This window comes from Alosa alosa, chromosome 24 (assembly GCF_017589495.1).
Source record: "Alosa alosa isolate M-15738 ecotype Scorff River chromosome 24, AALO_Geno_1.1, whole genome shotgun sequence".
NCBI classification, from domain to species: domain Eukaryota; kingdom Metazoa; phylum Chordata; class Actinopteri; order Clupeiformes; family Clupeidae; genus Alosa; species Alosa alosa.
The window spans coordinates 28,125,798-28,197,886 of record NC_063212.1 but is presented as its reverse complement, the minus strand read 5'-3'; the positions used below and the strand labels follow the sequence as shown (position 1 = coordinate 28,197,886).

At 40.6% G+C, this 72,089-nt stretch overlaps 2 protein-coding genes and 1 long non-coding RNA gene across 5 annotated transcripts; 1 reads left to right on the top strand and 2 right to left on the bottom strand.

The window, feature by feature from the left end:
• Nucleotides 1–34,653: 34,653 nt before the first annotated feature.
• On the top strand, nt 34,654–36,411 carry LOC125289715. The gene is made up of 3 exons (XM_048236689.1): nt 34,654–35,308; nt 35,667–35,909; nt 36,004–36,411. Exons 1-3 carry the CDS (start codon nt 34,679–34,681, stop codon nt 36,223–36,225), a joined length of 1,095 nt encoding a protein of 364 aa, XP_048092646.1. The 5' UTR covers nt 34,654–34,678; the 3' UTR covers nt 36,226–36,411.
• Nucleotides 36,412–46,626: 10,215 nt separating this feature from the next.
• Nucleotides 46,627–50,050, bottom strand: LOC125289154. The gene is made up of 9 exons (XM_048235856.1): nt 49,900–50,050; nt 49,687–49,812; nt 49,492–49,566; nt 48,696–48,763; nt 48,167–48,250; nt 47,975–48,039; nt 47,598–47,692; nt 47,315–47,424; nt 46,627–46,837 (listed from the first exon to the last, which is right to left on the bottom strand). Exons 1-9 carry the CDS (start codon nt 50,006–50,008, stop codon nt 46,805–46,807), a joined length of 765 nt encoding a protein of 254 aa, XP_048091813.1. The 5' UTR covers nt 50,009–50,050; the 3' UTR covers nt 46,627–46,804.
• A 10-nt stretch (nt 50,051–50,060) lies between these two features.
• On the bottom strand, nt 50,061–61,280 carry LOC125289155. Of its 3 annotated transcripts, none has more exons than XR_007192586.1 (4): nt 61,195–61,280; nt 58,121–58,160; nt 50,223–50,700; nt 50,061–50,115 (listed from the first exon to the last, which is right to left on the bottom strand). It is a non-coding gene; the product is annotated as an uncharacterized LOC125289155 (long non-coding RNA). The 3 variants fall into 3 exon arrangements; XR_007192587.1 differs by lacking the exons at nt 50,061–50,115; nt 50,223–50,700 and adding exons at nt 54,258–54,811; nt 54,894–55,007; XR_007192585.1 differs by lacking the exons at nt 50,061–50,115; nt 50,223–50,700 and adding an exon at nt 54,258–55,007.
• Nucleotides 61,281–72,089: the final 10,809 nt, after the last annotated feature.

Below are 72,089 nucleotides of genomic sequence, written 5' to 3'. Positions count from 1 at the left end.
GAGGAGTGTGTCGTGCGGCTCTGGCACAACAGTAAATTAGAGGCGTGTAAAACTCAGGGCTGTTGAGCGAGCATGTGTGTGTGTGTGTGTTTCTATGTGTGTGTGTGAGAGAGAGAAAGAATGTGTGAGTGTTTCTGTGTGTGTGTGTGTGTGTGTGTTTCTGTGCATCTGTGTGTGTGTGTGTGTGCATCTGTGTGTGTGTGTGTGTGTGTGTGTTTCTGTGCATCTATGTGTGTGTGTGTGCATGTGTGTTTCTGTGCATCTGTGTGTGTGTGTGTGTTTCTGTGCATCTGTGTGTGTGCGTGTGGTGAATGAATGAGCTGTCTGTTCAGGTTACTTTATTGGCTTGTATGGGGAGGATCCTGGCTGAGGCTGAATCAATCTGCCGTTATGGTAACGATGCAGCAGAAGCTGCCATTACTACATTAAATGGCTTGCATTCGCTTATACACATAAAAATCACACACACACACACACACACTCCCTTTCTGTCACAAACACACACACCCTCTCTGCTCAGGACTGTCGGCATGACTGTCCATGATGCGGCTAGCAGAAGTTTCTGTAGGATAGTTTGTGTATATTTTATTTATTTTATGACGACGATTATACAATTGTTTGTCTTTAAGTGAGAGAGAGAGAGAGTGTGTGGGTGCGTAAATGTATGACCTACAATAATGTGCTACCTTTTTCCCCAATGAAGAAATCCAAAATGTAGCCACAACTGCATTCACACACACACTATTCCACACACACACACTATTCACTCCACACACACACACTATTCCACACACACACTATTCACTCCACACACACTATTCCACTCCACACACACACTATTCCAGTCCACACACACCCACACTATTCCACTCCACACACACTCTATTCCACTCCACACAACACACACACACACACATTTACACAAACACACACACGCCATGGCATGGGCGAGTGAGAATGTCCCAAAATAGCCACTTCACCAGGGCAGTTTACATGATGCATATACTGTGTGCACACAGACGCGCACGCACACACACACACACTCACACACATACACACACACATTCACTCACACACACACACACACTCACACACACACACTCACTCACACAGACACACTCACACACACACCACACTCACACACCCGACACACACTACATACACACACACCACACACACACACTGTCCATCACTCAGCTGTGAAAATGTCACCTTCACACAAGCTACTGCCCACGGTCATCTCCACCTGAGAGAGCAGTCAGGAGAAAACACTCAGGAAGAGAGTGTGTGTGTCTGTGTGTATGTTCATGTGTGTGTTTCATTCTCAGTGTGTATGTGTGATTTTTTGTCTGTGTGTGCGCATATATCTGTGTGTGTGTGTGTGTGTGTGTTCACGTGCGTGTTACATTATCTGTGTGTGTATGTATGTGTGATTTTCTGTTTATGTGTCTGCATATATATCTGTGTGTGTGTGTGTTCATGTGCGTGTTACATTATCTGTGTGCATGTGTGTGTGTATGTGTGATTTTCTCTGTGTGTGTGCATATCTCTTTGTATATGTGTGTGTGTTCACGTGCGTGTTACACTATCTGTGTGTGTATGTGTAATTTTCTGTCTCTGTGTGTGTGTGTGTGTGAGGACACTGAAAACTGCTGGTATTTATATCCATGGGAGTCCATATATATATATATATATATATATATATATATATATATATATATATATATATATATATATATAGATATATAAATCCATTTGCCTGTTTGGTGTTTGGGTGCCACGCAGCATTGATGGAGACACATGAGAGCGATCCATCATGCACACATGCACACACACATACACAGACACACATAGACAGACACAAATAGACAGGCATGGGTGTGTGTGGTGGGTGGTTGTGGCTGTAAGTGCAACATACAAATACACAAAGGCCTCTCTGACCTCTGAGTGTCCTATACAGCCCAGGGACACCAGACACTAGACCCAACCACCACACACACACACACTCATGGCCAAGGGACACTAGACCCAACCACCACACACACACACACTCATGGCCAAGGGACACTAGACCCAACCACCACACACACACACAGCCTAGGGACACTAGACCCAACCACCACACACACACGGCCCAGGGACACTAGACCCAACCACCAGACCTGACACACACACACCACACAAACATATGCATGAACACACACACACACACATATGCATGAACATAAACACACACATAAGCATAAACACACACACACACGGCTCAGGGACACTAACCCCAACCTCCAGACATGACACACACACACACACCACACACATATGCATGAACACACACACGGCTCAGGGACCCTAACCCCAACCACCAGACATGACACACACACACCATGCACATATGCATGAACACACACACACACATGGCCCATGGACACTAGACCCAACCACCAGACATGACACACACACACCATGCACAAATACACACACACACACACACACACATGGCCCATGGACACTAGACCCCAACCACCAGACCTGACACACACACTGGGTCGGAGTGTGTGTATGTGTGGTGAGATGTGTGTGTGTGTGGTGAGATAAGTGTGTGTATGTGTGGTGAGATGTATGTGTGTGTGTGTGGTGAGATAAGTGTGTGTGTGTGTGTGAGAGAGTGATTGAGGGGTTGTTTATGGCTGTCCCCAGAGCAACCAATCACTGAGCATCAGAGCGAAAAGACATCCTGCATCTCATCCACAACAAGCCTGTCAGTCAGCCTGGGGACGCACACACACACACACACACAGGAACACATGCAGACACATACACACACACACACACAGACACACACACACACAGGAACACACACACAGACACATACACATACACACAGGAACACACAGACACATACACACACACACACACACACACATACACAGGGACACACACACACAGGAACACACACACACAGGAACACACACACATACACAGGGACACACACATTCAGGAACACACACACACAGGAACACACACACACAGTAACACACACACACACACATACACAGGGACACACACATTCAGGAACACACACAGAATTGCGAACACACAATAACACAGGAACACGGTTACCATAATATATTGCCACAGGGACACACACATTCAGGAACACACACACACAGGAACACACACACACACAGGAACACACACACAAAGTCACTACAGTCCATATTGCTGAGGGGTCTTAGCAGATGCTGTGGCTTTCTTTTAATCCAGACAAAGGCATACACACACACACACACGTTTGTGTAGGGGTCTACATTCTGTGTGTGTATGTGTATGTATGTGTGTGTGTGTGAGAAAGAGAGAGATAAGTGTGTGTGTGTGTATGTGTGAAAGAGAGAGAAGTGTGTGTGTGAGAGAGAGAGAAGTGTGTGTGTGTGTGTCTATGCATTTGTCTGAATTAAAAGGAAGCCACAGCACCTGCTAAGACACCCCTCAGCAATATGGACTTTTATTTGGGATCTCTTTAAACAAAACACACACACACACACACACAGGATAAATCCATCAACCAAAAAATATTCAGTGGACTGCTTTTGACATTTATACCCGAGTTTTAGTATATCCACACACCCTTGAGTGCGAGTGTGTGTGCGCGTGTGTGTGGAGTCTCTCCACATCGTAACTCTAATTGATCCAAGGGAGTTTCCGTACTCAAATTGGCGATGTCACCACTATCAGTCCTGAGCGTGCCTGTTGTCACGGCTACACTACATCACAGGGTCTTGTGCCTGTTGTCACGGCTACACTACATCACAGGGTGTTACGGTGTCAACTGCAGACGTGGCTTCATTTGGTTAAAAGGAGGGAAGTAAATCAGTGTCGTGGAGACACACACATACACACACACACACTGCACTGAACAAACGCACACCGCACTGAACACACACACACACACATACATACACACACATACACAGCACACTGAATGTATCACACACACACACACACACACCGCACTGAACGTATCACACACACACACACACACATACACACACAAACACAGCACACTGAATGTATCACACACGAGTCAATTGAGTTCACCTAAGTATATATACTCATACTCTTTTTTACATCTGTGATATGAGAGGACCGCGACTCTCATTCTGACGGGCCAAACAGAAGCAGTAAAGTAGGAGAGAGGCCGCACATTACATTACATTACACACATTTTAGCCAGTTATCAGCCTTTTATCTTACACACATTTTAGCCAGTTATTAACCTGTTATCTTACATTACATTACATTTGGCTAACGCATTTTTAGCCAGTTATTAGCCTGTTATCTTACATTATATTACATTTGGCTAACGCATTTTAGGCAGTTATCAGCCTGTTATATTAAATTACATTTGGCTAACGCATTTTTAGCCAGTTATTAGCCTGTTATCTTAAATTCCCGACTTGTTAAACGATGCAAAAAACTTCTTAACAAGTAAACAATTGTCGTCCAGAGCTCAATGTTTCATCAGTCAGCGTCTTGAACAAAGTTAATCAAAAACAATGTTTCATCAGTCAGCAACAAAGTTAATCAAGCTGCTCAAACGTTTAGTATCAAATGAAGACCCAGTTCAAACGTTTAGTACCAAATAAAAAATGAATAAAGTCAATCAAGCAGTTCAAACGTTTACTACCAAATGAAAACACAGTTCAAACGTTTAGTACCAAACCTAGCCCAGTAAAATAAGATGACTGCATATGTCATTATCCTCCACTAGCCAGGCTAAACTTCCATTAGTTGAACTTCGGTCATAAAGCAGCTATCCGCGGACTCCAACATCGTTGGAGCAACAGTTCCTTACAAAAAGAACTAGGCTAAAGTACTTCTATAAGATTTCTATAGTACCCTATATTGTAATATAATAATGTACAAAATACTAAACATTTCTATTATTTATTGTTAGAGGTTATTACAGTTCACACACCGTCATTGTTGTGTGATTTAATTTCTGTGTGTGTGTGTATAAGTTGATCCCGTGAGGGAAATTTGGTCTCTGCATTTATCCCAATCCATGAATTAGTGAAACACACTCAGCACACATTGAACACACAGTGAGGTGAAGCACACACTATCCTGATGCAGTGAGCTGCTCAGGAAGAAGGGCGCCGGGGAGCAGTGAGGGGTTAGGTGCCTTGCTCAAGGGCACTTCAGCCATGCCTACTAGTCGGGGTTCGAACCGGCAACCCTCCAGTAGGCCACGGGCTGCCCAAAAATGTTAGGTAAGCGCACGACGCTGTATGAACTCCTAATCTAATAGCACCTTTATTTATCTCCCACTTCACTCACTCACTCATGTACACACTCTCTCTCTCTCACACACACACTGCACTGAACAACGCACACCTGAACACACACACACATACATACACACATACCAGCACACTGAATGTGTCACACACACACACACACACGCTGGGCGTATCACACACACACACACACATACACACACAAACACCAGCACACTGAATGTATCACCTACAGTCAGTGAGTTCACCTAAGTATATATACTCATACTCTTTTTTTACATCTGTGATATGAGGCCGCGACTCTCATTCTGGCGGGCCAAACAGAAGCAGTAAAGTAGGAGAGGCGCACATTGCATTACATTACACATTTGGCCAGTTATCAGCCCTTTTGTCTTACACACATTTTAGCCAATTTATTAACCTGTTATCTTACATTACATTACATTTTAGCTTCGCATTTTGTGATTATTAGCCTGTTATCTTACATTATATTACATTGGCTAACGCATTTAGGCGATTATCAGCCTGTATAATGAAATTACATTTGGCTACTTGCCATTTTTAGCCAGTTATTAGCTATTGTCTTAAATTCCCGACTTGATAAGCAGTGCAAAAAAACTTCTTAAGTAAACAATTGTAAATCCAGGCTCAATGTTTTATCAATCAGCGTCTTGAACAAAGTTAATCGAAAACAATGTTTCATCAGTCAGCAACAAAAGTTAATCAAAACTGCTCAGCGTTTAGTATCAGGCGAACCCAGTTCAAGCGTTTAGTACCAAATAAAAATGAATGAAGTCAATCAAGCAGACAGCGTTTACTACCAAATGAAAACACAGTTCAAAGCGTTTGGTACCGACCTAACCCAGTAAAATAAGATGACTGCGCCTGTCATTTATCCTCCACTAGCCAGGCTAAACTTCCATTGATAGTTGTTTCGGTCGCAAAAGCGGCTATCCCCGCGGACTCCAGCATCGTTGGAGCAACGATTCCTTACAAAAAGAACTGGCTAAAGTGCTTCTATAAGATTTCTATAGTGCCCTATGTTGTAATATAATAATGTACAAAATACTAAACATTTCTATTATTTATTATTGAAGTTGTGCAGTTCACACACCGTCATTGTTGTGCTGATTTGTAATTTCTATTGTGTGTGTGTATAAGTTGATCCCAGTGAGGAAATTTGAATACTGCATTGTCAATCCATGAATTGGTAAACACACTCAGCACACATTGAACACACAGTAGGGTGAAGCACACACTAATCGATGCAGTGAGCTGCCTGGTACAGCGGCGGCTCGGGGGCAGTGAGGGTTAGGTGCCTTGCTCAGGCGCTTCAGCCGGCACCTACTAGTCGAGAGTTGAACGGCCAGCCCTCCAGTGAGCCACCTTTAAAAATGTCTGTGCATGCCGCCTGCGTGCGTAACACCTAATCTAATAACACCTTTATTTATCTCCCTTCACTCCTCCTGTGTGCCTCTCTCTCTCTCACACACACACACTCGTATACAGGTGTATACACACACACACACACACCTTGTCTGCTATCACATGGCGTCAAAGGCACCTCCATGAATAGGTCTCTCACACACACGCACGCACACACACAGACAAACACACACGCACACACACACACACACCTCTAACAAAAGGTCCTCTGCCGCAGGCACTAAGGAATGCTGGTATCAGTTGTCTGTGTCTGTCTGTGTGTAATACCAGCGCTCTGTGTGTGTGTGTCTGTCTGTGTGTAAATACTAATTTTAATTTGCATGAATACACAGATGCTTGTCACGTGTCCGTATGTGTGTGATGTCCTTTCCTACCTCCCCTCCTCCTCTCTCCCCTCCTCCTCTCTCCTTCCTTCCACCTCTCCTGTCTCCCTCTCTTCCCTCCTCCTCTCTCCCTCTCTCCCCTCCTCCTCTCTCCTTCCTTCCACCTCTCCTGTCTCCCTCTCTCCCCTCCTCCTCTCTCCCCTCCTCCTCTCCCTCCTCTCTCCCCTCCTCACCTCTCCTCCATCTCTCCTCCCCTTCTCACTCCTCCTCTCTCCTTCCTTCCACCTCTCCTGTCTCCCTCTCTTCCCTCCTCCTCTCTCCTTCCTTCCACCTCTCCTGTCTCCCTCTCTTCCCTCCTCCTCTCTCCCCTCCTCTCTCCCCTCCTCCTCTCTCCCTCCCTCCACCTCTCCTCTCCATCTCTCCTCCCCTTCTCACTCCTCCTCTCTCCTTCCTTCCACCTCTCCTGTCTCCCTCTCTTCCCACTCCCCCTCTCTCCTTCCTTCCACCTCTCCTGTCTCCCTCTCTTCCCTCCTCCTCTCTCCTCCCTCCACCTCTCCTCTCCATCTCTCCTCCCCTTCTCACTCCTTAACTCTCCTCCCTCCACCTCTCCTCTCCTCCTTTCCTCTCCTCTCTCCACCTCTCCTCTCCTCTTCCCTACTCCTTTTAGTTTATTTCCTTCCTCTCTTAAAATGAACTCAATTTAACTGCCATTTCATAACAGTCATTTCAATCACTATGAATTAGAAACCACGCACATGCACTCACAGACACACACACACTCATAGAGACACACACACACTCACTCATAGACACGCATGCACACACACACATCCACACACTCACACACTTATAGACACACACACATACACACACTCATAGACACGCACTCACACACGCACACACTAAAAGACAGTTTGCTTCAGCACTGCTGATGAAGCTACAGCATGTCATAAATATAAATCTACTCTCTCAGTTTCAGTCACATTTAAACACACACTCTCTCTCTCACACACACACACACACTCTCACAGACACACATTCATAGACATACTTACACACATACTTCACACGCACACACACAGCACCAGATGAATGATAGTCCCCATTGCACAGGGCCATTATGGCTGCATTATCGCCATAATCATAGTAATTATTTCCCTACATTTTATTGCTCACCACAAACATCGCCTTTCTCCTTCCGCCTTATGCCTGTGTGTGTGTGTATGTGTGTGCGTGTGTGCGCGCCTGTGCATGTGTGTGTGTGCATGTGTGTGCGTGCGTGTGTGCGCGCCTGTGTGTGTGCCTGTGTGTGTGTGTGTGTGCATGTGTATGTGTGTGCGTGCGTGCGCGCCTGTGTGTGTGCCTGTGTGTGCATGTGTATGTGTGCGCCTGTGTGTGTGCCTGTGTGTGCATGTGTATGTGTGTGCTACAGTGTGCTGCCTGTGTGTGTGCCTGTGTGTGTGTGCATGTGTATGTGCTGCAAGTGTGTGTGTGCATGTGTGTAGCAGGCGCAGGTGCGTTGCTTTCAGGTGCTCAGTAGGTAAGAGCAGAGAAAGGCAGGCAAGGCTCAGGTGGGTGGGTGCTCAGGTGTGTGTGTGATGTATGGTGGTGTTGCAGCAGCAGGCTGCTTGTGTAGGTGCTCAGGTGTGGTGTGACAGGCATGTAGGCAGGCGCAGGTAAGGCCAGGCAGGTAAGCGGCCAGGCAGGCGCAGCCAGCGCAAGTGCATGATTCCTGCTACCTTATTACCACACACGCCTTCTCCTTTCTCCGACGTTACAGGTGTGGTGAGGCAGGGAGAAGGCAGGTGCAGGCAGGCGCAGTAGCCAGATCACAGGTAGGCATATATGCAGTGTGTGCACATGAGAGGAATTGATTTAGGAGCAGAGAGAAGGCTGCGCTAGGGTGTTATCAGAGTTCATTCATTGTATTTACTCAACTGCGTTTCGCTTAACAAGACACATATATCACATAATTAACTGATGGACTTCAGATAGCCACAGCGCTCCACCACACACACACACCACACACACACACACACACACACCATGCCGCTCCTATTTCATTACACCCCCTGCCAATTAAATAAATAACACACACACACACACAGGTACACACACACACAAGTAAATGAAGACAGAAATACAGAAATAAGCAGCGCAGCAGAGATTGAACATGGTGTAATATATGACTGCTACATTAAATCAAACCTGAACGAACATGGAACGCACACACATATACAAACACACACACTCACACCACACACACACATACCAACACACACACTCACACCACACACATATACAAACACACACACTCACACCACACACACACATACCAACACACACACACATATACAAACACTCACACACATATACAAACACACACACACATATACAAACACACTCACACATATACAAACACTCACACACATATACAAACACTCACACACATATACAAACACTCACACACATATACAAACACTCACACACATATACAAACACACACACATATACAAACACACACTCACACCACACACACACTCACACACACACACACACACACACACTCACCACACACACACATACCAACACACACTCACCACACACACACACCACACACACACACTCACACCACACACACACACCACACCACACACACATACCAACACACACACACACACACATACCAACACACACACATACCAACACACCCGTATACAAACACACACACTCACACCACACACACACATACCAACACACACACTCACACCACACACACACATACAACACACACATATACAAACACACACACACACATGTACAAACCTGAGCGTGCATTATACTGGTGTCGCAAGTTTTCAATTACATTATTAATAAAGAACTCTGGATTTCAGGAATTGTAATGTGTATTTTGTGTTAGTTTTATTTAGAATACATCATGTTTGTGTTTCATACATACACACACACACTCACACACATATACAAACACACACACACATATAGAAACACACACACACCCGTATACAAACACACACCCGTATACAAACACACACACACCCGTATACAAACACACACACACACCCGTATACAAACACACACACACCCGTATACAAACACACACTCACACACATATACAAACACACACACACCCGTATACAAACACACACACATATACAAACACACTCACACACATATACAAACACACTCACACCCGTATACAAACACACACACACCCGTATACAAACACACACACACACACATATACACACACACACACATATACAAAGCTTCATACACCAGGCTGTTAGGATGCTGAACTCTCTCCCCCCTCCACCCTCAGCCACATAACATCCTGGACTTTGGACCCACAATGGCTGCCTTTTTCTCCACTTGTACACTTGCACACTTTGCAGCTTGTTATTGTTGTCCTGTGTCCTGAAAACACTTCTGAACATGCTTCTGCTGCTCTTACATAACTTGCCACTATGCCACTTGCATACATGGAGTCAAACAGAACTACCTCAGCCATTTTATTGGCTGCACTTATTATATTGACTGTCACCACTGTATGCACAATTGCACAATTTCAACCCATTTTTTGCTGCTCTTGGCTGCTGCTGTATGTGCCTTCTTATTTACTTTTTGTATTGTTTAATTGAATGTTATGTTTTGTCTGTGGACCTAGTGCTTGAGTAAAATGTCTTGTCTCCACGTGGGATAGTGGGAAAGCGTAATTCGATCTCTTGTATGTCTTGACATGTGAAGAAATTGACAATAAAAGCAGACTTTGACTTTTGAAACACACCCGATATACAAGAAACACACACACATATACAAACACACTCCACACACATATACAAACACGCACACCGTGCAAACACACACACACACACCCGTATACAAACGCGCTCTGCACACCACAAACACACACACACCCGTATACAAACACACTCACACACATATACAAACACACACACACCAGTATACAAACACACTCACACACATATACACACTCGCACACATATACAAACACACTCACACACATACACACACACACACACACATATACAAACACACACACACCCGTATACAAACACACACACACCCGTATACACACTCTCACACATATACAAACCTACTTTTACATATACAAACACACACTGCATGCATTATACAAACCGCTCCACACCCATATACACACTCACACACATATACAAACACACACACACCCGTATACAAACACACACACACCCATATACACACTCACACACATATACAAACTGTAAAGGAATGATTATTATCATTGTATAAACACTGCAACAGATATATAATTAATCTCAGGACTTAAAAATATTTATGCTGAGTTTCCACATGAGTTCGAAGCACACAGGAAAGGCCCCCCACATCTGAGTGTGTTCAGCGTAGGTCACGCTTGAAGGAGACCGATGTCTGGCATCCTGGGTTTTTGTGTATCTGTACACAAAGCCACTGCTTTTGGGCTGCAGGTTCAGAGACTGATGGTGAGGGGGTTTCATACCTTTCACTAGCACTCCCTCCCCTCGTGGGCGCCGAGAGTCTGTGAGCAAAACCAATACCACGGGTTGTGGTTCTGTGTCTATATGTTGAGGTAAATTCCTTGACATTACTTTGGTCTTTTTCGAAATGGATCCCAAGATACCCAAGTTCCTGGGACTGATCGCCGGAAAAGTTGAAGAAGACTGTGCACAGCCCAGCGTCCGACTGCGGGAAAGCCCGCGACGGTGAATTCGCTGGCCAAGCCAACCGGACGCTACCAGGCCCTGGACTGGATTGACGGATCCGAATAGCAACAGAGCAGAACCATAACAGCTGAGTAAAACTAGTCTGGGACTATGTGTGAAAGGGAAAGATCGATAAGTTGCTCTTTTCTATATACAGTAACTGCTTAAAAAGTAGGCCTAATGATAAACTAAGTACTACAGGGGGTTCGAGTCCCACCTGATTTTATCGGGGAGAGTACTACAGGGGGTTCGAGTCCCACCTAAAGTCTCTCCAAGAAAGGGAAAGTTTTAAATGTGTTTGAATGTGAGGAATGAGGGATTATCTGTAAGTTAAAACGAACAACAGAATCTGTGGAAAACACCCAGAGAAAAGCCGGATGCTGCCACACCTGGCACCTTAGAAGCTTGTTTTCTAGATTTGTTGTTTGCCCATTTGAGGAACGATACAGTATAACCCCCCTTATTTAAAAAATGGTAATACTCCAAGACAAAGAAAATGCTTTGAAAGGCGAGCGCTAAATTTATGGCCAAAATTCACCCAGGAATTGAAAAATTGGCTAACACGATGGAAAGATAAGTTCAATTTGAAGGCAAATTAACAGTTCCTGGTTGTTCAAATTGTTACTGCGGACGAATGATGCACCAATTTAAAAAGAGAAAATGGTATAAAAACACAGCACCAAAAGAAATTGATGGAAGCAAATTGTGGTTGGAGGAGGCAAGAAAGCTAAAAATAAAATAAAAGAACGGAAAAAATGTACCGTGAGCTGTATGTAAAAAGGAAGACAATACAGAAGATGGAAAAGATGGATTTTGTCTGGAAGATCTGCATACCTCTACAACATAACACATGTGTATCATTTGAATTCATGGTATCGCTTATGCTCAAATGTTAGCTGATTTGAATAATGTGTCTGACTGTTATGTATGTTCTATGATGCCAATATTGCTTCTCATCCCCCGCTTAACAGTCGCCAAAAATCTCATGAACAGAGGCGTGTGTAGGTGAACGGACATCTATCTAACAAAGTGTTTTAGCTTATAATACATCCCACATAACAGTTCATGACAATGGCACTTACTCTATCAGTGAACCCTGTGCAGTGACATACCCTTTGAAGTACATAAAGTCTAACGAACATTGACCCCTTATGCCACTGTTAAACCTAAAACAATATTCCCCTGTGTTTCTTCAGAAGTGGTTCAGTGCCTGTGGGGAGTTTGCCTCTCTACAGGTGTCGCCAGACAGCGGTTCCTATGGAAACGGCGCATGCAAGGCTTCAACAGAAAACTAAAGTTTTGATAAAGGTGGTGATATCTGTCCATGGCCCAACCCTAGAAATAAGACCAGGTGCAGGTGTTGGAGTGACTATGTTTTGCCTAGTCCTGATGGTCACATTAGCAGGTATCTATTGGATGTGGCCACAAAGTCTACCTAAATCTTCCACTCAAGTGGGTAGGAATTTGTGTTCAAAGGCCTGACTGACCACACTTACATTATAACTCAGACTACCCACCACCGCCGTGAGTCTCCAGAGCCGTAGTAGATGCAAACCACACCCATCCTATTTGGGAAAAGGATGTCCCTGATGAGCATAAGTTGTGGTCTGCTAGTCATAAAATAAGGTTAAGTCTGTTCCCCTGATAGGGTTGGAAAGTTACTGTTAAGAATGGAAACACAAGAATACAGAATTGATTGTTTGTAAATTCATCTATTAAGGTAGATGAGAAACAAAATGCTGAAATATCTGCTGGGCTTTAATGTTGATGCAAAAATAGATTGGTGTTTGACCTAACGGCACCTGCAGAAGGAGGTGTTTGTGCAATGCTGAATGATACATGCTGTACATACATTCCGGATGAGGCTAACAGTCATGATGTTACTGAAGCTTTTGCACCAAATGAAAAAAAATGTACAACAAGCAATGATTACTGATGGTTAACCAAGGATGGGATCCTCTTCATGGTTTAGGTCCGTAATTTGGCTGCAGATAATTTTGAAAATATGTGCTCTTTCTACTTGCTGTATTGATCTTGTTCTGTGTATTCACCACATGTGTATTACCTTGTTTTCGCCATCCATAACCAAGACTGTAACTGCTAATATGAATGCTTTGCTTTTGCAAGAAGAGACATGTAGGCTCCTCGCTGAGGACAACAGCAGTGTAATGATTAATTGATTAACCTCATGATCAGCAATGAAGTTATTACAGAAAAACCTGTATTGAGATGTTACAAAGGAACAGATGATTGTGAAAAGTTACCAATGATAAACAGGAGGGAAATGTAAAGAATTCATATTATCATTGTATAAAACACCTGTGTAAAACAGATATAAATCATCTCTGTGATCAAAAAATATTAGGCTGAGTTTCAAGGACACAGAGTCCGAAAGGACACACAAGAAAAGGCCCCCCCACATCTGAGTGTGTGTCTGTGCTTAGGTCACTCTGAAGGAGACCGGTCTGGCATCCTGTTTCTTTGTGTATCTGTACACAAAGCCACTGCTTTGGGCTGCAGGTTCAGAGACTGATGGTGAGGGGTTTCATACCTTCACTAGCACTCCCTCTCCTCGCGGGCTTCTAGAGTCTGTGAGCAAACCAATACTACGTGTTGTGGTTCTTGTGTCTATATGTTGAGGTAAATTCCTTGACACACACTCACACACATATACAAACACACACACACCCGTATACACACTCACACACACACCCGTATACAAACACACACACACCCGTATACAAACACACACACACACCCGTATACAAACACACACACACATATACACACTCGCACACATATACAAACACACACATCCGTATACAAACACACACACACCCGTATACAAACACACACACACCCCCGTATACAAGCACACTCACACCCGTATACAAACACACACACCCGTATACACACACACACACACCCCCGTATACAAGCACACTCACACCCGTATACAAACACACACACACCCGTATACACACACACACACGCACCCGTATACACACACACACACACACAAACACACTCACACCCGTATACAAACACACACACACCCGTATACACACACACACACCCGTATACAAACACACACACACACATATACAAACACACACACTGTATACAAAGTCACATTGTCATTACATACAAACACACACATAGATACAAACACACACACACACCTGCATACAAACACACACACACTCAGATAGCAGCACACACACACACACACACAGAGTACAAACACACGCTATTACCGCATATTAAATCACACATATTGTAACACAATGCACACCGGGGAGGATAATTATTGACATATATACAAACACACACACACCCGTATACAAACACACTCACACACCCGTATACAAACACACTCAGTGTGCAAGTGATCAGTGTGTTCCAGCTCCCTTCCTTCAATTCAAAGCTTCTTGTCCCACTGAGAAGCACCTGACTGCACAGTTTGTATATTTGTGTGTGTGTGTGTGTGTTTGTATATGTGTACTGAGAAGCACCTGACTGCACAGTTTGTATATGGGTGTGTGTGTGTTTGTATATGTGTATTGAGAAGCACCTGACTGCACAGTTTGTATATGTGTGTGTGTGTGTTTGTATATGTGTACTGAGAAGCACCTGACTGCACTGTTTGTATATGTGTGTGTGTGTGTTTGTATATGTGTACTGAGAAGCACCTGACTGCACAGTTTGTATATGGGTGTGTGTGTTTGTATATGTGTACTGAGAAGCACCTGACTGCCCAGTTTGTATATGTGTGTGTGTGTTTGTATATGTGTACTGAGAAGCACCTGACTGCACAGTTTGTGTATGGGTGTGTGTGTTTGTATATGTGTACTGAGAAGCACCTGACTGCACAGTTTGTATATGTGTACTGAGAAGCACCTGACTGCACAGTTTGTATATGTGTGTGTGTGTATATGTGTACTGAGAAGCACCTGACTGCACAGTTTGTATATGTGTGTGTGTGTGTTTGTTTGTATATGTGTACTGAGAAGCTCCTGACTGCACAGTTTGTATATGTGTGTGTGTGTGTTTGTATATGTGTACTGAGAAGCACCTGACTGCACAGTTTGTATATGTGTGTGTGTGTGCTTGTATATGTGTACTGAGAAGCACCTGACTGCACAGTTTGTACATGTGTGTGTGTGTGTGTTTGTATATGTGTACTGAGAAGCACCTGACTGCACAGTTTGTATATGTGTGTGTGTTTGTATATGTGTACTGAGAAGCACCTGACTGCACAGTTTGTATATGTGTGTGTTAGTATATGTGTACTGAGAAGCACCTGACTGCACAGTTTGTATATGTGTGTGTGTGTTTGTATATGTGTAGTGAAAAGCACCTGTGGGGTATACTACAAATCTCGATTAGTGGGTTGGCGAGGTATGTTCCGCTCAAAGCCAGGCTATGTTGTGACACGAAAGTGGATCTGTTTTAGTGTCGCTATATCACCATGGTATCTTATGCTACAGGCAGTTTATTAAAAAGAAAAACAGTACCATTCACGTCTTGTTCAGATATACAGACGGGCGCCATCTTGGGAAAACACAACTCTCTGGGATGTGGCGTAAATCTCGCGTGAAACCTTGTTGCCGGAACAGCAGGGAAGAGGCAGCACGAAAGATACATAGGATACACACGGAATTCGAACGAATTTGAAGACATCGAAGAACGAACCCTTTAGTTTGATGGACGCCCTTATCAGTCTATGGTGTAACTTATGAGCGGTCGGGTCAGCGTCAGCGATAAGTAAGTTAGGCTAACGTAAACGTTAGCTATTTGCTGTTGTCATATGCTTTACGTGATGGCCATTCATCACACTGTTTGGATGTTACTAGCTCTCAGTAAGTTACAGTTTATTATAGTCATGTGATTTACATAAAGTAGTCAACAACAGTAATGTTAAACGTGTCAACAAGTTAGATTCTACCCCACAAGCCACATATACAAACCTATTAATGTTAGCTAACATGCTAAGCATTGAAAATGAATGCGTTAGCAATAGCCACTGCTTTTTTTGAGTTGACAAGCTCTGGAAATGCGTTAAAAACATAATCAGCCAAATTGACTCACTTCCTAAGACCCTTGGTATGGTGTTACAACGATGTGGAGTCGAAATGTAAATTGTTAGTATGGTTTTAATGTGTTAGACCAACCGCGATTTTGCAATGAAGTGAATGGAGTCATTTTAGGTACTACTTTTACGAGGTCTGTAGTTCTGTCAAAATGTATCTTATCTTTGAACAGACTACATGGTTATCTTCCTTAGACTTCGTAGATGTAGTTACTACAATTTGGAGGTGAAATTCGAAGTGTAAATATGGTTTTAATGTGTAAACAGAACAAACGCGATTTTGCGAGCTAGAAAAAAGGAAGTGAATGAATGAATAGTTACTGCTTTTCTGAGGGCTGGCGTTCTCATAAAATCGACGTAATCTTTGAAAATCTGACTTCATAGATGTAGTTACTACAATTTGGAGTCGAAATTCGAAGTGCAAATATGGTTTAAATGTCTGATGTTTAATATATGTTAATGAATGGGCTATCAGTAGTATGTAAACAGTTCATGTGTTATGTGATTTACATAAACTAGTAAACAACAGAAATGTTAAAAGCTGGTATTGTGTTTCCTGAATTCTTACATTCAGGCATTCAAATGAAATGTAATTAAATAGCATATATATACCCTATCAGTGTATGATGCTTGCATGAGGGAAACATCCCAAAACAACAGCACCCATATAATTGCTGTTGTTTTGAGAAGTATTTCTCATGCAAGCATCATGCAACAATGCAAAAACAATGAAACTAGTGTAGGCCTAATTATATTTTACATTAGTAAAGCAGTACTCTGATGTGCATGCTTTCACAAACTTTTGTGAACAATCTTAGCACTCCTAGCACAAGTTTTAAGACAAGGTTAGTGAGGATGGGAAAAATCATACATTTCTGTGCAAACTTTGCCCGCACTTCAGTCACATTGTCTTTTAAGAAAATGCAGTCCATTTTTCAGTTCCAGCAGCCAACAACCTCAGAACTGACCCTTCAGGCCTCTCAGGAGGCGCTGGCCTTCTAACCTAGCGACCAGCATAGCAACCATGTTATTTATGCGTTTTAGCTTATTGGATGTTGCATTAATGCAGATAACTTTTGATCCGTGTGCCCGATTTTCATAAATGAGGTACCGTTGGAATCCTTGGATGAGGCCGAGTTCCATGCCCCAGATCAAACCCACTCTTGCAGTTCCTCGGAACCGCAATTCTAGTTTATGTTTGTTGTTTCCGTGTGTGTGCAGTGTTGGGGAGTAACGGAATACATGTACTGGCTTTACGTATTCAGAATACAAATGATGTATTCCGTTACAGTTACAAGTTAAATAGTTGGTATTTAGAATAGTTACATTGTTGAAATAAATGGATTACATCACAATACTTCTCTGTTTCACACGTTTATTCATTCTCTAAAAACATGAAGGCAACTCTCCGTATTTCTAAAAGCCCCAGTGCAAAAATAAGCTATTTGTGTGATCAGCTCCAATGGAGTGGGAAGCCAGGGCAGCAATGTGTTCTATCTTAGAAATTCAAACAAGTCAAGTCAAGTTTATTTATATAGCGCATTTCATACACAGAGGTCATTCAACAGCATTTCACATAAAAGAAAGAGAACGGCGAAGGAAATAGAACTGTGCACTGTAGTGCAACCTCTGCTTGCCCGCAACCAACCTCCTTTCAGCGTCCAAAGACTCCGCCTCCAGCCCAGTGGAGTAACCACAGGTGTGCCCGTGTGTGCTTGGACTAGCCTCACATTGCACCCGTCAAAACGCAGCCAGTGCGCATTATGGACGCGCCATCGGAGACCCTGAAATGACTGTTTGCACAGCAAATTAGGAGTGAATTAAGTGGAGGTAACTCCTGTTCCTCACTGATCGTGGTTCTTGAAGTCTGTTCAAAGGATATTTTTTCCAAGTATTAGTAGCTTACTTCGGCCTATCGGTTACACAGTCTTTGCTAATCAATAAACAAAGCCTAGTTCACGTGTTGACATGGCCGCATTCCTACACTTATAAAATCATATGTGCACATCTTCAACTTGAGCCTATGCCTTGGACAAGTTCCAACACTGTGGAAGACATCATGTCTTACCCCTGTCCCTAAGAAGCCACACCCTAGTGAGCTTAATGACTACAGACCTGTCGCTCTAACATCACATGTGATGAAAACAATGGAGCGATTGGTCTTAGGTATGCTCAGACCCCAGGTACGCCATGCACTAGACCCGTTACAGTTTGCATACCAGGAGAAAGTGGGCGTGGACGATGCCATCACGTATCCCTTACAAAGGACACCTAGACAAGGGGAAAAGTGCTGTGAGAATCATGTTCTTTGATTTCTCAAGTGCTTTTAACACCATCCAGCCCCTCAGATTGGGAGACAAGCTCTTGCAGATGGGTGTGGACGCTCACCTGGTAACCTGGATTACAGACTACCTGACCGAACGACCACAGTTCGTCAGACTGAAGAACTGTCTCTCTGACACTGTGATCTGCAGCACCGGGCGCCACAGGGAACTGTACTCTCCAGTCCTGTTCACCCTGTACACATCTGACTTCTGCTACAACACCGAGTCATGCCACATGCAGAAGTTTTCTGATGATACTGCAATTGTGGGGTGTATCAGGAATGTGTGCAGTAAGCTCCTCAGGATGTTCTACCAGTCTGTTGTTGCCAGCGTCCTCTTCTATGCAGTAGTGTGTTGGGGAGGAAGCACAAGGAAGAAGGAGGCTGGGCTTAATTGACAGGCTGGTAAGGAAAGCTGGCTCTGTAGTGGGAGCTGAACTGGAGTGCATCACTTCACTATCAGACAAAAGGACCCTGAACAAACTGATCAACATCTTGGACAATGAGTGTCACCCACTCCACAGCACTATTGTTAAGCAGAAGAGCCTGATCAGCTGGAGACTTCGCTCACTGCCTTGCACAACAGACAGACTGAGAAAGTCATTTGTCCCCAGGGCCATTGCACTGTTCAATGCCTCACTTAAGGGAAGAGGAGAGATAGACTTCTCTGCATAGTCTGTCTGCCTCTTCACCCCCTCCATGTTTGGTACTGTCTGTCCACTAGCCACTTGTACCACTGTCTTTATGCCTCACTGTTTGCGTGCTATATTAGCACATATTCATACCCCCATGCCAACAGCCGAACTGTGGCCACACTTATACATTTTCTTAAATAGTTAAATATATAGATATATAGACTTTACTTTATTTCTGCATTGTTGCACTATCACCATGACCACTATCACCATTGCACTACCACCATGACACTCATTCACACAGAGCACCTTAGAGCACCTTACAGTGGGCATCGCTTTCAAATGGCCACTTCAGTCGCGCATTACAAGGCGTGAAGCTGCGTGAAGCTTTAGTACCACTTTCAGCCACTGTGCGTCGCTCTGCCACTGTACAACGCTCTGTCAGTAGCCTGACTGCTGCCCCTTCTGAAAAAGCAGGAGGCTAGGCTACCTTTTAACGTAATTGTTACCGAGAGGAATCCCAGCCTACGAATTCAATAACAAAATAAATCGTAATTAAACATTACCTCGATTAAGGCTACCTGGATATGGCTTAAGGCTTGACTACACGGTGGTAGCGAAAATCGAAATCTGCTTTTGATAGCCTACCGGTGCCTCTCCACAAAACGAAAAAATATCTTAATTTGCTGTCTATGTTATTGTCAGTGTTGGGGGTAACGCAACTACGCAAATCAAATCAGTGTCTTAATTTGCCCTACTTCTTGACTGCAATGTAGTCAATTGACTGCTTGACATGTCATTTTTATTTTCTGTACAATAAACAAATACATCTGCTTTATGCGCAGAATTACATTCATATTTGGCTGACTGCAGACGCGCCACTTCCCTCCCCATATTCCAAGATTAAGATAGTAGCCTATACAAAAGCACTTCATACTATCATAAAAAAAATCGTTAAAACGAATAGCTATTTGCAATTTGACAAAACACTGGTCCTCATTTTGCCAATGCGAGGACGATATGAGCCTTTAGCATTTAGTTAGATGTCCGAGTCACGCATAATGTTTGAAAACCACTGGCTCGTAATCACAATAATTTAACACACGACAGTTGGATAGCCTACTTCATCATGTCCCCATGCCTACATTTTTGTGAGTAGCATAGAGATCGTTAAAAACAATAAAGTATGGCTCTCCGTTTGGGACATCGAAAACTTATATTTTTAATAGACTACCGTCAAAGATGCTGACTTGCAAAAGCCTCGGGATAACACGTTATCTCCACTATCATCAGTCAGGGAATGAAATAAAAGTTTGAGAACCACTGGCTTAACAAGTTACCTGCAGTCCAGAACACAGAATCTGTTGCAATATTCTGATGATCGGCGATGATATCGGCAAATGTTTGTTTTCCAAAGTAAGAATTTCACTTCACCATGCACCTTCGACAATGAATAGCTCATTACACTTGTTAATGTTAAACGTAGGCCTACCTGGTATCATTACAAACATTATTCTGTGTCCTAAAACTGGCATATTTTATGGCATTGTGTCATGTAAGTTCGTTGCAAAATCTAGAGAAATGTGTGAGGTGGTCAGCGGGGGACAATTGAGACACACATTGGATTGTGTTATTACTTGAACATTCCACACTATCCACAGCTGTGGTAGGCCTATCAGGGGCAGGAGGATTACTGTTAGCGCAGGCTTTATATAAAATTCTTCAACAGAAGGCCTCAAATGTTGTCTTGTTTGTGGGAGCTTTTCTTCTTCTTCTGTAATCGGCTTCATTGAAAATGAGGGCTTCCCTTAATGACCCTCCGAGAATAAATAAAGGTTGAATGAATGAATGAATGCCCAAAATAAAGGCCTGTGGTTTGCGCAGCCTACAGTAAATAACAGACCCGCCAGAATATGCGTTATGATGCTTTTTACGAGCAAGATGTTTTGGTACCCACGCGACACCATGTTCTTAAATAACAATGATCATCAGTAATATTCGACCATTAATTTTGGTAAATGGGCAAGCGTGACCACCTTGATTGGCTGATGATTGTAACGTGGGCATGATTCCAAACACCTCCCTTACGATGATGAGTGACAGGTGACAGGTCTCAGAATCGTCGCTACACAAGGATGGAAGATGATGAATAACTGGGGCCGTAGGCTATTCACAAAGGCTTTTATCTTACTACTAGGAGTAGGCTACTCCTAAATCGCACTTAAAGATTTTAGCTTGGAGTTTTCTCTTAAAAGTTATTCACAAAGCCTTTCAGACAACTCCTAAACTAGGAGTGAGTCTTCGTGGCTATGGATGACGTCATTACTCATGCACGAGCTTGACTGAAGTCACCTTGATTGGCTGATGATTTAATTCCAAAAACCTCTCTTCCGATGATGAGTGACAGGTGACAGGTAGGAGAATCGTCGCTACACAAGTAGTCGCGAAGGGCGGAAGATGATTAATAACTGAATAAAAGGCCTAGCCTAAATGAAAGAGTAAGGCAAAACAAATAGCCTAGTAGCCTAATGAAACATAGGCCTATGGATTGATGCAGTAGCCTACCTTTGCAACATTATTAAATTAATCTGTTACCATATGCCTAGGCTACGTTTGCAAAGAGGAGAACATTTTAATTTGATTCACAATGAAACGTAAATGAAATGTAACATGTTAACAATGAGTAGTTTTGGTTGTTGTTGGTGGCGTTATTGCATCCCTTTTATGAATGCAAAATTGTTCCCTCGAGATTGGAAGCTCCTGTTGCGCATAGGCTACGCATTTCAAAACATCGCAACGTAAAATGCCACAAAAAAGCTGTTTATGAATAGGTCTTAGTGAGTTAGGAGTCCTCTTGACTTAAGCTGTCCCAGACTTAGGTGCTACTTTTAGGTCTAAAATGCTTCGTGAATTACTTTTTGTGAAAAATTTAGGAGTCCTAAAGTTAGGAGTGAAACGCCCATTATTTTTAGGAGTTGCTCCTAAATTAAGCCAGTTAGGAGCTACTTTTAGTCTTAAAATTCTTTGTGAATCTGGCCCTGAATAAAAAAGGCCTAGCCTAAATGAATCAAGGCAAAACAGCCTAGTAGCCCTAATGAAACATACGGATTGATGTAGTATCTTTGTAACATTATTAAATTATTATGTTACTATGCCTACGTTTGCAAAAGAGAACATTTTAATTTGATTCACAATAATGTTACATTTAATTTACATGTTGATAATGATTAGCCTAGTTTTTTGGTTGTTGTTGGCGTTATTGCATGTTAGTTATGCCTACAATGCAAAATTGCTTCCTCACGATTGGAAGCTCCTGTAGCTGCATAGGATTTCAAAACACGGCAAAATGCATGAGGTTTGTGAATAGGTCTGTGAGTAAGGAGTCCTCTTGCCTTTTTTAAGCTGTCAGAGGTGGGAAGGTGTGATTTGTTGGGGGGCAGGGGCGGATTAACTGGGCACAAATGTCTGATGGCCCCCTTCCCCAGCCAACGTGAATCGGGTGGTTAGTTAATAGGCCTATCGTGAAGATTTTTCCTGCCATCTAAGGCGAAGCATCTGTGAGGCCAAGCCTCCACCAAGTAGCTCGTTTGTTTTCTAACTAACATTCCATTTAATTAAACTGCTTTATAGGCTATGCGAAATAGTTTTCAACATTTTGAATATTAGTGTCGGGTGAATTGAAATGTTCTCAAAGTAGCCTTATGGCTGAAAGCTGCTTAGGACCCCCGTCAAGCAATATAACCATACAAAGCGCTTCCTGCACTCATTGTTTCAAAAGGAGTAATTTTGGCTTTGTCAGAACTGAAGAGCTGTGGACTGACGCGACGCGGTATGCCCAATGCTTCTCTCCACGGCAGTCACTGACAGTAACCTAGAATAAATGCATGGGGAAAAACACTTCCCCATGACAAAAACATCGTAAAACACTGAAAGTCAATATTTTGTCACTAGCAACATTCATCTGTCCTTTGTCAAATGTATTATGTTCCAAGTACCCTATCGTAATTCTGCTTCATAAAGTTGAACAAATACATTTGCTTATTTCACAGAAAAATATAAATAGCCAGTCTACAGTGCAGAGTTGGTAAGTTATGGTAGGCCAACCTGCAGTGAACATACAAACAGGGGAAATTATTTCTCTTGCAGCTGAGTAGCCTCAGGTGCGCCTGCGTGAACAGAAGGCGAACATGCAATAGCCAATGAATGTGTGCTCTCACGACAATCGCGCCGTTAAACTTAAATAGGTTAACATCCTCTAAGTTAGCCTTCAAGCAAGGAAAGCGATGATTTGAAGACATCTGTTTAGTTGGAAGGGCAAGGGGTAGCAACAGGGCAACACAGAGACAGGCCCGATGGCAGGGCTGTTTGAGAGTATTAAAATATGGGATATTCTACGGAAAACATTAAAAGCGGCAAGACGGGGAAAGTTAAAATACGTGATAAACACAGAAAAAGTTGGCATGCATTGTTTAGGTCCCGTGCACAGGGATTATTTGTCATACTATTAATCACATATGATTATTTGTGAAATTGTGCAAACAGAAGCAACACATTTGAAAAGGAAGGACTGGTAGCATGCAAGCTCCGCGGGAAAGATTGATTTAAGAACGTTATCACAAAGTGTGTGGCTGTGGCTTGGGCGGAAGACAATTGGCAGGGAGGGTCATGTCTTTTTTAACAATTCCGTCGGAGGGTCATTGAACAATTTCTAGCAGGCAGAGAGGGTCATGCAACTTCCAACTGAAGCACTCAAAATTCCTCCGGTGCCCCTTCAATAAATAATGATCAGTCCCTAGATTGCTGCTGGGCTATATGTCTTGGTTCTGTTAACAACTCATTGTCAAGCGCATAGCCTATCTGGCGGTTGCATCCATTACAAACAAACATGCAATGTGAGCGTCTGGGATTGGGGAGAGCACTAAATGCTCTACTGAATAAGCTTACGAAGTCAAACCTTTGAATGAAAAACACTCTTTAATAATCCAAAAAAATAAACCGCTAATGAAGTAAACTTGTGACCATCAAAAATCGTTTTATCGCTTGTAACTCCGTGATACCAGGGCGTAACAGGAAGGCATTTGGCTGAGCAGCGGAGGTTAATATGCTCCATGTTTTGTCAAATGATGACTGTCTATCATCGTTGCACTTTCGGAGAAAACCCGGAATGTTTAATTAGTCCCGTTTCAATCGTCCGGTTGTACCTACTCAAAACGCCAGATAGAACCTTATTATTCTAAGGTAGCGAAATAAGCGTTCAGCATGATTCATGCCCAATTAATTCCCCCTGTTAAAGTGTTAAGCCTTTGTAGTTTGGTTTCGTGATAGCCTATGATAAACGGCTTATGGCCAAATATGTGAAAGCGTTAAAATACAGTAGGCGATAAACCGGAAAAAAAAGTTGACAGTGATTTTTCATAATCACTTTGGAGGGTCATAGAAAAATGTATTGCTGGCGAGGGAGGGTCCGTCTTTTTGGACTAATGCTCCCAAAACTCCTCCGGTAGCCCTTAAATAAATAGCGAACAGTCCCTAATGAAGTAGGCTAAACTTGTGACCATCAAAAATGGTTTATCGCCTGTAACTCCGTGATAACAGGACGTAACAGGAAGGCATTTGGCTGAGCAACGGAGGTTAATACTCTATATTTTGTCAAATGATTTATGTCTATCATCGTTGCACTTTCGGAGAAAACCAGAATGTTTAATTTGTCCTCGTCTCTCACGGCTGCAAGCGGGATTCACTCGCAGTTAACCAAATATTTCTTTATTAGGGCAGGGCAGGCATATTTCTGGCTATTACATTATTTCTAAACCAGTCTGCTAAAGTCTGTAGTGAAGTCTGTGTAGGGTTTCCAGGCTCCATTTCTTTTTACGAGACACCCTGCTCGCTTGAGCCATCTACGGTTGTTTGGGTTGTTGCAGCGTCTCACTGGAAAAATACAAATTAAAAGTGGCGTGATAACGCGATGATCCCAGGACGCCGGACCGTGAAAGTGAAGCTGGCCAAGTCGAAGCACTGCCCACTGTATGTATGAGAGGGTATAGTCGTGTATGTGAGAGAGTATAGTAGTGTATGTGAAGTCGAAGCACTGCCCACTGTAGATCTCTGAGCCGAGAGACTTTTTGAACTGTTCTTCCTTGGTTAGTGGGCAGTGCACGAGACAAGCACATAAATATGATATCTACATGCATGGCATTTGAATAGAGGCTAGCACATAAATATGATATCTACATGCATGGCATTTGAATAGAGGCTAGCACATAAATATGATATCTACGTGCATGGCATTTGATTAGAGACAAGCATATAAATGTGATATCTACATGCAAGGCATTTGATTAGAGGCTACATGCATGGTTAGTGGGCATTTGATTAGAGGCTACATGCATGGCATTTGATTAGAGGCTACACACATGGTTAGTGGGCATTTGATTAGAGGCTACACGCATGGTTAGTGGGCATTTGATTAGAGGCTAGTCTCACAGCAACATTAAAATAGTTTAGATTTGTGTACATTGTTTCTGTTAATAAAATAGTTTAGATTTGTGTACATTGTGTCTGTTAATAAAATAGTTTAGATTTGTGTACATTGTGTCTGTTAATAATGTAGGCCTTTTGTAAGCATTTAAGTTCCGTTAAAGAGGGGTGGAGGTGGGATCACATTTGAGCATTTCAAAATAAAAAAAATACTTGAAAGTAACTCAATAGTTACTGTCTGAAGTAACTAGTTACTTTTAGAATTTGTAACTGATAGGGGTGTGAATCTCTCATGTAAAAGACGATACGATTCGCATCTACATACATGGGCACGATTCGATACAAGAAAAGATACATGTTCATAAAAAACTATTCAGTACGATTCGATGCGATTCGATGCAGTTCAAGAATAGAAAGCATTCCGAAAGATTTTTTATCATTTGCTCAAGGTGCACATTAATTTTATATTATTAGTTATCATGGTCATGGTTGTCAGTTAGGCAACAAAAATGTGTGAATATGATTATCTAAACTGAGGTTTATTTCATATACTGTATTGAAATGAAAAAAGAATAGTCTACATTTCAGTCAAACACAGCAGCCAAATACAACATTTTTTTTTATAGATTTTATAGTTATATCTGATTGTTTTCATGGAGCTGTAGCCTTGTTGAGGTAAGACAATACCGAAATAAAATAAAACAGTGCTTAAGACACTCTTGGCCTTTTCTCATATAGCCTACAAGAATAAAATAGGCCTACATATCAATGAACTCTCTGGGTTTATTTTGTTCCAACTGTAGACCTAATGCAGAAACCTATAATGCCACAAGTCTGAGTGAATATTAACAAAATAATTGGCTAATAATTTGTGCATCGTTTTAGCAAGGGCCAAATTATTATTTAACATTAAAAATCCCTTCATCAAGCGTAAGGCTATACTCTACAGACTATCGTTGCTGTTTAGTGTTTAATTTGGCTGGATTTTTGAAAACAAAAGAGTAAAAACTGTAAAACAAACGACCCGAGTCGCGAGTTGTCCGTGCTTAAGTTGCAGGAGATGTATGGGTAATGAGGTCATTTGACAACTTTGGGCAATAAATGTAGCCAAAACGAACTGCATTACCCACAATTCCGTGCTAATGATAGTTTCAAACCGGATCGGGATGGGAACGCTGCTTGGAATGTAAATGAGAGTCTGAGCGAGCAGAAAAGGTCGTAACAAGTAAATCGATATAACGACTGGTTCATTTCAGTTTTATTCCGATACGGGGCTTCACGTATCGATGTAGCCGTATCTTACACGTTAAAAACGGATACCGATACGTATCGGTTAATCTTTACACCCCTAGTAACTGAGTAACTAATTTAGTTACTTTTTGGAAGAAGTAACTGTAACTAATTACTTTTTAAAAGTAACTTGCTCAACACTAACACACATCTACAACATGAAGTCCACTCACAAACACACTTACGACATGAAGTCCACTCACATGGTGACACACACACTCTCTCTCTCGCACACACACCTCTGACATGAAGTTAGCTCACACAGTGACACACGGGTGAAATGGGAAATGTGTTTGTTATGTGTTAATACACAGATACACACCCACCCACACATGCACGCACAATACACACACGCACACAAACACCCTCTCTCACACAAGCACACACAACACTCCCTACAAGCACAGAAGCATACTTAACCTCCAACTCTGGAAAGAAAAATATTGTGGACATAGACATGCTATTTTGATCTTAACAGCATAGACACAATGTTCACACACACACACACACAGCATGCTATTTTGATCTTAACAGCATAGACACAATGTTCACACACACACACCATGCTAATGTCCATAGCCTCTTGGGGTTGGGGGCGGCAGTTGGCATTTTGTAAAGTGTAATGTGATCACACAGCTTGCCATTACTCTCCACGTGCAGGCACACACACAAACATCCACACACTCCCTCTCTCACACACACTCCCTCTCTCACACACACTCCCTCTCTCACACACACACACATGCAAACTCGCACACTGTCTCTCCATCTCTCACACACACTTTCTCTCTCACACACACACACTGTCTCTCCGTCTCTCTCACACACTGGTGCGGAGTGTGACGTAAGGAGGACAGTGAGAGAGCCACCTCTGCCACCCAAAGAAACAGAACAATTACGAGGTGAACACAAGGACTGCACAGACACAGACACACACACATAAGTATCAAATACATGTACATACACACACACATGTACACACACGATTGCTCTCTCCATTACACACACACACACACACAAGTATCAAACACACAAATACATGTACATACACACACATGATTGCTCTCTCCATTACACACACACACACAAGTATCAAACACACAAATACATGTACACACACGTACACACATGATTGCTCTCTCCACACACACATAAGTATCAAACACACAAATACATGTACATACACACACACATGTACACACACGATTGCTCTCTCCATTACACACACACATAAGTATCAAACACACAAATACATGTACATACAGTGGGCAGTGCTTCGACTTGGCCAGCTTCACTCGCGGTCCGCGCGTGGGATCACGCGACTTTAATTTGTATTTTTCCAGTGAGACGCTGCAACAACCCAAACAACCGGTAGATGGCTCAGTGAGCAGGGTGTCTCAGAAAAAGAAATGGAGCCTGGAAAACCCTACACAGACTTCACTACAGACTTTAGCAGACTGGTTTAGAAATAATGTAATAGCCAGAAATATGCCTGCCCTGCCCTAATAAAGAAATATTTGGTTAACTGCGAGTGAATCCGTTTGCAGCCGTAGAGACGCGAGGGACAAATTAAACATTCTGGTTTTCTCCGAAAGTGCAACGATGATAGACATAAATCATTTGGACAAAATATAGAGTATTAACCTCCGTTGCTCAGCCAAATGCCTTCCTGTTACGTCCTGTTATCACGGAGTTACAGGCGATAAACGATTTTGATGGTCACAAGTTTAGCCTACTTCATTAGGGACTGTTCGTTATTTATTTAAGGGGCTACGGAGGAGTTTTGGGAGCATTAGTCCAAAAAGCGTGACCCTCCCTCGCCAGCAATACATTTTCTATGACCCTCCAAAGTGATTATGAAAAAAATCACTGTCAACTTTTTTTCGGGTTTATCGCCTACTGTATTTTAACGTTTTCACATATTTGGCCATAAGCCGTTTATCATAGGCTATCCGAAACCAAACTACAAAGGCGAACACTTTAACAGGGGGGAATTAATTGGGCATGAATCATGCTGAACGCTATTTCGCTACCTTAGAATAATAAGGTTCTATCTGCGTTTTGAGTAGGTACAACCGGACGATTGAAACGGGACGAATTAAACATTCGGTTTTCTCCGAAAGTGCAAACGATGATAGACAGTCATCATTTGGACAAAACATGGAGCATATTAACCTCCGTTGCTCAGCCAAATGCCTTCCTGTTACGTCCTGGTATCGCGGAGTTACAAGCGATAAACGATTTTTGATGGTCACAAGTTTACTTCATTAGCGGTTTATTTTTTGGATTATTAAAGAGTGTTTTCATTCAAAGGTTTGACTTCGTGCTTATTCAGTAGAGCATTTAGTGCTCTCCCCAATCCCAGACGTTCACATTGCATGTTTGTTTGTAATGGATGCAAACCATGAGATAGGCTATGCGTTTGACAATGAGTTGTTAACAGAACCAAGACATATAGCCCAGCAGCAATCTAGGGACTGATCATTATTTATTGAAGGGGCCCACCGGAGGAATTTTGAGTGCTTCAGTTGGAAGTTGCATGACCCTCTCTTGCCTGCTAGAAATTGTTCAATGACCCTCCGGCGGAATTGTTAAAAAGACATGACCCTCCCCTGCCAATTGTCTTCCGCCCAGCGCCACAGCCACACACTTTGTGATAACGTTCTTAAATCAATCTTTCCCGTGAGCTTGCATGCTACCAGTCCTTCCTTTTCAAATGTGTTGCGCCTGTTTGCACAATTTCACAAATAATCATATGTGATTAATAGTATGACAAATAATCCTGTGCATGCGGGGACCTAAAACAATGCATGCCAACTTTTTCCGTGTTTATCCGTGATTTTAACTTTCCCCGCTGTCTTGCCGTTTTAATGTTTTTCCGTAGAATATCCCATATTTTAATACTCTCATGACAGCCCTGCCATCGGGACTGTCTCTGTGTTGCCCTGTTGCTACCCCTTGCCCTTCCAACTAAAACAGATGTCTTCAAATCATCGTTTTCCTTGCTTGAAGGCTTAACTTAGAGTGATGTTAACCTATTTAAGTTTAACGGCGTGATTGTCATGAGAGCACGATTCATTGGCGCTTGCATGTTCGGCCTTATGTCTACGTGCGCACCTGAGGCTACTCAGCTAAGAGAAAGAATTTCCCCTGTTTGTATGTTCACTGCAAGTTGGCCTACCATAACTTACCAACTCTGCACTGTAGACCCTAACTGGCTATTTATATTTTTCTGTGAAATAAGCAAATGTATTTGTTCAACTTTATGAAGCAGAATTGTATGTTGCTAGTGACAAAATATTAACTTTCAGTGTTTTACGATGTCTTTGTCATGGGGAAGTGTTTTCCCCATGCATTTATTCTAGGTCAGTGTTTCTCAAAGTGTGGTCCGCAAGCTATCCCAAGTGGTCCGCGAGCAGACGTGGTAAAATATGATATAGATGAGTTGTTTGCAATATTGAACCAACTTGTATGTAAATCCAAACAGTTCTGCAACACTGTCTATGTAAGATATGCCAGTTTAAATCATATGAATCCTCTGACACAATAAGCAAAGTGAAAATACAATAAGCAAGGTGGTTCAGTGAGTAGGCCTATTGTGCTGATATACTGTTGAAGTAGGTCTAATCTATTTTTTTTTTTTTAGCTAGGTGGTCCATGCATTTTTTATTGGTTAAGTGGTCCTCCATCTGAAAAAGTTTGAGAAACACTGTTCTAGGTTACTGTCAGTGACTGACGCGAGAGAAGCGGGGTCTGTGTTTCGTTCATGTCAGTGACTGACGCGAGAGAAGCGGGGTCTGTGTTGTGTTGCGTTAATTTATTTTCATTGGGCATACCGTGCCGTGCCGTCCACAGCTCTTCAGTTCTGACAAAGCCAAAATTACTCCTTTTGAAACAACGAGTGCAGGAAGCGCGTTTGTATGGTTATATTGCTTGACGGGGGGGATCCCAAGCAGCTTTCAGCCATCTACTTTGAAAACATTTCAATTCACCGACACTAATATATAATATATGGGTGATTCTCGCGAAACCCCAAAATCTTATGGTACTAAGGATTTGATGGTCAAATATGCCATAAAACCCACTGATTACACTATTTAACAATATAACATTATATGTGCTTTATCTTGCACACAAGGTAATTTCTCCATATTTTATTGTTATTTTGTATTTTTTATGCATTTTATGAGTAAATTATCATTACCGCAATGTGTCCCGGCTCAAATCCCAAGTGTTTGATCATTAAGAAAATCTTTATCTTTTACTTTAAAATAAAATAAAGTTATACATATATCGTTTTAAGTCCATTGCTTCATCAAAATGTGTGTTTCAATAATATTAACATTATAATGGTTATAATATTTTAAAAAAAATGTTTTGTCGTCAGTCATAGTTTTCATTACCGCAATACTTTTGAGCACTGCAATAAAACCCTATAGGAATTTCAACATGAAATGGAATTTCCCATCATGCATCAGTAATAACAGAAGATCAAAGATGGCGTCAAAGTAAGCATGTCTTCTTTTGTCTTTGTGTTGAAATTCCATGATTTGTCTCAAAACGGTCTAAATACAACACTAATGATTCTCATTACCGAAATTAGTAATAGTTTTGTGATAAAAAACTATTTTCTTAATTCAAATTTGATTAGTAATAAGGTAATAAAACACACAATGTCATGGAGGTCATTTTTTAGCTAGGTCATGCTAGCTAAATCTAAAATTAGCATTTTTGTGTTCGGTCATCTCATTACCGCAATGCACTTTATCATTACCGCAATAGTTAAAGCCAATTTCGGTGATGATAATTTCAATTTTGGTAATGAAAATATTAAAGGAATTTGCATTTTTCAATGTCGTTCATGACATTAATTACTTTTTAATAAGAGACAACCTCAATGTTTTGGAGGGATATTAATAAGATCAATATCATAAAAGTTTTTTAGGTTGTTACACTGTACTTAATGAAGTAGATACATTGTATCAGAGACCCTGTTACCCTTTTTTCCCCTTTGAATCTCATGAAAGTTGCTAGTGTCATATCATAGTAATAAGTGGCCTACATCACGTGTAGATTACTGCCATAGACTTAAAATGTCACATTACTGAGTCATGGAAAGTGCATGTTTACAATTTAAAGATTGATTACTATGATGTTCCTTATCTGTGTTTTTCTTTCCATGATTGAATTCATATGACCAGGTTGGCAAAAAGTGCACAAAAGAAAGCTGCAGCAAAGGAAAGTTTGAGGAAGCACAGGGAAAAGATATACACCAACCCAGAACTTTTAGAGGAATACAGAAGGAAGGAAAGAGAGAGGTGATGGATAAGGATTAAATGGTTTAGGTGGTGTTCGCAGTCAACGAGTAGTTTTAGAAAATCAGTGTGCAATTTACTCGAGTGTCTCAAAATGCCAAAACCTAAGGCCTTAAAGGAACCATATGTAAGATTGTGGCCAAAACTGGTACTGCAATCACTTTCAAATTACTGTAGAGCGGTGTATCCCCTCCCCCCATACTCGAGGTTGCCAACCCGGATGCCGAAACACTACTGACTTTGTGATTAGTAGATCAGGCCAAAACACAACATGACATGACAAAACACAACATAAACATTAGTTGAGGGCTGCTACTTCACTTTTTAAATGACAATATACTGGCCGGACTACAGTTGTCAGTGATTTGAGTATTTGAAATGAACATTGTCTAGTGGCATATCAGGGTCATTTTATGATTAATTGAAATACATGTCTTACATATGGTTCCTTTAACTATGGATAGTCGAACGGCATGTTGTCCATTATCCCTTACATATCAATAAGTTGGCACATGTGTTTACAGAATAATATCAAATAATTATGTTTTGTTGTTTCAATCATTAGGTATCAAAGACGGAAACAAAATGGACAGTTTAAATCTGCATAATGATGAATGCAATAGAGCATTCAAGACAGAAGAGGAAATGGAAGGAGAACTCTTACAAGTACTACACAGTAAAGAAGCGTTTGAAAGCAGTACTCAATCTAACCCCCCCTTCTTTTGAAGAACCAGGATCCTCCAGGCCTGTATCTGAAACTCCACCTTCTTTAGAAGAACAAGAACCGTCCAGGCCTATAATTGACTTAACTCCTAGACCATCAATAAGCCTGGACCTCCCACCTCCTCGTTTGGCATCTACCCCCAAATCAGTGAGACGAAGCACAATAGCTACATTGCGTGCAAAATTGAAAGAGACAGAGATTAAGCTGAAGAAAAAGGATCGGGATTTCAGCAATTTACGTAGGAAAATGCAAAGAATGAAGAACGGAAACAAAAGGAGGGAGCAGCAAACAGTGACCGTGGTAAAGCAGAAAGTTCAAAAAAGAGTGCCCTTACAAAACAATGCAAGAAAGCAAACTGAAACCATGGTCAAGAGGTTTCTTCACTGTGATGATAACACCACTTTGATCAATGGAAAATCGGGTGAGATTCGCAAAAAGGGACAGATATATAGGAAAAGGGCCCTTACAAACACAATGGCCCATCTCCATCAAAAATTTCTTCTTGAAAATCCAAACCAGAAGATCTCATTCTCACAGTTTTGTAAACTGCGTCCTTTTTGGATCACAACACCAAAGGCTTCCCAAAGAGAAACCTGTGCCTGCAAAGTGCATGAAAATTTCAGCTTTAAAATCAAGAGGCTTCACCAGCTTGGCATCATTACCACATCATCTCCTACAGATGTAGTTGCTAGTACTGTCTGTGATCAAAGCAACAAACTGTGTATGTATGGGCAGTGCATGACCTGCAAGGACAAAACATTTGATACAAATCTTGATCCCTCCACAAAGCAGAATATAGTGAATTGGGAGGAATGGATGACTAGGACCACTCCAATTAAAAGAAAAAACAAAGATGGCTCTGTATCCGAGGTTGAGATGAGGACCACAGTCCTTGACAAAAGGTGTGGTAGCAATGAGAAGTTGGTTGAGCTCGTCTGTCAAGACCTACCCTGCTTTAAAATCCATATCTACAATATAGGACACCAATTTGAAAAAATGAACACACTAAAGAAGAACCTGTCAAATAATGAAACAGTCATTCATATTGACTACAGTGAGAACTACAGTTGTAAATACAGTAGAGAAGTGAAGGATACACACTATTCTGGGGGCCACCAACAAATCTCCATGCACACGGGTGTGAGGTATTTGAGTCGTGGAAGAGTAGAATGCTTTTGCACCATATCATCTTGTCTCAGACATGATGCTACTGCAACATGGGCTCACTTAGAGCCAATCCTAAAAAAGATGAGGAGGGAGTGTCCTGAGGTGACAGTCGTCCACTTCTTGTCAGATGGCCCAACATCCCAATATCGAAATAAAACAAACTTCTATCTTGCGTCGACAATCCCATTCATGATGGGATTCCAACATGTGACTTGGAATTTCAGTGAGGCGTCACATGGGAAAGGTGCTCCCGACGGAGTGGGAGGAGCCCTGAAAAACCTTGCCGACCGCATTGTTGCCTATGGCACCAATATTCCAGATGTAGATACATTACACCAACAGCTGGATGCCCAGTCCTCGGTGCATATCCTCAAAATAACAGAGGATGACATAAACAGAAGCAGCGAGTTGGTTCCACCAACCCTGAAGGCATTACCTGGAACCATGAAAATCCATCAGGTAAAGTGAAGGAAAGAAAGAAAATGAAATATTATAAAGTTGAAACAGTATTTTAAAGGTGCTCTAAGCGATGCCACACATTTTTAGCCTGAAACATTTTATGTCACTTACTCCACATCACCTAACCAACTGCTAGCTGGCCAGCCCAGACTCCAAAAACGGCAACAAAAACAACCTATGCAAACCTAGCCCATAAAAACATAACAAACTGTTCCAGCAAATCACAGAAGAGAGGCGCATTTAGGAGAGTTTCAATTGCGAGCTAGCTCTCTATTTTGTTTGAAAGTCAACAGAAGTGACGTTACCCGGCATCGCTTAGAGCACCTTTAAGTAAACGGACAATATCTTCTGTCTTCAGCTGATGTCATCCAGTCCAGGGGAGGTGAAGACCAGGGAGCTTTCCTGTTTTTGTGATGGAGCTTGTGAATGTTACGGTCTAAGGGAATTTAGCTTCAGGGGAAAGGAAAACGTGCCAGAAAAGAAAGTTGTTGGAGACACCATTGAAGTTGCACAAAATGAAATAAGTGAAGACACCATTGAAGTGGGGACATGGGTCTTGGTGCAGTATGATGGGGATTTATTCCCAGGCACTGTCACTCAGGTGTGTAAAATCTGAACCCAGCAAAGGAAGGTATTGTTATATTAGTCCAGCACAATGTAATTTATTAAAATGCACTCTTTTATGCTTTCTCCAGATTTCAAATGGCCAATATGAAGTTGACACAATGACTGCTATTGGAGAGAACAAGTTTTACATTCCAACTGTGAAGTTTCCAGGTGATAAAGTGTGGTACTTCCAAGATGATATCAAGGCCATCATCCCCAAGCCGCTACCAATCACATCTTCTGCTAGGCATTTCTGTGTCTTGCCAGAAATTTGGAATAAACACAGCAAGAAAAGTCCTTCTAAAATATGAAGAAACTGTCAGTTTACTTGCCATAGTCTGTTACACAGTTATGGGATAGGCCTTTCCCTATTTCCCAAGCTCAGTGGTACCGGTGTCACACTGTTTTGATGTTGGTTTGTTTGTTTGTTCTATGAAATTAGTGTGACCTAATGTTTGTTTACGTTAATGGGCACATTTTGGTTATGAATTGATGGAAAATGGGATACCAATGTACTTTAAATTTGTAAAACGTAAGTGGCTTTAAGCACTGTTTAAAATGTAAAAAAAAAATCTGACTATTAAAGGAATAAGCTATACATTTGGACAAGATTCAGCAGGGTTTTTGTTCTTATTCTCATTTCCGAAATATCAGTCTCATCTCTGAAATATCTGTCTCATTACCGAAATGAATGTTTATTTTTAAAAAAATCAACTGTTAGAAAACAGCATTCATTTCCATTTTCAAAATTAGATTATTCCAAGTATTCTTCCTTCACCTCTGCCACATTTTTCTGTTTAAAGTTGTGAGTTTTTACTTAGATATTGTAAAATACAAGTTGCAAATCACTCATCATATTGCGGTAATGAGACAAATGAGAGAAATTCTAAAAATATGTTATATTTAACAATAACTTTAAAAAAATGTTTTATGTTGACCTTGGTATTAATGTTAATGATCCATTTAAAAAAATGCATAAAGAATTATATTTCTATGTTATATTTCATGTAATGATCTATTGCGGTAATGAGAAGTTCTGATGGACTTAGTCTTGAAAATATAAATAAATATATATTAAAAAGCCTAATATTGTGAGAAAAGTAATATTTACAACACCTTTACACTTTAATTCAGATGTCTCAAAAGGAAATTTATTCATACATATCTTTTGAAAAATTATATGTCAGAAATCTTTCAGTTGACGGTTTCGTGAGAATCACCCATATATATAATATATAATAATATTCAAAATGTTGAAAACTATTTCGGCATAGCCTATAAAGCAGTTTAATTAAATGGAATGTTAGTTGTAAACAAACAAGCTACTTGGTGAAGCTTGGCCTCACAGATGCGCTCGTGCCTTAGATGGCAGGAAAAATCTTCATGATATAGGCCTATTAACTGACCACCCGATTCACGTTGGCTGGGGGGAAGGGGGGCCATCAGACATTTGTGCCCAGTTAATCCGGCCCTGCCCCCAACAAATCACACCTTCCCACCTCTGACAGCTTAAAAGAAGTCAAGAGGACTCTTTACTCACAGACCTATTCACAAACCTGCGGCATTATGCCGTGTTTTGAAATCCTATGCAGCTACAGTAGCTTCCAATCGTGAGGAAGCAATTTTGCATTGTAGGCATAACTAACATGCAATAACGCCGCCAACAACAACCAAAACTAGGCTAATCATTGTCAACATGTAAATTAAATGTAACATTATTGTGAATCAAATTAAAATGTTCTCTTTTGCAAACGTAGGCATAGTAACAGAATTATTTAATAATGTTACAACGATACTACATCAATCCGTATGTTTCATTAGGCTACTAGGCTGTTTTGCCTTGATTCATTTAGGCTAGGCCTTTTTATTCAGGGCCGTATTCACAAAGAATTTTAAGGCTAAAAGTAGCTCCTAACTGGCGAATTTAGGAGCAACTCCTAAAAATAATGGGCGTTTCACTCCTAACTTTAGGACTCCTAATTTCTTCACAAAAAGTAATTCAAGAAGCATTTTAGACCTAAAAGTAGCACCTAAGTCTGGGACAGCTTAAGTCGAGAGGACTCCTAACTCACTACCCAGAGGAAAGAAAATGTTAAAATGAGAGCTCCTCTCTTTCTCAGTTGTTTCTCCTAGACAATAATGAGATCACAGTGATATAAAAATGAGATTATTGCTTTTGTCTCCCGCTTCTCAGGTTTGTCTCTGGAGCAAAAGAGTTAAGTTATCTCAGTGTAGACTCCCTTTAATCTACAAATGAGATCTCATCAATATTTTAAATAATGCTCAGTGTTGTCTAATTTATACATCTCGTATTTTACTCAGGCTGATCTGATCTTGTAACCCAGGTAAACTAGGAAGTAGCGTTGCTGCGGTCGAGGGATCGAGAAATAGGCAAGTCAGCATCTGCAGTCATGAATAACTTACCAGTCAACATTTCTTTTGCAATTAATAGAATCTGTAGCATGCAAATCAAACCAGCTATTAGCCTAACTGAAATAAAACCATGATATATCTAGGTATGGTGAAGGGTATGTGATGTGGGGCTATCTACTGTATCTATCTTTTAATTACAAAGGCCAAGGGAACTTTATCAGGATGCATAGTATCCTGAGTCCATTCAATAACTGGCCTTTAAAAATAAAAATATGCCTGCCTCTATGGGATTTTAACATAGGGGGTTCCTTACTTATGCCTCCTGTATTTTAAGGAATAACATTTATTAATTTACGATACCTGGTTCATTCACAAAGAATATTGGTGTGTTTAAAGGTTGGATTTTTTCCTAATTTTTTAATTGAGGCATTAAGATAAATTTCCAACAGATTATTGTATTCCTCTTTTAGTCATTTCAGCCTGGTTGTCTTACCTTATGCACAGTTGATGGTTTTATAAAGACACCCCTACACCAATAATAGACTGTAGACTGTCACACAATGGTAAGTGGAACATTGGCCACAGCTTGTAACAACTTCATTTTTTACCATTCTTTGCGTAGGGATGTGTACACAAGGATGTGTAACCTTGTGTAAGGTTAACTTGGGAATTACAACAGAAAGGAACACGTTTCAGCTAGTCAAAATCAATGACTGGAACTGTCAGTTTCAGAGCTATTATTACCACACTGATAGATTGATTTTGCATTTTATTTGCAGCCTACGTTATGCACTGTGGAACGCTCTGCGGATGGACAGCTGTGGAATCCACAAAGGTCAAAGAGGCTTTTGTTACGAGGAGTTTCCAAAACATCCATGAAGCTGGGGTAATTTTCTCTTATTTTAAATTATTTCCAATTGTGGTGAGCATTATTGGTGGGCTTTTTATAAAGGGTAGGCCTCTATTGCACTAAAAGTATTCAACTTTTATACAGTTAACGTCAAACTGTGTCGCTACGAAAGTTACAAAATCACATTGTCATAGAAATGATAGAGGCGAAATTTTAAGATATTTTACAGATGGGCTGAACATACATCAAAAGTAAAAAAAAAATGACATGGCCAAAATGATTAACTCACCAACAATATTTGTTGTATGGTGTATACTGTATTTTCTGTATTTTGTTTTTGTTCTTGACAATTGTCAGTGTCTCGAGTGATCAGAGCTAAATGTTTTGGGCTAATTTAGATGTAATATTGAGTCATTGTCTTTGATTTACCGGATTGACCCTAAAGAACTTCTACTTGTTTACAAATCACTTAAAGGACAAATCCGGTATGAATTGATCCATAGCTCTTGTTGGAAATCACTGTGTGCTGTTCATAGGAAAAAGAAAATGTGGCACAGCCAATTCTGAGTTATGGACAGGGAAGTATAGCCCAGAGCCGTATAGAAGTACTTTTGGTATTCCTGACCTAATGCAGGGGAGCCGCGGGGTCTTAAAAGTCTTTAAACGGTCTTAAATGTCATGTTCCTTAATTAAGGTCTGAAAAAGTCTTAAAATTCCGTTGCCGAAGTCTTAATGTTTTAAACGAAGGTCTTAAATGTTAATTCTACTAGCCTGCAAGCAAGGAGAAATGGGGGAAAAAACAACAACAATGTGAAAATTCAACAGGGGGTTGCGTAACGTCAGAGATCGTCTAATTTAGTGTTGCACGGTGCACCGATACTACAAAAGTGTCGCAATAGCTATTAGCAGTTGTCACAATACCTAATTTTATTAGTATCAATACTTTTAAAGGAGAATTCCGGTGTGATATTGACCTAAAGTGTGTTGAAACATGATACCGAGTGTGAACGTATGTTTCATAGCCCATCTCAGCTTGTCCCCTGCACTCCAAAATCTGGCGCTAGTTAGCCGATGCTACCAACAGCTTTTTCAATGGTGGTGCTTCGGCATCGGGACAAGCACTCAATTACACCTAGGCCTACACACCACATTAAAATTTGCCTAGGTATAATAGTTTAAAAATAAATATTAAGTATTCAAATGACTAAATATGTTTAGCAATTAAGCAGATTAATAGTAATTATGCAGATTAAAAAATACTATACATTAACCCAGTGGGCATTTGATGTCAATTCAACATCAATATGACATCAAACATCGACGTCAAAATTACGTCAAGAAACAGGTCTAGAATGAAAGTTGTATCAACGTCAATGTACTGATGTCAATTTGACGTCAAGATTTTGACCTCCGCGATGTCGTTTTGATGTTATTTTGACATCATACTTTATTAGTATTTGATGTCAATTCAACATTTATTTGACGTCAAGATGTTGATGTCGTTTTGATGCTATTCTGATATCATTCAATGTCAAGCTTTGATGTCAATTCGACATTTATTTGACATCATGATGTCATGATGTCGATGTCATTTTGATGCTATTCTGATATCATTAATGTCAAGCTTTGATGTCAATTTGACATTTATTTGACATCAAGATGTCATGACGTTGATGTCGTTTTGATGCTATTCTGATATCATTCAATGTCAAGCTTTGATGTCGATTCAACATTTATTTGACATCAAGATGTCATTTCAATGTCAAGCTTTGTTGCCATTTGATGTCAAATCTACATCTATTTGATGTCAAGATGTTGATGTCGTTTTGCTCAATATCAAGCTTCGATGTCAATTAAACATAAATGCGACAAACATTGATGTCAAAATTACATCAATATTTATTGACATATATTTTGATATAATTTCAATGTCAAGAATCATCTAAATGTACAATGACTGACAACATACAAACATATATGTGCAAATTATTTAATTTATGTAAAACTTACAGAAATTAGAACATACATCATGTATTGAAGTGGTGCAGTGGTTTCAAAATGTATCAACGCACAAAATTCCAATTCCTATAGGGCATAGCTAATGTACATATGAAAGTTGTTTGTTTTTACCCATAGAAACCACCAAAAAAAAGTAAAGCAGAACGATATTCAACTTTATTGTCATTTGTGCAGAAGTACAAAGACAACAAAATGCAGTTTGTGTCTAACCAGAAGTGCAAAAAAGCAGAAAAGTGCAATGTGATATACAAAGAGTATAGACAGGTGGTGCATAGACTGGACAAGACAGTGCAGTGTAGACAGTACTATACAGTTGGTTTATAGAAGGTGGTTTAGAGGAATATCAATTAAATATGTGCAGTGTATTAGTAGTTATCTTATAAGAACAGAATAAATATGGCTACATATGAACAATATGAACATATGAACAATGTATGACAACATGTACAGATATGTGCAATGTAGTAACATGTAATGGAATGTAGGAGAAAATTGAGAGATCCAGTTGAATGGAGAGAGACAGAGAAAAGGTTCCTTTTAACAAGGTTCATACACATTTTCTATTTCAAAATCCCATACTTTTTCCATCCTTTAATTTACAAACTTCTTGGTAGATTTTTCTGACCATTCTCGACAATACACCCAAACGTATGGACAACTGAAGTGAATTACACTTACTATTCTTCCATTCAGTCGGGTCATATTTCTATGAACCAGCTAGCAGTTTGTACGGGCACTCACTCAATCCAGCTGTCGTCAACTTCAGACTGTAACATTTTGCTATTCTGTCTAGCGCATCAGTTTTCAATGAATAAATACAACCACAAGGTTTTGTTTTCACCGAGCAGAGCTCATAGACTGTGACAAAGGAAATGTTAGCGCAATGTCGGAAATTTGACCACAAAGATACAAAAAAAAAACCTTAACTCAACTTAAATTATGGAAAAAGTCTAAAGTCTACCTAAAGCTAATTTTTTATTAAGGCAAAATCTATTTGAATCTGATTTTTATTTAATTCTACTATGATAAAGATCCTGCTAAGAACATCAGTTGAACGCTCCCTTTAGTTAATGCTTGAGACATGTTGCTCATTGACTGAGAGCCCTAATCTCAGCAATGGGAAAAGTGCAAAGTCAATGCTTATTATTTAAATACATTATTTTAAATTATTTTAAAGTTATGTTAATATAATACAATATGCTACTATGTTGCAGAAGACTGACAAGACATGAGCGCTATAAGACCTAAAGCCCGTTTTAGATCTATAGCTTACCAGCTTTATTATTTATTATTAACTTATTAGCACTCAGAAAACTCACACACTGTGTTGGAAGGTGTACTCACATTTTCAGTTCTCCGTAGATACAGCCTACATATGATAGAGACTAGTTCACTGCTGGCAGAGGCCTCAGAAATCAATTTACGTATATGTTTCTAGCCTGCCCAAAACTTTGTAGGGTGGAAGATGGACATGTTCTTATGATTGGATCGTTAAAAGTTCTGCATGCCTGTTAGTTTTATATACAGTTAAGAACAAAATTATTCATACCCCTGGCAAATATTGATTTAATGTTGATTTTCTCTTGACCAATATGTTTGTTCTGACCTGAAAACTACACTGTCACATGCCGAAAGGTTGCAAGACAATGTGGGAGAAAAAAAAGAATAAAAAATAAGCATTTTCATCTTTAACATTTTTATGAAAAATGGCATGTCCAAAAGTATTCATACCCTTTTTAAATAGTCAATAGAAACATCTTTATTTGCATTCACTGCCCCTGCCCCAATAGGCAGCATTTGACCATTAAACCACACAATGATCCAAAACATACAGCCAAACAAGGCAAGAAATGGTTAACAGAGAACAATAACAACATTTTAGAGTGGCCCAGCCATAGTCCAGACCTCAATCCGTCAAAAGTGAGCACAAGGCCAGAGTGATGACAAATAATCTCAAAACCCGGGTTGCTGCTAAAAAGGTACAGTCTAGAGTCATTGTGGAGAAATAGAGAGGCTTGGTAGGTATTATATGAACCATTTTGAGAGATATGAATGCAAATAAAGATGTTTTCAGTGATTGTTAAAAAAGGGTATGAATAATTTTTGACACATTTTTCATAAAAATGTTAAAAAAGACAAAAACACTTATTTTTGCTTCTACCACATTGTCTTACAACCCTTTGTCATGTGGCAGTGTCATTTTCAGTCAGAACAAACATATCAGTCAAGAGAAAATCAACTTTAAAACATTATTTGCCAGGGGTATGAATAATTTTGTTCTTAACTGTAAGGCCCTAGATTTGGCAACAGGCAGCTGCAACGCTACACTCTGGGGGCATGTTCGTAAGCCCCCAGAGTGTAGCGCTGTAGCATTTTGCTTTAGCTATTGGAACTAGGAACTCAAGCTAGCTTTTTTCAGTATCGACAGTACTCGTGACATCGAGAAACGGAGATCTATGAAAAATAATCAAATAAATAATTAAATAAATTTCTCCTTTAAAGTCACTCTTTTTGCACTTTTTACCAAATCTAGGGCAAAATCAAAGAAAATGCTGTGCAAACTTGTAATGGTTCGGTCATACTGAGAACATGTTTGTCTTCCACCCTACAATGTTTGGGCTGCCTATGAATAATACTTTTCATTATATTAACGCCTAAACATTGCTTACCCGACAATGTCTTCACAGACAATCACATCACAGACAATGTCTTCACAGACATCTTTAACACTTCCCTGAAGCAAGCCATCGTCCCATCATGTTTCAAAGCTGCCACCATCATACCTGTGCCGAAGAAAACTGCTCCATCCTGCTTCAATGACTACCGCCCTGTGGCACTGACACCCATCATCATGAAGTGCTTTGAGCGGCTTGTCATGTCACATATCAAAGCCATTCTCCCCCCCACCCTGGACCCCTTCCAGTTTGCATACCGAGCCAAGCGGTCTACAGAGGATGCAATCTGCTCTGCCCTCCACCCAGCCCTCACCCACCTGGAAAAAAGAGACTCATATGTGAGATTGCTGTTTATAGACTTCAGTTCTGCATTCAACACCATAATACCACAACAACTCATCTGCAAACTCGACAAACTGGGACTCAGTACCTACCTCTGCAACTGGCTACTGGACTTCCTCTGTCAGAGGCCCCAAGTAGTAACGTGTTGGCAACAATACCTCAAGCAGCATCACACTGAGCACAGGGGCCCCCCAAGGCTTGGCGTGCTCAGTCCGCTGCTCTTCACCCTGCTGACGCATGACTGCACTGCAACCTACAGCAACAATCACATAGTGAAATTTGCTGACGACACAACTCTGGTGGGTCTCATCACCAAGGGCGACGAGACTCAATACAGGTTGGAGGTCGACCATCTGACCACGTGGTGCAGGGACAACAACCTCCTGCTGAACGTCAGCAAGACCAAAGAGATTGTTGTTGACTTCTCCGAGAGGTCACACCCAACACCTGCCACTGACCATCGACGGTGCTGTGGTGGAGAGAGCGAGCAGCATCAAATTCCTGGGGTGCACATCAGCCAAGACCTCTCCTGGACCACCAACACTGCATCACTGGCTTAAGAGAGCTCAGCCCGCCTGTACTTCCTATGAAACTCAGGCGAGCAAGTGCTCCACCAGCCATCATGACCACATTCTACCGAGGCACCATTGAGAGCATCCTCTCCAGCTGTATCGCTGTGTGGGGCGGAAGCTGCACTGAATACAACAGGAAAGCCCTGCAGCGCATAGTGAACACAGCTGGAAGGATCATTGGTGCTTCACTCCCCTCCCTGAAGGACATTTACACCACTCCACCTCACCCGCAAAGGCGTACCAAAAAATTGTGAGTGATGCAAGTCACCCCGCTCACAATCTGTTTGATCTACTGCCCTCTGGGAAGAGGTACAGAAGCCTGCGCCTCCCGCACTACCAGACTCACCAACAGCTTCATACACCAAGCTGTAAGGATGCTGAACTTTTCCCTCCTCTCCCCCTCCACCCTCAGCTACATAACATCCTGGACATTGGACCCACAATGGCCGCCTGCACTACTCCACTTGCACACTTGAACACTTGCACACTTTACAACTTGGTGTTGTTGTCCTGAAAACACAACACTTCTGCTGCTCTTACATAACTTGCACCACTATGCCACTTTCTTTCATTACTCAGGTCAAACAGAACTACCCAAGCCTCTTATTGGCCTGACTTTGCACTAGTTTTTTATTGACTGTCTATGCACAATTTCAACAAAATTTTGCTGCTCTTATTTTTTCATTATTATATGTGCCCTCTTATTTACTTATTTACTTACTTTTTTGTTTACTTGAATGTTATGTTTGTCTGTGGACTTAAAATTGGTAAAATATGTCTTGTCTTCACCGTGGGATAGTGAGAAACGTAATTTCGATCTCTTTGTATGTCTGGAACATGTGAAGAAATTGACAATAAAGCTGACTTTGACTTTGACTTTGAATGTCATTTTCAGGCTGTAAAATACACTGCTGAAGAAAATTAATGATTGTTTTTTTCCCATTTCGATCTGATATGTTTTTTAAAGTTTTTGAGCAGTGTAATATGAAGTGTAATATGAAGACATGATTTCAACAGATGCTTTACAGGCCATGATTTTGGGACCCATTCTTGATGTACACGGTACAGCAACAACCTGATCTGATTCGACACGGAATGACCCTAAAAAGAAAACTAAGAAGTACAGTGCTTTGCATCCCTTGTAATTATACCATGGAAGAATAATAATAAAAAAGGGATTACAATACAGTATAAACACAAACAGCCCCTAATATATGAAGAGTTTGGTTCCAAAACGCTATATCCACCATTTTAATGAATGTTCATAAAACATTTTGTTTTCCAATTAATTTCAGTATAACTGTAATTTGGAATTGTTATTTGATTTATCTGTACTCAATCAAAACAACACAACTGCAATCTGATTGATATTACCTGAAATACACGATTAAATAATGTTATATAGCGTTTTGGAATCAAACTCTTATATATATATATATACCTATATATATACCAGTCAAAAGTTTGGAGACACTTAGACATTTCCATTACACTCCATTATAAACAGAATACCAGCTGAGATGAGTTGCATTGTATTTTTTTTTTAGATGTCATGGCTCAGTCCGTGACACAGGGCACCAGTTTTCTGATTGCATTATGTGCTTACATAATTGCAAAAGGGTTCTTGACCGTTATAGAATGAAATGGCTGATCTTTAATGCAATATCTACATTATCCATTATCCATGATTCATCCAATGTTGCAAAGGCACATTCTGTTCACTAATCTGTTATAATTTTAAAAGGCTAATTAAAAAACATTGGACAACCCTTTTGCAATGATGTAAGCACATAATGTGATCTGAAAACTGCTGCCCTAATTAAAAAACAAACAATGCAACTGATTTCAGCTGGTATTCTGTCTATAATGGAGATTTCTGTCTATAATAGAAATTTCTAAGTGTCTCCAAACTTTTGACTGGTAGAGTATATATATATACACACATACATACATACTGTATGTATGTATAGTAACCTAAACACAGCCTACATGTAGAAACATTGTATACAGTATGTAACCTAAACAGCCCACACATATAAACATTGTACAGTGGGGGCGCTTATGGATTCACACTTCCAGAGCTTTCAAGTGTCTGTGAAAGGAAACAAGAGAAAAAGAAAGCAAACATTAAAACGGGCCCTGTCTATCAGTAATAGGAAAAAATACTCCATATAGACAACGAAAAGAAAACCCACAATATAGTCTAATCACATGCAGTAGTCAGAGGTGCAGATGCGTACTAATATATGACAATGGATCAAGTCAAACCTTTTGTTAATATCTGTGTTAATAGTGTCATATGTCAGGATCTCATTTCAATGCTAGTACAGTTTTGCACTGAATTGTAGAATATGAGCATGCCATTCATTCAAAGCGAGAGAGCAGCAATTTCAAAACATCACATTCGTCCGGGCTCTACCCTATGTAAGGTAGTGGTGTCTCATTTCCAAGGGGAATATTTTCACCCCTGTCTTGCCACTCTTTCGAGGAACAAGGTGTAAGATGAAGGGGGTGGGGTAAGACACACTAATGGGCCTAAATCTACATTGTTGTTCGCAGCAGCTCTTACCTTCAGGCGCCCAGTGCCCCCTCTTCTGTCTGGTGCAACTCGCAAATAGTTTGCCATCAGGCTACCAATAGACGCTTCAGAGGTGCCAGGCTGTGACTTCTGGATGGCACCTGAAAAATTGAACAGTAACTGCCATATATCTTGCCAATACTGATCAAAATAAAAAAATCATGTAGAGAATACGCTTTATCATTACAAAAAAAATTATTAAAAAAATATTCAATGACATAAGTCGGTCAAAAGCTGTAGGTGATGTAGGAGCACAAATAGAACATATAATTACCTATCATGACCTTGTAGAGATTCATACTTCTAAACGGGAGTTTGTCCCCAGCCCCATCCATATTCATAATGGACATGAGGCCATTTGTGAGCACTCTGTCAATAAATAATAAACAAAGTTTAACAACAAGAAATGTGAAATAAGAGGTACGTTGTCCAGAGGTACACACAGAGCACACAGTGAGGTGAAGCACACAATTAACCTAAACAATAGGCTGCCCGTTACTGCACAAAGACAGGAGAAGATTGTCTCATCGTACCTAGCTCTAACATGAGGGAGACTGTGAATAAGCTAATTTCACAAAATGTTGGCGTTTCATTTAAGAAAAAAAAGTTCCTACATTTGAAGATATTAACAGCACAACTTCAGAGACTGACCTTTTCCTTACATTATTTACATTTTCTCGTGGGGTAGCGCCACCAATCTTTGACATCTGAGCTGTCTGAAGGAAGAATTTTGCAAATATGCAGAAATGTATATGAGGTACAAGAATATGTGAATAAGATATTGCATATGGAATAATTACATCTGTTTGCAAAGGTTTGTTTTCCTTTTTGGCAGTAACCTACCATGCGTTTTTGTGTTTCATGGCTAGCTAGCTGTCTGTTCAGCTCCTGAAGCTGGTTTACAGAGTCAGTGACCTGTAAATGGAACTGGGAATGGGGAGACTCATAAAAACGGCCAGCTTCAGAGAGCTTTGCTCTCATATCAGTTAGTAAATACAGCACTCGCTTTTGGAACTCTGAAAGTCAGACCAAAGACAGAAATATCACATCATATTCTGCACAAGTATTTTTTTTTCAATGCGGCAGCTATTTTTGTTTGAACACACTTAATTTTCTCTTCCATTGGGAAGACATCTCCTCTGGAACGACGACCTTGTGTCTCTACGGGTCTAGACCATGACCTGGAGCGATGACGTGGTGTTTCTACAGGTCTGGACCAGGACCTGGAACGATGGCATGGTGTCTCTATGGGTCTGGACCTAGACCTGGAATGATGGTGAGGTGTCTCTATGGGTCTAGACCAGGACCTGGAACGACGACGTGATGTCTGTATGGATCTGGACCTGGACCTGGAATGATGGCGTGGTCTTACCCTGGTGTGCTCTTGGTGTTTCTCCTGTGTGGACATAACTTTCTTCGGCGGCAGTGGCAGGGAGGGGCCTGTTTGATTGCAAACAGTGTGACAACATTAAGCAACTGACTTCACTTACAAAACTGCACATTTACATGTTGATGTTTACAAAACTGTACATTTACATGTTGATGTTTACAAAACTGCACATTTACATGTTGATGTTTACAAAACTGCACATTTACATGTTGATGTTTTTTGTTGTTGTTTTTTTTTCCTTTTTCTTTATTTTTTTTACAGCAAATTACAAACAAAAAACAAATGGACATAAAGGACAAAGAAAGAAAGAAAGAAAAAAAAAAAACACTCACACACAAAAGATGTAACCCCCCACCCCCTTTACTCTCCAAAAAGAAACAGCCATCCCGATATCAAAATGTATATTATCGCAAATCTTACCCAGATCTTCTATTTATCCCATCCTTCTGCTTCTTTAATTTTTACCCATCTTTCCATATATTGTTTCCTGTCCATATCATATGCCATTAAGCACTCTGTCATCGAGTAAGACCTAACATATTGTTTAAATCTGGGTAGGTTAAGGCATTTTAGCTCCTCTGTTCTAATTATAAATAATTTCCCCAAAAAGATAACAATATTTTTTATACTAGTTCCATTTTTCTCCAAGTCACCCAGTAGTACTGTACATAAATCCAACTGAAAATCTTCATTACATGAGGACAACCATTTTGTAACCTCAGTCCAAAAAAAAAAAAAATGTTGATGTTTTAGTTTAAGATATAATTGGCCTACTTACCATGTCCCAGTGAATTTGCCTCAGAAGTCAATTGGCGATTCGGTGGGGTATCAGCAATTAGTTCATCTTCATCATCTGTGTAACATGAAACAGCCACCTTAACGCACTCACAGAACTAAAAAGTTCCTGCTTAGAAGTCTCAGTGTTAAACACAAACTATTTTGGATCTGTTACACTACGGTTTCATTATCATACCTTGAACAAAGTCATCATAAGTCTTTTTTTTCCCTATTCTCTTGGGCTTAGAATGAATGGGAAGCTCATCGTCACTACCCTCAGCAGTTGTGGAGAAGTTATAGAGCTCACACTCCTCGTTGTCCACTGCAATGAAAATCATGCATCAACTATAATGATTATGAAAAGTGAATGCAAAGTAAGTCTTTATTACAGCAATTGATGTTGACTTACATGATGCTAATTTCAGTTTTATTAGAGGACATTTCCTCCACTTTTCCTCTGGCTTTTGCATTTCTTTGATTGCTTTCATGGCGTCAATACCAGGTGGCCAATGCACCATATGATCAATCACCCAGGACTTTGGGTTAGTAACCCTAACCCTAACCCTAACTCCTTCCTCTTCTTTATCTCTCTCCCTCCAAACAGCACGAACCCACATGACAAAACCTTGACAGAGAGGTAAAATCTTTAGTCTGGATTCAGGCCAGTGCAAGTACGAGAACTCTTACACTACTATATTGTTGTGCTTATCTATACTTGTCAATGTTACCGACTGAGGCAGGAGGCAGCTCGGCGGTGGATGCTGAGTGGGAGGTGGCAGCTTAATAGCGGTAGTGGCAGAGTGAGTAACAGGTGGCGGCACAGTGGTGAAGGCTGAGGCAGGAGGGTGGAGGCTGAGTGAGAGGCAGGTGGCGGCACAGTGGCGAAGGCTGAGGCAGGAGGGTGGAGGCTGAGTGAGTAACAGGTGGCGGCACAGTGGTTACAGACCTGCGAACTCAGAAGGGCTGAAAAAGGTGACACATTCGCACACATCAAGAAACATTACTGGTGCTAACAGAAATCACATCGCGAATGCAGCATAAAAACTACACCTCCCATCAACGTTAGCAGTTCCGCATAGCTAGTCGCTTCAAATTCAAGAGCGCGCAGAAAAAGCGGGAAGTTAGACTAGCCAGCCAAGATGCAAAGATGGAAGAACTCATCTCTTCAATCCACCGAATTCATCGGATATAGGAGGAACAGGATGAGATTCTGAGAATGCAGTGAGAGAAGGAAGGTAACATCCCTTTTAGCCCAGTTGACGTATCAGCACAATATGCAAAATATAGCTGTAGTGGACAGGCACAAAAGTATTAACAAAATGTAGAAAAATAGAACGGACTGAAAATTAAGTAGGCACTGAATATAGTTATTTTCGCGCAGTTCTGATGTGTTAGGCTATAGGCTACATAATTCACACCACAGCAACTGTCACAAATCGCGCAGCAGGGTATTTCTCTGTCGCTAACATGAGTGAAACACCCTAGGCTACTGCCCGATGTAGGCTACCTGAGTTGTGTGGGCTACATAGCAAACAAACAGAAGAGCATTGTCATGATCTCGTGACTGTTAACTCGGCAGAACCAAACTCTTGCAATACTGCCAAGACATATGCCTATTAATGAATGCTAGTTCATTGTTAGCATTGTTCACGTCTCCATCCTGACCATGTTGACATATGAATAGTGAACTGAATTGAATTGATTGAAACAAATTATTATTACGACTTGTTTTTTGAAGGCAGCCCAATGATGGTGGGGGCTAAAGGTGTAGCAGGTGGCAACTATGCGGCAGCAGTGTGGTGGAGGCAGAGTGAGTAGCAGGTGGCAGCAGTGTGGTGGAGGCAGAGTGGCAGCAGTGTGGTGGAGGCAGAGTGAGTAGCAGGTGGAGGCAGAGTGAGTAGCAGGTGGAGGCAGAGTGAGTAGCAGGTGGCAGCAGTGTGGTGGAGGCTGAAGCAGTCCATTGGTGGTGGTGGCTCTGGACCTGGAACGATTGTGTGGTGTTTCCGTGGTGCTACACCTGGAACCATGACGTGGTGTTTCCATGGTGCAGGACCTGAGTGGCAACAGTGTGAGGAACTTTGAGATCAGTAGGTTTTGCTTTTATGTAGTTCGGTTTTTGTTTTTCCCTCACAAGTTAGCTGTCTGTTAAGCTGTTGAAGTTGGTCTACAGCCCAATGATGGAGGGGGCTAAAGGTGTAGCAGGTGGTAACTCGGCGGTGGCTGAGTGAGTGGCAGGTTAAGTGCAGTTTGCCTGTAGCTGTTCCTGGTGGCCCAGCTTGGCAATGGAGGCAGAGTGAGTAGCAGGTGGCAGCAGTGTGGTAGAGGCAGAGTGAGTAGCAGGTGGCAGCAGTGTGGTGGAGGCTGAAGCAGTCTATTGGTGGTGGTGGCTCTGGACCTGGGACGATTGTGTGGTGTTTCCGTGGTGCTAGACCTGGAACCATGACGTGGTGGCAGAGTGAGTGGCAGGTGGTAGCAGTGTGGTGAAGACTCAGGCAGGAGGCAGCCCAATGGCGGTGGGACCTATAGGTGTAGCAGGTGGCAGTTCAGTGGTGAAGGCTGAGGCAGGTGGCAGTCCAGTGGTGGTGGAGACGTACAGTTCAACTTCGTTCTACTCCATGTAGCATTGGAAATAGAACATACCCTGAGTTGGTTGCCTCACGGCGGAGTGGCAGGCAGACAACTTTACGGTGTAACTTGTGCCTCGTGATCAGTTGGCGCTTTGCTCTGCTGAGGTCTCTAACACGAACGATGTTGAGTAGTCTGGAATCACAGGGGTCATCAAAGAAACTCTCTGTATCATTATGTTGTATCACATCACAAACCAAAGAGCCGTCTGAACGTTTTTCCTTCACAAAGGCAAAATCCTCGTTGTCCAGAAGGAAACAGCCATCCCTTAATGTGGTAGATACACAAGTGAACATCTCTTTGGCTACAGCTACACCTCTGTGTGTCGTTGACTTCTCCAGCTCTGTTAAGCGTTTGGCAACCTGAGCGATAGGATTTCGACTTTGCCTGCCATTTTCTTCAGTGTCCGGAGGTAATTTTCAAATGGAAAGCTTGAAACATTGTTCAGGGAACACTGGAAATGCTCAACATCGTCTGGCAGGTGGGTCAGCGAGTGTACATTGTACACAGCAAAGGTTTTTCAAAAATCTCTTCAGACTTTTCAACAAAGTACACAGTCAAATCTCTGGCATACCCTAAATACTCATTCCGCAGCACATCATCAGAGTTTAACAGAATTGACATGACGACTGTGAGTGCAAGAAAATGCTTGTAGACAGTAGGCGCAAGAACATCCCTCAAAACTACTGGTCCTGTGTAAAGAAGGAACTGTCTGAATTCGGTGGCCTTCCACCTGTCAAGTTCCTGCAAACCCCTTGGCTGGCGAGAAAACTCCCTTGGCAACTTTCCATTCAATGATTTCAGATGATCTGAAATCCTGCTCCTTTGTTGAAATGACAATTTGCATGTATTTGGCCCTTGCTTCATGAAATGCAACATTCTCCGAACCACACCCAAACACACCAAGTGCATGTAGTCCAAGGCAAACCCATGGATGCACGAGATTCCAGCAACAGACAGTGGGGATATCTTAACTTGATAATAATCATACACCAACTGAGTGAAACAGTCTTCAGTCCTTGGAACTGCATCTGGTTCTTTGGCCCCAAGAACAACCCTTCCGTCATAAGTGCCTCTGATAGTGCATCGCTCACAAGAATGGTAACTGTTGTGGTTCTTGATGCACTTCAAGAATGCCCTGGCAGGAGCATCACATATGAATGCTTTCACAGACAGTGAAAATATGATAATTATGAGCTATGGGACAAAAGCCCAGCAGAAACACTACACCTGGAATTCTGTAAGAACATCTTGGGGGTACACAGGAATGCAACAAATATTGCATGCAGAGCAGAACTTGGAAGATATCCACTATTAGTTTATATTCAAAAAAGAGCATGCAAATTCTATCACCATGTACTGTCCTCAAAACCAGAGGAATATAATCACAGTGCCCTTCTACAGAGGAGAACCCACCCAGAGAGAGATCCTTTTGATTATCTTATATCAGAATACAACTGACATGTCTCAGGCAAAGTTAAAACATAACGAAAAATTAACAAAAGAAGAATATTACAAATATTGGCTAAACAATATTGAACAATCCAACAAATTGAAATGTTTCCAAAAAATCAAAACCAATTATGAATTTGCATCTTATCTAAAAGAAATTACCGAGTACAAACAAAGAAAATTACTAACATCCTATAGATTAAGTGAACACTCTCTGGCCTTAGAAATGGGAAGACACAGGCAAATTCCTAGGGAAGAAAGGTTGTGTTTGCAGTGCAGTGAGGGAGTAGTAGAAGATGAAAAACACTTCCTCACTGAATGCAGTAAATTCAACACAGTCAGGAACCATTATTTCTTTCAATTCAGCCAAATTATACCTCAGTTTGAACTATTAGAAAATGAAGACAAGCTCCCATACAAGTTGTGTAAAACTCGCTGCGCAGTACCTGTTAACATGTCATAAATCGAGGAAGTGAGTGACCCATATTGTGACATGCTTTGCTTTATATCAATAACCAATACCCATGATAGCACATTGATAAATATACAGTATATAGTAATACTGCATCATTATACATTTCATTTATTATTTTCTCTTTTAATTATTATCATTTTGTTATTATTATTATTTTATTTGTATTTTTTATTTTGTAAACAGATGTTGTATCTGTGTTGTTTTGTTATGTTTGCTTTGGCAACACTGCTTCATTGAGTAATGCCAATAAAGCTCCATTGAAATTGAAATTGAAATTGCTTTGCCTCCATGAACCATGCCATCTTCCTGCAACTGCTGCAACTCCTGGAGGAAGTCACTTAAGTAGTCCTCCACTGAATTTGGTTTAGAACCTCCACAGTAGATGGCCACAATGAAAGGAACAAAGTTGTCAAAGTTGCAGAGTATGGGCCACATTTGCAAGTTGGAAGATTTAAACAGTGGCACACCATCAATGTTAAAGCACAAATGTAGGTGCTCAACGATTCCTGGATGCTGAGACAAAACATTTAATATGCCAGAAGCAACACCAAAGTAGGCATACCACATTTTTCAACTGTTACCACTTTCTTTGGTGTTTGCAACAGTGTTCGGGAATCCTTTGGGAGCCGATGTCCTTGTCGCCTTAGGATCTCTAACATCTCATTAAGAGCAGTTCGCTTGCAGCTGTTCCTGGTGGCCCAGGCTGCAAGCTCCTCACCCAGATCAGGAACAGTTTCTTCTGAGGACTCATCGGACAGAATTTGGGTGTCTGAGTCAGACCACACCACATCTGAGTATTCAATATCTGAGTGATCAGGTGACAATGAAGGTAACAATGAAGGTGACAATACCTCCTCATCCACACTCTCCAGCATTCCATCCTCTTCACTCAAGTCAGCCAGTGCAAGGACTTCAGCAGTACGCTTCCTCCAGTTCCTTAGATAAGCCATCACACTGCAGCGATTCTGCAAGAAACATTTTAAATATTGCTCACGGTAATTCACCTCCACATCAGTTTGTGCGCTGTGCGCGCCCTTTCAGCAGTACGCTTCCTGTAGTTCCTTAGATATGCCATCACACTGCAGCGATTCTGCAAGAAACGTTTTAATGGCTGTGGCTCCTTCACGTCCTGACGTCAGTGAATTGCGAGTGACTAGTGACAGTGTATGAATCATTTTCATATCTATAGAGTAAACGCTCAACGCAGATAAACGGCTAAGCTGTAGCGACCAAATCAAAGTTTGTGAGGTAAACATATGCTTAGTTTCGCGGGTAACTTACAAAGGACTATGGTAGGCTAATTGGAAGAAACAAAAAATTATAAGCACGACAGTGCGTTTCTACATCGCCAAACCAGATGCTCATTGGATTTAAAAAAAAAAATGCTACATGTCAAATTATTTTCAATCAAGCCTTAGTTAGACACGTCATATTGAACATGCCAACATGGTCAGGGAGGAGACGCGAACACAACCTATTAACAATTACCGGTAGTCCAGCTGCGGAAAACACCCGCTTGGATGGCACAGAAGTCGCAGGCACACTCAAGTAGGATTGCTAACTTTGCCAGGAGGGGACATTTCTTCTAGTTGGCCTTCCACTGTCATGGGGTAAGCGACTAAGCATTCATTGGTGGGCATATGTCTTGGCAGTATTGCAAGAGTTCGGTTCTGCAGAGTTAGCACTCACGAGGTCATGACAATGCTCTTCTGTTGTTTGTTTACTATGTAGCCTACACAACGCAGGTAGCCTAGATTGGGCAGTAGCCTAGGGGGTTTCACTCATGTCAAGAGACAGGGAAGTACCCTGCTGCGCGATCTGTGACAGTTGGCGCGGTGTGTATTATGTAGCCTATAGCCTAACAATTATTTTGAGGAAGTAGTATAGCCAACCAAGCTCAAGTAGCTCAGTGTAGCCAGATGGGCCTTATGTACACCTGTACTTGTGTGTCATTTTCAGCCAACTGGAATGGTATGTGGGGAAGCTAGTAGGACCATAGAAATCAATGAGGAAATAGCTAAGTATATGGACATTTAGTGTGTAAGTACCAATATTGCTAGTAGGACCATACAAATCAATGTGGAAATAGCTAAGTATATGGACATTTAGTGTGTAAGTACCAATATTGTCCCAAGTCCCATTCACAGAATAAATGCATGTAGTTACAGGTGTTTTACGAACACCAAAATAAACATTTACAATAAAAAATAGATTTTAGCGCCCCCTCAGGTGAAACAGAACAGCATTTTGCTCCTTTTATCAGGCATTAAAGGAGAAGTTCGGTGTGATATTGACCTAAAGTGTGTTGAAACATGATACCGAGTAGGGGTGTCACAATTCTCCAAATCCTCGATTCGATGCAATTTTCGATTTTAAAGTCACGATTCGATTCGATTATCGATCTATTTTTAAAAAATATTACTATTAATGCATTCCTTATGTTATTTACTCTTTTTGGCCTTTTCCTTTTCTGTTTCGGGGGGCTTTTATTTTGAATGATAATTTGATCGTTTCAGCACACTCCGAAGAGACCCAAGGTTAGTGTTCATGGAATATGTACTTATCAATGTGCATTTTAAGCCTTAAAGTAACTTTGGACTGTAACTAGATCATCTTTTCACTTGCTAAGTTGAGTAGGCTAAGTTAGTTTTATTTGACGTGATTGAATGAATACTTCCACACCGGTTCAAAGTAGCAATAGGAGCTTTGATTTCGGTAGGTTGATGTGTATATTTTAACTCAGCCTAAAATGAGAGGAGTGTTGACACTGCAGTTCAGCATGTGCATGTGCGCGTCTTGGCATACATGCTGGATGTGACATTGGGGGTGTGGCCGTTAATCATTAACTAACCTAAAACTGTGAGACTGAAGGCTCTCACGTATTTCTTAAAGTGACAGGCACTCAATTACACCTAAGTGTAATACTTTAAAAATCAATATGAAGTATTCAAATTACAATTTTTTTTAGCCACTAATAATTATGCAGATTATAAAATACTATACATTATTAACAAAATAACTTTATATGAATTCCAAAATATATCAAATAGAAACATGAGATAAGCCATCATTTTCCATAGAGTTAAGTTGTAATTAAACAATTGCAAAAATGATTGCCATAATCTGATTACACCCAAAATATGTTACCAAATTGTATTATTTGGTAACATTTAAGTTACTGATATTGTTTATGGCACAGGTGACATTTTACATTTTGGCCCTTCAGTTGAGTTCAAAATAAAATGGACATCATGAAACAACAAACACTTGACTTTTTGTTTTAATTAGTCGTTTAGATTAATCGACTAATCGAAAGATGAAAATTAGTTATTAGTTGTTAGTGGCCTACTAGGCCTACTGCAACTGGATTGATGAAAAGTAATGTAGTTGCAAACATCTCACCTGGCTACTTGTATTTGGGAAGAGCAAAAGCTATCAGCCATCAGCATGATCATGTTATTTGGTTGTTGTTGTAGAACAGGGAAAGGAATATCCAGTGTTTCCTCTACATTTATTTTAGCATGGCGGTCCGCCACGGTTTAAATCCTATCCCTCTCAAGCCCTCTGAAGTCACATTAAATGGGATCCGATTCAGGAACTAATTCATTTAAACCTCACTGACCAGAAAAATTAATGTCTCTGTTTCATAGCAGAGTTATTGCTAATCACACCATTTAACATGACATTGATCAACTAGAATTTTTTTTTTTAAATCCCGGGAGTGACACCCCCAAGTTTTTTCATATGGTAGCCTTGTAACCTTTTTTTTTTCCGGGGGGCGGATGGGCTGCTGCCACTTTTATATTTGATTTAGTTTTTATAGTATATTTAGAATTTAGCATTTTAGTATTTTAATATCATGTTTATCTTCTACTGTCTCTATTGTACAGTGGAGTTTTCTTGTATATTACTTTTTCTGCTGTAAGTGCATGTTGTGTGTGATGTCTGTATGCTACTGAGACCTTGAATTTCCCCTTGGGGATCAATAAAGTATCTATCTATCTATCTATTTAAAAAAATCTAGAGGAAACACTAAATCTAAAATGTCATGGGACAGTGTATGTGGATGGCTACTTACTCTGATATTCAAATCTGTGAAGGCTTCCGGTGTTGGTGCTCTGAAATAATTGAAAATATTTCACATGCTTAGGAAATCATTTTACAATCATTGTTAATTTGTTAACTCCTTATCAGCCTATATGAACCAATGAAAAAAAAAAAAAACAGATGATTCACAGATTAAACTAAGGTAGTCCATCATTAAGTCTCTGTTATATGCAGGTGTGCCAGTCCACGTGTTACTATACATCATTAAGACAGTAAGACTTGAGAAAGGCCACAGGCCGAAACGTTGGTTGTATTAAACTACTGGCATATGAGCTGCTAGAGTGTGCGGTCTCCCTTTGTTCATCACTATACATCATTAACCACCTTAGTCCAGACTACTGAAGTTTAGAAACAAAGTACTATGCAAGAATGACTGTTTTGGAAAACAGTCAGAACTATAGCAGGCTATTTCAAACAAAAAATACTTACAGGCTACCAGAGATTGTTTTCACATTGTTGCAAATTTACTGATGATGCTTCATTCCACTAAATGATTTGTCTTCTCTATCAGCAAGTTATTCAATAGGCTAAACATAAAGAACTCAACGCAGTTAACTCAACGCAGTAACAACAACAATATATGTTATGATTTGTGGCCGTTTTTATGGTATCTGCAAAGACCTTGACGCTCAGCTTGGCAGGAACCGTGTCACCAATTATCTTAAGGCATATTCATACATTTTCCTTAATATAGTTCTTTTTGTCTTGTTTTGCTCTGATTTGTCTTGATTTATTAGTTTTTAGGTGTTAATGTGTCCTGTTTTTTTCCACTCACAGATTTTTCCATGCACTCAAATACCAGTTTCTAAGGGGACAGGTTAACAGAAGAGTGGATCAGCTTCTGCGTTTGCTTTGTGGCGATGTTCAAAAATATTACTGGTAAGGCCACAGCTGCATAGAGCTGATTATACTGTCCTCTACTACATGTCCTATACCACCAAAAAATAAATTAAAATTGAATTAATGGAAAATCAGTTAGTTTGTACTGTATATAAATTTAAAGATAGAAAGGAAGTTCATCTATCGATAAATTGCAGGAATGTCTGTCTGTCAGTGTGTCTGTTATTCGCATATCTGTCGAACCGTTTGTCCGATTGATTTCAAACTTGGTAGATGTCTTGCTATGGGCATGAGTACGTACAGTTCAAAGTTTGACATTGTTTGGATTAGTAATGCAAAATATATTGTTAAATATATCGGTAAAATAAGCACACATTGGCTTTCTCCGGACTACTGTAGCCACTCCCCCTCTCACACAGCACAGCACAGGCTACTTTAGACTGAATAAACAAACGACAATTCTGACTGTAAGATCCCAAATTGAAACAAGTGATAATGGTCCCGAATTCAAGGACGTTTCAGAATGCCACACATGACCAGCTACAGACAAGTGGTAGACAGAGATTGTTTTTGAGTCATATCATGGCAAATGTCAGATGCATCATTCCACAAAATAATTTGTCTTCTCTATCATCAAGTTATTCAATAGGCTAAACATAAAGAACTCAACGCAGTTAACTCAACGCAGTTGTTAGGCGTATGTCATTTTAATCTGTAAAAATGTTATTCAATAGGCTAAACATACAGCCTTGACTCAAAACAGCTTTTAGGCTTATGTCATTTTGATCTATAAGAAATGGCACAGCCATGTCACAGCCACAGCCAATGCAGCCATGCTTAAATTCTGCTCTCTGCACATTTCTTATATTATATAATATAATATTCAGTATTCATTATTGAATGCTTATAGCTGGAATTATGTACCTTGTCAAAAATGAGACTACGGGAGTTACTCCCTTCTAGTGGTACCTATTGACAAAAATAGGGGGTAGCTCAAGGACTAGAGTGCCTATTCATGGAAGAGGCCTGCGTGTTGGAAGTATTTTTCAGCTAAAGAGACACTGAAAACATGTTTTAATCTGTATACCATTAACATTGCATAACAAATAACAAAGTAAAACATTAATTTGTAGAGTACCAAAACCAGACGTATTTTGGGTGTAATCAGATTATGGCAATCATTTTTGCAATTGTTTAATTACAACTTAACTCTATGTCCTCACTTGAACTCATTTGCCAGGATGGACGACGCTGAGTATAGAACGTGCTGGCAGCGACAGCTAACATGCAAACGAGCAGTGACGGGACGCACACGCCATACAATCGGCCTGACATTTTGAATGAACTTAAATTAACTACCTAGCAACAATTCCAACACCCACAAGTTAAGAATGTCTTCAGAGAGTTACACTTGATAAGCACGATAGGTCTACTTTCGGCGCATCAACAATTAAAATGGAGGGGCAGCGTGACTATTTCGGGAAAGGCTTTGATAGGTGTAAGGTTAATCTCAAAAGAAAGTTCACTTTCTCCATCATTGAACTCTTGAATACAGTGACGGTACAAACCAATATCTGTAATGCAGTAGGTAATTAACTTTACGTTAGCAGTAGTGTTTACGTTTTATGCCAAAAATATATGGTTTATATAACAAACCCTTCACATTTGAGAGAGACTGAACAAAAATAAGACTTTATTGTATAGTTTTAGATGGGGAATTCAGGGGAATTTTCATAAAAACGAAAAAAAAAAAAAAACGAAAAACTGATGCATTTAGTCCACATTAACTGTGCTAAAAAAGTAAAGTGAATGGGTGTCCAACTCTTGAAATATCATGCATCTCCTTCCGTGCAATCCCCGCCCCACCCCCACCTCCACCTTTTTCCCACGCTTAACAGTAGTGTTATATGTAGATAATTTACACTACTTACAGTATTTGAAGTAGCTGCACTACCATGATAAATAGTTTAGTTTTGGCACACAGAACACAAAGACTTCTGCCATCATACCGGAATAAACTATAGTTAAGCTAACCTCAGGGTAAGTTAGCTAGCTAGCTAGCACAGGTAGCTGCTAACGTTAAACGCATGGCAATAAAATTATTCGACATAATTCGGAAAATTACACCCCTTAAAGTTCAGTAGCCTATGTATAGGATAGTGTAGTAACACAATAACAACAATAGCATGCTAGCTTGTTACTTACCAGGATTTGGAAGTGAAGGAATGTCGAAGTTGAAGTTTTGAATGTTGAAGGTGAAGATCTCAGTCATGCAGACAGTCAGTACAGTAGACAGACAGTAGCAGTAGTGGTAGTCTGTGTGTGAGAGCGTTAGAAACTATGCCGATCTGCTACATTTTCGCGGGATATGGGCAGGATGTGTCGTCTTTTTGTAGTCAGTTTGTAGTCCATGATTATTTAAACAAATCAGCTTCAATTTCAGAGTAATTTGATTTACATTTATAGTAGCCTATATGCAATTTTAGTGTCTGCTGTCATTTTGAACTGTGAACTAAATGTAAACATGCCATTTAAATAAATAAAAACACACATGTAAAAACATACACATACATTCGGATTGCTAGGTCTTTTAGATGTTGAAAAGGAGTCGTTGATTTACAATGATCAATAAACATACCTTTTCAGACATTTAAACAGACATTGTTTTGACATAAATTTAACATCAATTAGATGTCTAATTTCTTGACATCAAATCAACGTTGATTTAATGTCAATGATATTGACCTGAGACGTAGGGACCAGAAAAAACATGTCAGATTGATACTTTTGTTGGGCCTCTTTACAACCACAAGGAAATAATTACAAAATATAATGAAATTATGTATATTCATGCATGTCATTCATGGTGGTCAAAATCTTGACTACTTGTTGATGTCAAATTGACGTCAAGGTGCCCGCTGGGAACTGTACACTTTATGAATTTGAAGGTATATGAAATAGAAACATAGGAAATAAGCCATCATTTTCTGTGTGTGTGGAAAGAGTCAAGTAGAATCTAAGATGCCCACTGGTGTGAATGATAACACTATATTCAATATTACTGAATCAAATCAAAAAGATTTTTTAAGAATTATCGAAGAAGTATCGAAATCGCTATTCTTGATGTGGTATCGGTAGCGAAACAATAATTTTGGTATTGTGACAACTACACTAGTCTAATTTCTTGGAATATGCGCAAACAATACTTTGGGTTTTCGCACTGGCAGCAATGAATCAACATAATCAGTCAAAAGGAGAGGACAGCACATCATGAGGAAGTGTTGTTTTAATTGTCATTATGGATTTGATCTGGTGTTTTACAACCGCATAATGGGTGTGATGTAGGTCTTAATTTTCATGTAAGTGGTCTTAAAAAGGTCTAGTATTATTTGGGGTGGTCAAACCTGGGGAAACCCTGTAATGGAAAGAAGATACCGAAGGCTTTTTTGCCATATTGAGTCAGCTTTACTTTCTTGTCCATAACTTGTCTAGGTTATGACACATTTTATTGTTCTTTGTCCTTTGGACAGTGCCTGGTGAGCTCGAACAACAAGGCTTTGAATCAGTTTACACCAGATTTGCCCTTCAATGAGACTGTGTGACATGTTCCAGAAATACTCATCACTTGAACCTCACTGATCACAGGAGAAATGTTCCTGTTGAAACCCACTATCAGAACTAAACAAGGCAACGCTGCATTTAGTTGTTATGCGTTCTGACTATGGAGCCAGCTCCCAGATGACAAAAAAAAAATTGCCCAAATTACTTTTTTGACATCAGGACTCTGAACTAAACTATTTTCAGATGCTATTTTTTTTTTTTTTTACACTGAATAGGCTTAGTCCAACCAAAACAAGGTTTTGCCTAGCGGTAAGCTGGATAGGGGTTAATCCTAGCCTGACAATACAGTTTACTCACTAGATGAGGTGAGGGAATTCAACAAACTTGTTTAAGCTTGACAAATATATCAATAAAATCTGTTTTTCAATTGGGCAACATATAGCAAATGTGAGTGGTAGCTATCACATCCCCATTCTGTGTTTAAGTGATTAATAAGGTGTGCCTGATCTTTTTTTGTGCTGTATCAAAATTCCCACAGTTATGAAAGCAGGCGGTCAAACAAATGTCTTACTTTGTATTTTTGAGTGGCTCACAAACTAACAATGTTCTATTTTCTGCTCTTCTCTCCCTCCTCCCTTTGGTTGGTTCCACCACCAGGATAAAAGACGCAGATTGACCAGCCCACGCTTTCATCCACCATTGTACACAGTATGGCACGCTTTGGCACAAGTTCAGTTTGTTTATGTTATTGTTTATTAGTTCATTTCTCCATGTTGTATGATTTATAGATAGTCTTTTGTTTGCATAGATTGTCATTGTGCAGTTGGTCCGTACAATGCAATTTGCTTGTGCAGCTTTTAAAAATAATACTCACATACACAATCACACACAAAAAATAAATAAATAAGAATTTATACATTATACAAAGAACATATCAAGGCATTAACATGCTTCCATTGCTTGAAGTCCATTTTAAAGTGCATCTGTGCAAGCTCCCATTGCTTAAAGTCCATTTTTAAAGTACAACTGTTTTGCTTTGTTTTATAAAATAAAAGTTTGAAATGCTATGGAGTGCCCTATTTTTTGACCCTCAAACTGATATTTCAATTGTAACTCCTACTTCGCAACAGTTTCTCATTGCAATGTCTCCTCATTTGCTCTATTATTTCCCCTAAGGAGAAACAAGTTGTAAATGAGACTACACTCAAACATATAAGAGATCTCCCGTATTTCTCCTGCTTCTCAAACTAATATCTCTTATGTGACTCCATCTGCTCTACTCTCCTAAGGAGAAACAAGTTGTAAATGAGACTACACTCAAACATATAAGAGATCTCCATTATTTCTCCTGCTTCTCAAACTAATATCTCTTATGTGACTCCTACTTGTCTTATTGTTATGTGTCTCATCTTTTGCTTGTTTTATTTCTCCTAAGGCAAAATTAGGAGAAATAATTGTGACAAAAGTAATACTTAAATGATCCTTAAAAGAGAATCACCATTTTGCCTCTTTAGCAACAGAAGGGATACAAATGAGAAGCAAAAGTTTCCTCTGGGCTGTCTGTAACTCTACATGTCTCCTAATGTCGTTGTTGTCTGTTTTTCTGTTTTATTTCTTTTTTGTTTCTTTATTTTATTCTGTACAGCAAATATTTGCTCATTTTGGCCGATGCCGATATTTACAAGCTCATTTTGGCCGATGCCAATATTCACCTCTAATTTTTATTAATTGAAAAGTCTCCTGTACTACAATTAAACTGTTATTATGATAGTGTAGGCTACTTGCTGTTGATTGACATTAACAACTTTACTTTGATTCAACCCTGTATCATTTTAGAAATATACATACACTCATGAAAAATATTTAAATTATTTCAAATATGGCACATTTATTAAGTAGCCTAAAATTGTCACATAAACATGTAAATGTCATACTTTAACAGTAGCCTACAAGACAGTTCCCCAAGAAGTGTTGTTGACAATATGACTCATTGTTCTCAATGAACAGAAATGCAGCTGTAACCCTGTAAGCTTAAAATGTCAGCCTTCATTCTGGACTTCATGAACCTCAAGCTAGCTTTCTAACGTTAGCTAACGTTACACAGTTTAGAAACTGATTGCCATTGTAAACAAAAGCTTAGCAATGCGTCGTCACGGTTTTAGCTGGTGCCGTTTTTTCTGGATTAGTGCTTGGAGTTGAGGATGATGGCTCTTAAGATGTGTAATTAAATTGTTAACGTTAAAAGAGTATGGATTTACCCCCTCCTCGCATCACTGGTACTTTACAAGCCCTGCAAATAGCAGTTTTGTTATCAGTTTCTAGAATTTGAAAATACTGCCACACAACCATGTTGAAGTATGTTGTTGGCACTCATAGTAACGTAAACAGTTGCTTCACGTGCGCATAATTAACAGGTCACCTTATCGGCCAGGCACATTGGCAGAAATGTCCATATTGGCCGATGCCGATAATTAAGTTATGAAGCTTTTATCTGCAGATACCGATATCGGGCTGATAATTAAGTTATGAAGCTGTGATCTGCAGATACCGATGTCGGGCCGATATCATCGTGCATCCCTAGTTATAAGGATTGATTTCTTAAAACACACTCACCCGCCCTACACAGGTACGCACACACACACACTGTTCCATTGTGCTTGTAGGGGTGGGGGTAGACCCAGGAGGAGATGTGTGTGTGTGCGTGAAATATGGGCCATCCTGCCCAAGCAGAAGAGCAGTGAGATTTCCAGGGGCAGACACACACACAAACACACACCACACTCTCACACACACACACCACACTCACACACAGACACACCACACTCACACACACACCTCATCTCCTCCTTTTATTTTCCCCTCAACCATGAAGATCAATTCAGAACAGATTGGACAGGAGAGGAGAGGGGGAGCAGCCAGACGTGCAGAGAGAGAGGGAGAAGAGAGGGAGGGGGAGAGAGAGGGATGGGGTGGAGAGGGGGAGAGAGAGGGATGGGGTGGAGAGAGAGGGAGAGAGAAATAGAGAGAGTGAGATGAGCAAGACAGACTGAGAGAGGGAGAAAAGGTTGTTTTTCTTTCCTGTTCTATTTTTCAATTCTGTGGAGACCTGCCGTGATGGCCTAACACACACAAACACACACAGAGCGATGGCCTAACACACACACACACACACAGCAATGGCCTAAAACACACACACACACACAGTAATGGCCTAAAACACACACACACACAGTGATGGCCTAACACACACACAGTGACAGTCTTACGCACATACACAGTGAGAGTCTTACGCACACACACACACAGTGATGGCCTAACACACACATGCACACACACAGACACACACACACAGTGACAGTCTTACGCACACACATACACAGACACACACACACTGTGACAGCCTAACTTTGGTTGTAGTCATTTGCCTCCATCTCTGTCTCACAGCATGTGTCAATGTTTTTTTTCTGTCAGAATTTTATTCTCTTTCTCTGTGTGTGTGTGTGTCAGAGAGGGAGAGGGAGTGTGTAATGAGTAGTGTATGTGTGTCTGTGTATGTGCGTGTCAGAGAGAGGGTGTGTGTGTGGGGGAGAGGGAGTGTGTAATGAGTAGTGTGTGTAATGAGTAGTTTATTCTTTGAGTGTCTTTGTCTGTTTTCTGTGTTAACTTCATTTGCATTTTAACTACTCTGATAATGACTTGCACTGCGTGTGTGTGTGTGTGAGAAAGAATACAAGAGGAAGGATAAGTGTGTGTGTGTGTGTGTGAGTACAAGAGGAGGGGTAATCTTAGTTTATCTCTATTCAGAGTTTATTCCCAGCTACTCTTGCTAGATGTCACCATTTTGCTTGTCTTTATTACGCTTCAGTTACGCGCCTGGTGTAGCTCATACCTAAGGCATGATCCATTGGATGAAGATGACTTAAAGTATGATTCATTTCCTTACGGTGGCACATTGCATTCACATAATAATAAAAAAAATATCAGGTTATCTCGTAATTATGAGATCAGAATCCTATAGCCATCTTCCACCACATGTTCAGTTGATTGTTGGTCGGTTGGTTGTAAGGCTACACTTACCCACTCCAAAGTCGTACTTGTCTTTAGTGGCAGGCTAGCACATACCGTTGACTTGCGCTAGCCTAGCACCTGCGAACTCTGCAATTAGAAGGACTGGATGAAACGTGCTGAAAACGGGCTCCACTGATAAATATCACACTTGTTTACTTGGAAATAAGGTCTTATGTCCAAAATCCTGACCCACCCCTTTAATGCCCCTTCCGCTTCTAGGCCAATATGGATGTGATCATGTCCCGTTTCACATCATGCCAGCCAAACCATTATGAAAACATGCACATCAGTCAGAATCCAACACTAATTCGTCTGCCATCTAATATTGTTTCCGTGTAATGACCGGGTGCATGCACAAGTGCATAGGCATACACCAAAGTCTCCCGAGTTGACGGTATTAGATTATATTAGTCAACATTTATTTTGAGAATGTGACAAGAACGAGAGATTCAAGGATTGTCCACACTTCCAAACGTAGGCTAGGCTACCAATGACCGTTTTATTGACCATATGGAATTACTGTGCTTGACTTGAGAGCAAACTCCCCAGACCTGATAAACTAGGGAATGTGAAGGGCTATGCTGCTCGTTTTGGCTAGATTGTGATGTAAATGAGGCTAATGCAATTATGAAAACCGGAATTATTCACGTTTGCTCCCATTTGAACTATTATGTTGCTCTATATTGGTCAGTAGCCTATTCAATGAACTAGAGCTTAAACTCATCAACTTGAACTAGGCTACTATGAGAAACTCCCAGTGCAAAGTAAATAATCTGAGCAGGTTGCAGAATGTGCTTTCTAAAGTCACTATATTAGGCCTGTTCACCTAAATTAACCAGAACTGCTCAGGTGTCATTACCAATTTGGGCATATTTTGGTAAATATGGGGCCACACACACATCAAATGCACGTCTGGGCACCGCCCATCCAAGAGGAAATATGTATTTAAATGTTGACTACAATTCTCTAATAAGAAAGTCATGGGCCTAGAGTGCTCACGTTGCTTTATTACACAACACCTACAAAATCATGGAAAGAGCTGCTTATTAAAGATTTAAAGAAGGGTTTAAAAATGGCTGTCAGTCACCAGTGCCAATCTCTGGAGATGGACTGCTTGCAGCTGAATGGTTTACATCAGTACAAATTTGGTATGACACCTAGTGTCCTTGTGTCCTCACTTTTTTAGTCACTGCAGCCACCAGAGCATGTACACAGTGAAGTCTGCCTTTTTACATTCAACAGTTCCCAGTACAACCCTTTTTGCAACCACGGTGAATAAGTTCATAGCAAGCCTGTGCTGGCCATAGATCAGCATGACAAGACATTGTTTTACTGTCTATGGTTACATTACCACACTTTTATGGTAATTTGAGGGGCCACCTGGTGATAGTAGCCCAGGCTACAAGCCTCATGACCCTGACACGTTTGTGTTCAGACTGTCAGGCCAATAGCTTCTCCACATTACAACTCGACACGCCCTCGCTTGTGAAAACGTCACCAATACGACCAATTTTCAAACAGGATAAGCAGAAAGTCGCGTATCTCTCCTCTACTGTAGCCTATGGTATCGAAATCAGTCACCTATTTCTGTCCTTTTACGTGTATGTCACTTAATAGTCTATTCATTTCTAAACAAACCAAGACGGTGGATTCCTAAAAATGCAAGCACACATAACATAGGTGTATCTAAATGAGCTATGTACCATAAATGACATTTTACTGTGAATAAATATAAACTTATTATGACCATGGCCGGTGGTCATATAGGTTTAGTCAGATTTTTTTTTTTTTTTTTTTTTTCGCATGCCCAAATTTCCGTCAATGATTCCGGGACACTGAAAGACCGGGGGGTACACTTAAACTTGGTGGGCATGTAACCCCACATGGATAGCATGGAACCATCGTTTTTCGTTTTGATCTGTAGCCCCCGCTGGACTGGACCCCTGAAAGGAGGGTGGGGGCAGACACAGTTTTCTGTGAATATCTCGAAAACCGTAGGGTTTAGGAGGACCATTTTTTTATATATGTTGATCTCAAGGGGCCATGTCAACCCATTCCATAACCACTCATTTCATGTATAGCCACCTAGTTAAACACAAAAAAAGTAAAAAATTAGGTGTTGTAATTGAAGGTATCTGTGACCTAACATAGTCAAAACTGCACGAAATTGGAATTGTAGGATCATTATGACACCCTCTGTATGCACGCCAAGTTTTGTGGAATTCCGTTCATGGGGGCCACACAATAAATTAATTTATGTTACTATACACCAACTGGCCTGTAGGTGGCGGAGACAGTTTTCTGTGAATATCTCGAGAACCGTGAGGGGCCTAGGAGGTCCACCTTTTTTATGTATGTTGGTCTTAAGGGGGCATGTCAACCCATCCCATTACCACTTATTTCATGTATAGCGCCACCTAGTTAAAAAAAAAAAATTAAATAGCAAAAATTAGGTGTTTTTCATCACAATATCTCTGGCTGACAAGGTCAAAACTGCACGAAATTAAAAGTGTAGGATCATTATGACACCCTCCGAATGCATGCCAAGTTTTGTGTACTTTCGTTCATGGGGGGCCTTACAATAAAATAATTTATGTGTACATTTAGTGACGTACACCAACAAGGATTCCCGGGACACTGAAAGACCGGGGTACACAAAACTTGGTGGGCATGTACCCCCACATGGATAGCATGGAACCGTCATTCTTCGTTTTGATCTGTAGCCCCCGCTGGACTGGACCCCCCGAAAGGAGGGTAGGGCAGACACAGTTCTCTGTGAATATCTTGAGAACTGTAGGGCCTAGGATGAACACAGTAGACATATGTACGCATGCATGCACATGCACAAACACACATACGCAGGCAAACACACAAGCACGCACATACACACACACACACACACCCACACACATAAACATAAATTTGTACACGCACACATGCACATAATTCAAGAATTTTTCCCGTCATCTACTCCCTGAATTTTTGGTCATTGATACCCGGGACACCGAACCACCGGGGTACATGAAATTTGGTGGGTATGTAGCCCCACTAGACTTTTACGGAAAAATTTAATTTCGTCCCCGGGGTTATTTTCTGGGGGTATGCCAAGTTTCGTAGAATTTCATCCATGGGGGGGGTCTAAAAAAATTAGGTTATGTGTACATTTAGTGACTGTACACTCATTGGCCTGTAAATGGCGGTGCACACATATACACATGCACACACACAGGCACCCACATACTATCGGTATTAGAACGGCCGATACATAATTACAAATTCAGTAGGATTAAAAGAAAGCCAAAATAAATATTCATCATCATCATCATGGCTGCATTTTCAGTATTAAAGAAGTAGTCGTTTGTCCACTAGATGGCGATCGTTGCAGTGAGGCGTAATTTTGTTGGAAGTTAAAAGTGGGTTGGAAAAAACAATGGACGCTTCCTACAAGGACTGTAATTTACCGCAGTTTAACATCTAATAAGGATAGGACGATGTTCACATGAAGTGTTATTCCCATTTCTTCTTGAAGCCGAAATAAATCTGAGGATGTTTATCGGACATGCTTGGTTTTTACTGCAGATGCGTTAATCTTGTAATATCAATAAGGACCTAGGTAATGTTACCGTTAAGCGTTGGTTGAGTGATGGAGGCATTTGATTGATTGCATTTGTAGAAAACTATAAATGCGGTTATACCAAGCAAATGTATAGCAGCACTGTTTGTATCTTTCGACTGTCATTTATTGCACGTGCTACAAAATCATTCTGTGCAATGGAAGATTTACCAACGTTACAATCGCCTGATACGGTTTTGCCTATACATCGTGAGACTGAGACGCCTGTTTATTTTGTTTTAAGTGCGTGCAGGGTGTGCGAGGGGAATCGATGTGCTTTGATTACAGCTTGGTAGTTGTAGTCTGTGAAATTAAAAAGCACGTGTGTGTGAAGTATCCAAACAATGACACCTTAATTTCATTATGGCTGCTTTAGCAAAACACCTTAAGCTACTGTGTAGTGGGTCCCATTTAGAAGTGGCTACTTCATTAAGCCCCTTTCCTTGACTCATGGAGCTGCGTGAATGTTATTACAACTTGCCACGATATGACAGTTTAAGTCCGCTTGATACTGTAAGGCGTAAGCCATTGGTTTCCAAAGGAGATTTTATTTGTGTCGCCAGCATAGCCTATTGACAATTTATGTTGTAAATAGGCCTACCTTATAATCCTACCTGTAGCTTAGGGAAGCTAACAGCTTTCTATTAGGATCTAGTTTGTTAGTTACCGTTTTGTCATAACTCCCTGATGCATTTTTGCATTTAGAATAGCCAGAGCGTATATATCTCAATCGGAAAATTAAACAATATCGGGTGCCTATGGACTAGGCTGGGTGAACCCAGCCTGATCTGCCCGCTATTTATTTTTTGATTTCTTAAAAGATTGAGCTTGGTCTGATGAAAGCCAGACTAGCCATGGACCTCAGTTAAACAATGCAAGGGAACATGAATCAGCCTATATTTTAACGAACAATAACGGACAAAAGCTCTTCAACTTTGGCCCGTTAAAATAATGAATGAACTAGTCTAGCGACGCATTTCATTCATCAAGGCCCATTTGGACATGTCAGTTATTTGCACCACTGGTTAGATGTAAAACAGCATTTCGTTTCAGACTAGGCTACTGTTACTTAATTTGTGCATTAACAATAACGTTTCAGACTACTGTTACTTAATTTGTGCATTGACAATAAAGTATTACATGAACTAAAGATGACTAAAATCTTATGTAGAAGAAGAAACAAAAATCCATCCATCCAAAATGACCTTTGTTTTGATAGCTGTTGAAAGCGGCATGGAACTGACAGAGATGTTTTTGTTTATAAATACATAATAAATAAATAAATAAATAAATAACATTATGCTGATACCTTTTGCTTTTCCCAAATACAATGTAGCCTACAGGTGTAAGTGACCTTTCATCAATCCAGTTGCAATGGATGAACTGTGATGAACTGCCCTACTTGTGATTGTTTAGATATTTTAAAAGGTTTTATAACAATGCTACATCTTCTTTGGCTATTCTACAATCTATTCACCTTTTCAGCACCAGTAGGCTACTTTCTGTGCAGCCACAGCAATACACACTCAGGCATGCCAAACAAGCATACACAAAAGTTTCAAGAGTGGGGGATGGAGTAAAATATGGAGACAAATTGAAGTGTGATTTATTTTCGCTGAACGGATGTACAGGACTGAGCGGCGGTCATATTTTGTACCGCTATGCGGTACATCTAGTTAATCACATATGATTATTTGTGAAATTGTGCAAACAGGTGCAACACATTTGAAAAGGAATGACTGGTAGCATGCAAGCTCACGGGAAAGATTGATTTAAGAACGTTATCACAGTGTGTGGCTATGGCGCAAAGCAGCGCAGGCGGAAGACAGCGACAATTGGCAGGGGAGGGTCATGTCTT

Coding starts and splice junctions, on each gene's coding strand:
- LOC125289715 (XM_048236689.1), top strand. CDS start 34,679: ATGAACACACTAAAGAAGAACCTGTCAAATAATGAAACAGTCATTCAT. Junction 35,309..35,666: donor GAACCATGAAAATCCATCAG/GTAAAGTGAAGG, acceptor TTCTGTCTTCAG/CTGATGTCATCCAGTCCAGG. Junction 35,910..36,003: donor TCCCAGGCACTGTCACTCAG/GTGTGTAAAATC, acceptor TGCTTTCTCCAG/ATTTCAAATGGCCAATATGA.
- LOC125289154 (XM_048235856.1), bottom strand. CDS start 50,008: ATGGTGCATTGGCCACCTGGTATTGACGCCATGAAAGCAATCAAAGAA. Junction 49,567..49,686: donor TTATGATGACTTTGTTCAAG/GTATGATAATGA, acceptor CATGTTACACAG/ATGATGAAGATGAACTAATT. Junction 48,251..48,695: donor AACACCAAGAGCACACCAGG/GTAAGACCACGC, acceptor CCCCATTCCCAG/TTCCATTTACAGGTCACTGA.